Below are 71,140 nucleotides of genomic sequence, written 5' to 3'. Positions count from 1 at the left end.
GTTCTTAAGAAGTGATCACACAGTGCTTGAGTTCCCCAATGCGTAGAGGCATGCAGAATTTCTAGGATTTTCCGAGATAGATTTTTATTCAATACTTGCCTCCCATCAGGCATTGTCCATTTCCCAAATTCATCCTTAACGCCCCCTTGTTTTTGCAATTCTTCTTGCTCTTGTTCTGTGAATATTGGAATCTCTTCCCCATCTATTACTCTTAGGTTTTCTATTTTAAATAGCCGCTCTTCTTTTCCTAAAGCTGCCCCTTTAGCTGTCTGATCCGCTAAATTATTTCCGAGTATTTCTATTGATGTCCACCTTTGATGTCCTTTAACATGTACTACTGCGACTTCTAATGGATCTTTTAGTGCTTTTAATATGTCTTTTATCAATTCTTCATGAATTAACATTTTACCTTTAGAGTTTATGAACCCTCTTTCCCCTCAAATCTAACTGAATGTGTGAACAACTCCATAAGCATACTTAGAATCAGTATCGATAGTTCCTTTATTGTATTTCAACCAAATTAGACCTCTTACTAGGGCATACAATTCACAGCACTGAGCTGACCATTTCGTTGGCAATTTTCCTTTCTCTATTACTTTCATCGTTTCCCCATCTATGACTGCGTAACCTGACATCCTTTTCCCTTCGACAATTCGAGAAGAGCCATCTACAAATAACACTTCCCCTTCTAATAAAGGGAATTCTTGTAGATCTTGCTTTAGTGTGCAGATCAATTAATTCTTCACAACAATGTTCAAGGTGGCCTTCTGATTTCCCATATAAAAACTGTGCAGGGTTTTGCACTTTTGTAGTTGTAAGTTCTATGTTATCAATATTAGTGAGTACTTCATTTCATATTTCAGTAATCGACTGTCCGTAATCCATTGACTAGCTTTCTTGCTTAATATTAATTTTATATCATGGGGGATATGTACCTTAATTTTACCTCCACAAGTTAGTTGATAACTTTCCTCAACTCGAGTCATAGTAGTGGCCCCTGACTGTAGGCAGGTGGGCCAGCCTCTCACCACAGGGTCTAACAATTTAGATAGATACGCAACTGGTTTCCTTTCTCCGCACCACTCTTGCACTAATACACCATTAAGCAATTCCTTCATCTACATTTACAAACAGTTCAAAAGGTTTTTCCAAATTAGGCAAACTTAAAACCGGAGCTTTCATCAGTCTTTCCTTCAATTCCATTAATTTCCCCTCATCTGCTTCAGTCCATTCAAAAGTCCTGGTCTCAACCAATTGATGGTATGAAAATTTAACTAACTTGGTGTGTCCATCAATCCAGGATTTACAGTACCCAACCAAACCCAATAATTTTCTTACATCCCCTTTTGTCTTTGGGGAGGGCAGGGATAGGATTCCCTCAATTCTACTCATTGCTAATTTCTTATAACCTTTCCCAATTAAATGTCCTAAATATTTTACTTCTTGCTCTACAAATTGGAGCTTTTTTCCTTGATGCTTTTAACCCCTTTTTTTCCCAGAAAATTTAAAAGTTCTACAGTAGTTTCTCATATTAGTTCCTTTTGCTCCCCTGAAATTAATAGATCATCCATGTATTGTAAAATCTGGGTATTCTGTTTTGGCTCAAATTGCTCTAATAACCCTTCCAGTGCTTGTCCAAACAAATTTGGTGATTCAGTAAACCCTTGGGACAATCTCATCCATTGATATTGTTGTTTTCTCCCTGCGTTCTCACCATACCATTCAAAAGCAAACCACCCCCTACTTTCCTCTGTTAATGGGCACGCCCAAAACACATCTTTAAGAGCTATCACACTAAACCAGGAATGTTCTGGTGGTTTTTTATTCAACAGAGTGTAAGGGTCGGGCACTACTGGATATCTGGCTACAGTTTGCTTATTGACCTCTCTTAGATCCTGTACTAATCGCTATCTTCCATCCGGTTTCTTAACTGGTAAAATTGGTGTATTCTGGGGTGACATGCACGGCTCTAATATCCCATCTTGAATCAATCCTTTTATTACGGGACTTAACCCCTGTTTTCCTTCAGCTGAGATGGGATATTGATGGACTTGAATGGCTGTAGTTCCGGGTTTCATTTTTATCTCTATCGGTGGTATGTCTAATAAACCTCGACCACCCTCTTCTGCCCACACCTGGGAATCTATTTCTTTCTCGTCTTCTCTATTTAATCTCATAATTGTTGCTACCATCTTCCCTTCTTTCGGAACTACCCCATCCCCATCTTTACTTGTAAATCACGGCCGAGTAAGTTACAGTTCAACTTAGGCATAAATAGTGAATCAACACATCCTTCCCTTGAATTTCCTCTCACTATTACTTGTTTAATTACAGGTACTTCAAATGGACTGTTGCTTGCCCCTCTTACTTTACAAGTTGCTCTACTAAGTTTGCTCCTTCTGGTATCTTAAAAACGCATGACCTATCAGCTCCTGTATCTACTAAAAATTCAAATTCTTCTCTCTGAGGGCCTACTTCTCAATTTATCAAGGGCTCCGCTTTTAAATCTTTTACTGCCCTCAGAGAATAGAGCCCCTGACATCCCTAATCTTCTCCTTCTCCAACTCCTGTCTCAGTTTCTCTGTATAATTTCTGGTCCTTTACGAGCTGCTTACAATATTTCTTAACATGACCCCCTTTACCGCAGTAAAAGCACTCTCGTTTTTCAAATTCTCCTCTTCGGTCTGGTTTTCTCTCCCTCTTATACCATTCTACCTCCTTTTGGGTATCTTCCTGTTTTCCCTGACTTTCCCTTGCTACTGCTATCATGATCTTTGCCTTCATTTTCGCCTTTTCCTCCTCCCTCTTTAGATACACCTTTTGTGCTTCCTTTAGTAACTCATTTAAACTCCTTTCCTGCCAATCTTTAAGCTTTTCTAATTTTTTCCTGATATCATCCCAAGCCCTTGTCACAAAGTGTACCCTAATGAGTACCTTTCCCTCCTGGCTCTCTGGGTCCACACTGGAGTAAAGTTGAAAATTTCTTTTGAACCGGGCTAACCACGCACTTGGAGCCTCGTCCTTTTCCCAATGGCTATCAAATGCTAGCTTTGCATTGTTTGCTGTGGGAACTGCGCCCCTGATTCCTTCTATGATCAGAGATCTATATTCCGTCATACTTTTCCGCCCTGCTTCATTATTCGGGTTCCAATCCGGTGGTGTTAGAGGCATTTTAACATCCCCGGGGGGAACATCTGCAGGGTTGCCCCTTCTATTTTCTTTCTCCCATGCTTTTACTCCTGCAATTCATATCAGCTGTATCTTCTCAGGAGAAAATAAAATCCCCATTATTGAATTTAATTCTTCCTAGGTATAGATATTAGGACCTAGGAATTGATCTAGCTGGTTTGCGATTCCAAGGGGATCCTCTACTAAGGTCTTTATTTCTTTCTTAAAATTCCTCCCCTCGGAAGCTCTTAATGGGGCATTCACAAATCCTATTCCCCCATTGGCTCCTCCCATGGGAACTTCCCTTAGGGGAAATAGTCTTTCTGCCCTTTCTCCTCCTGAGCAGCACTCTTTTGTTTTCAATCGACTGTTGTAACGGCGGGATATTGGACTATCTGTTTCAGTTTTACCACAATTACAACCTTGAACTTTATTACCTTGCACACTATTCTGCCAATCACTGTTTGTTACTGATCCCGCTCTCTCTTCGATCTTTGTCTCACTTATGTGTCTTGGAGGGGTTAAGACAACATTCTGTGGAGGAGATTGATTAGCACCCGATATTAGGAGGTTTGGAGGGTAAGACAAAACATTAATACTGGAGTCAGGGCTTATAACCAGCTGACTTGAGGTTGTTAATGTACTTCCTACTGATGGTGTGCAGAGAATATGGGGAGGAATTTGAGAGGTTGAAGGCGTAGGTTGGACAGGTGGAGGTACTGGAGGAGCAGGTTGGGCAGGTGGAGGTGTTGGAGGAACAGCAGGGGGAGAGGGTGGAAGATAATCTAAAGGGTCTCACCTTCTTATGGGCTCTTCCCTTGCGTCTTCCACGTCCTTAATGTCCTTGGACACTTTGTACGCTTTAGCTTTTTCCTCCAGGGTATTACTTTCTAACCAACAACTTGCATACTTAGTTTCTTCTTTACTCACACTTTCCCTCGAATTCACATGTTTGTTTACAGCTAAACACAACCACCTGTCCTTTGAACCATACCAAGGCCAGTAAACTGACCCTTCTTGAAGAGCTTCCTTTGGCCATACCTCGACCCAGTACTGTCTCATCTTTATTTTATCTAATTCCTTAAACTTCTCATCACTTTCCCATTTTTCAGTCACTTCTCCTAAAGGGCTACTGGGTGGAATTTCTTTCAGTTTACCCTTCTCAGTCCTTCCCCTACGGGAGTTCTTACTAGTACACAGCCCCATTTTATAAATGAACTGGACAACTAACTAACCTAGCAAACAATAACTCAAATGAGCCCATGAAAGGATCTACACTTATTTGAAATAGGACAATTGAAATTACTCTTAACAAAGTAAACTGATAAAGCAATTGGAACCTTGATTGGTCAAAAATAAATTCTATCCAAAATATTGAATACAACAATCTAAAATAACGTAATTAACACCAGATTGAATAATCAAGTGATTGAAATCAAACAAAAAATTAATGTATTGGCATTTAATTAAGACCATTGAAATAAATAATTAAAATAAAATAATTGAATTAAAGTAAAAATGATCAGAATTAAATTAATTGGAATCACAAAATGAGAATTGTGTAATTGCAATAAAGAAACAGTTGGAGTAAAACAATTAAATTTCAATAAAATTATTGGAAATCCACAATCAGACTAGAATATGATCATTTAATTTTAAGTATTGTATCTAACAAAATAATGGAGTTCACAATTTTTTCGATTAAAACAATTGAATTAAATAATTAATCAATTGAAATAAAGCAATTGAAATAAAACAACTGGAATGAAACAATTGGAATGAAACAATTGGAGTAAAACAACCAGAATAAAACAACTGGAATAAAACAATTGGATTAACAATTTCTAATGCAGGTCAGGTTTAAATAAGAATATTTGAAAAACAAATAATTGAAATAGAATGAAATGATTAAAACAATTACATAAAATAATTGGTGAATTGAAGTAAAACAATTGAAATAAGATATTGAAAAAAAATTGAAATAAAACAATTGGAATAAAATAATTGAAATAACAACATTCAATCCAGTTCAGATTTAAATGAGAGTAATTGAAAATCAAATAATTGAAATAGAATGAAATAATTAGTAGATTTGAAGCAGAATGATTGAAATTAATAATTAAAATCACAATTGTACACAATTTTAAAATTAAAACAATTGAATAAAATAATTTGTCGCCCTGATTTTCAAGAGTTTTCTAAAGCCTTCTGAGTTTACATTCTTGTAGAGAACTTTCCCACACAACTTTCTGTAAACAACCTATTGTTTTGCATTCTTTCATAGAGGCGGAGAAATTTGATGCACAGGTAGTTTGTCCAGTGTCGTTGGAGAGGTGGCACGTTCACCCTCCAATCCATTGGCATCTTTTGAGAACTATAAAAGATTGGAGTCAGAGAAAATAAATTAGTCTCTTCATTGTGACCAAAGCTGTGGTGCGTCGTTTTTCCTTGTGTCATCTGATGACAATAATTAATAACTTGAAATTAAAAAATGGAATACAACAACTGAAATAAAACAATTGGAATAACAATTTCTAATCCAGTTCAGGTTTAAATAACTGAAAATCAAATCATTGAAATAAAATGAAATAATTAGTAGATTTGAAGCAGAATGACTGAAATTAAATAATTGGAATCACAATTGTCAACTTTAAATAAAATAATTAAATTGAATGATTGAAATTAAATAATGAAATTTGACAAAACTTTGTAGAGTAAAACAATCAAATAAAATAATTGATAAATTGTAATAAAATTATTAAAATGTAGAATCAAAATAAAATGATACTATTAGAACACCAAATGAATCTAACAGAAACAATTAAATAAATCAATCTGAATAGATTACAATAAAAAGATCAAACTAAATATAACTAGTAATAATCCAAAATACCAAATTGGAATTCTTGTAATTGAGATTAATAAAATGAACAAAATTAATGAAATAATCCAAAAAAAACCAATCTATAGAGACAAAAACTCGTAGAGGTAGGGCTTCTATCCCCTGTTGCTCTGTGCTAACTGTATATCATATCAGTGATTTTCACTGATCTGCTCCTACAAAGCCACTCCCATCTGTGTGGGACGAATGGTTTTGGGGGGGCGTAGCCATATATAGGAACCGATGTATTCCTACTGTTTTTCCCAGTTTATAAGATTGTGGTTTTAAAAGGGAAAACTTCTGCTGGTGACTTGTGGCTCCACTAACATTCAAAACTTTACCAGGACCAATTTTTTCCAACTCTATATATAATACAGAATGTGTTGCACCCGCATTCACCAGACATTTCATTTTCCTCATCTTTTCCCCCAGTTCTCTTTTGACCAGAGCATTTTCTGGGGGGATGCCCTCCAGCCAGCCCTTGCATTGCTTCTTTGCCAGATGCAGCCCTGGACCGGACACAAGAGCAGGAACCCGCCCGTGGCCGCTTCCGCAAAAGCCTGAAGGTACCAGCAGCCATCCCCACCTGGGCTGGGCCTGCTGTCACTGCTCAGCCCAGCACCACGCTTGGAGCACTCCATGGAACATCCCGGGCTTCCCTGGCCTTTCTTCTCCTGCAGATGTTCCGGCAGTTCCTGCGCATTCAGCGTAGGAAGACCGGCAGCACAGCAGCTGAGGGCACAGCCGAGCCTGACTCGGGGCTGACCGGGCTCCAGGCAGAGCCTGATGGCAGCCCAGACTTGGCTGAGCGCTCAGAAGACGCTGAGACCTCAGAGACTGAAACCTGGGCAAAGGCTCTTCTCACATCAATGACTGAGGACGTGGCCATCACAAACAACGACAATGAAGAGACTCAGGGCATCACAACTACTGACACCAGCCCAGATTCACTGGAGCACTCAGAAAGCTCTGAGGCTGCAATGAACGATCACAGGGCAAAGGCTGACATGGCAGTGACTGAGGATGTGGCCATCACAAACGCCAACAGTGTAGAGACTCAGGGCCTTGCAAATACTGACACCACGCCCACTCCCACTCTGAGTCAGGAACTCATATTTGACTATTTCAAGGAGCCTTGTGTTTCTTCTCACCAGCAGCAGCAGGTAAGCAGCCTGGGTCCACACCTGGAGGCCTCCCAGGATGGTGTGTCCCCTCAAGCCATGGTCTCTGGGCCCCCTCAGCCTTTGAGGCCAGCACAGTGTGGTGGGAACAGAAGCACTTCTTGGGGGAAGCTGGGGAAGTTGTTCCTTTGGACAGCGCTCCAAGTCTCCCCCATGCCTCCTCCAGGTGCCAGCCAAGGTGAAGAACATCCACCAGAGTCTCATGTCCCACGTCTCTGTGGATGCCAGGCTGCAAACGGACATTGTGAGGCTGGCAGAAGAACACCCTGCTGACGTGGTGCTGACCCTCCTGCGCTGTGCCCCAACGTGTGACAGGTACGGGGCCCACGAGCCTTGAGAGCTCAGGGCTCAGCAGCCTTTAGGGCCCGTGGCCCTGCACAGCCTGTCCAATGGTCTCTGCCAGACAGGCAGAGAGGCCCAGGACCCTCGGGCCCCTCTGTTTCCTGAGCCTGCTGCCAATGCTCCCCCCCTGCCCTTCAGGGCACCAGGCCTCTGTCACCTGGGCCCCCACAGCTGCACAGGGCATGGTGCTGTGACTGAGATGCCCCTGACACAGAGCTGCCATCCCACAGAGCTGCTGCAAAGATGTGGAGAGCCATAGGCTCATCGGGACCAGCACTGGAGAAAGCGCTGCCAACACTGCTCTGTGTGATGGAGGACTGGCCTCTGCACAGAATGTGCACCTCCGATGGGGACAACAAGGACCTTTTTGCCCTGGCTGTGAGTTTCTGGGCCTTTGCTCAGCCCCAGGTCACCTCTCCAGCAGCTCACCATCCTCTCCACGCCTCAGGCGCTGGGCTGAAACCTGGCCTAGGGGCAGGCTCAGGGGGCACCAGGCCCGCTGCTCCCCCTGCCTCTGCCCTTGGGCCCTGCCCCATGGACACCTCGGCACTGAGCGCTGCCGACTGCAGTGTGACCATGTGGTGGTGTCTATGGAGCGCAAGGGTGGCTGGGACATGATGCTGTGTGCTCACACCCAGCACTATGCCGTGGGTCTGCTGGCCAGGTGAGACCCCCTTCTGCTCACTGCCCCCAGCATTTGTGCCCTGTGCCCCACACAGTCCCTGTGCTCATGGGCCAGAGGGCCTCGTCAGTGAGGGATGGCCAAGAAGACTGGAAAAGGCTGGGAGAGGAGGGCGCCCAGAAGGGGCTGCCTCTCAGACGGTCCACATCCCCTCCAGGGATGCTGGGGAAAGACCAGAGCTCTGTGAGTCAGTGCTGGGAGAGCTTTGGTCTCCCCACCTCAGGGTCTTGATGCCTTTTTCCTCCTGCCAGGGAGATGTGCAATGTCTTGGTCCCCTTCTGTTCCTGCATCACGCTCCACTTGCTCCGGCAGCTCAGCAGGGAGGAGCCGTGCTGGGATCTACCTGCCCTGGCATTCCTTGTGGAGGTGAGCCTGTTGGCCAGCGCTGCCTCGCTGAGCTGCCTCCCAGCTCTCTGCCCTCTCGTAGCCACAGCTGCCAGGACAGTGCCCACGCCCTGTGCTGCTGCCTGGGCCCAGCCCTGTGCGCTTCTGGGCTCCTGCCGGCCGGGTCCCCTGTCACTGCCCTGTGCCTTCCAGGTCCTCGAGCGCCTGGACACGACTAAATGTGGTGACAGCATGCTGGAGATTATGTCAAGGCACCTGCAGAGCGAGTGCAGGGAGCGGCGTCCCCTGGCTCTCAGAGGCCTCGTGGTGCTCTATTGTAAAATGCATGCGAACCCGGTGGGAAGAAATGATGTCCGACTCCATTTCAGAAGGCTGCATGATTTCTTTATTATACCTAAACTATAATACATTGTTATACTATATAAAGGAAGTTACTAAAACTACATACCTACTTTTCTAACTACCATATCTAACTCACTAACTACTCGTGACCCTGTTCGCAACAGTCCAGACACAGATGGATTGGATTGGCCATCAGGCTCAAACAATCCTCACCAGAATCCAATCAAGCAATCACCCCAGTTGAACAATTCTCCAAACACATTCCACATAGGAAAAACAAGGAGCAGACATAGAAATTGTTTTCTCTATCTCTGTGCACCTCTATGAAAAATCCTGAGAGAGAGAGAGAAATGTGCTTGCCACATATCACCCTTTTCTGTATAAATAAATTAAAAAGAAATAAAAACTGCATTTGCAATTCTTCTGCAGGGCCCTTGCAAAAGAGAGAGCAAACACATCTCAAGAGGTTCCCTTATCAACTTGCTAATTATCAATCAGAAGCCGAATCAGATGCCGATGTGGCATGTTCAAAGAGATCCTTTACCTGCCAAACACCTACTTCTATCAAATCTCTAAAACAAAGCTTACAATATAAAAACCCAAATAACAATGAAAACAATGCTCAAGTTTCAAAGTCCAAACAGCTGAGTGTCAGGAGAAGGTGTTCATTGACTGGAGATGTTGATCTTGACATCCTTAAAAGTCCTTCTCAATCCTGAAACAGAGAACTGAAGAAAGTCCTGAAACAATTAAAAAACCATAGAAAACCACTAAATGTGACATCATATAATTATCAAACACCAGAACACTGAATGTTGTCTCAGAGACTGCAACAGCTGATAAAACTCAAATGAGCAGAGCTGGAAATCATCTCCGGATCATGATTTTCCAAACTCCCCTGATTTTGATGCAAATACATCTGGGTGATCGTCAACCATGCAAACATACCTTTCCCGTGCAAAAAAAAACCATCACCAAATTCAAAAGAACTGAGAAAATTCCTGGAATGCTATGGCCAAAGCTCTTAAATCAACCACTTTTTCATGTTTTGTCTTTTCAACCATCTCTATTTAATTAATCTTAAAACTAATTTTAATGATTTTGGTTTTTTTTTTTCAGAATCAGAATGCCCATCAGCAGCAGGTTTTAGGACCCTGCGGTGCTGGGCGGGACAGTGGACGCGGTCCGAGTGGGCGGAGCAAGGATCCCAAACCCGGCCGTGGGGGGCACGGGGGCCCCAGGCCAGGAGGCTGGACCAAGGAGCCCAGACCCGGCTGGCAGGGTGGTGGCCCGAGCCCCGGCGGGCGGCCCAAGCCCGGCCAGTGGGACGGGCTCTTCATCTTCACAGCCCACCCTCACCATGCGGCCAGCGTCACGGCAACTCCTCCAGCATTTTGCCTTCCCCCCACACCACCCAGGTGCTGCTGAAGCCACAGCCCCTTGGGACGCCGCGGCTCCCGCCCCCCGAACGGAAGCGGGACGCACAGGCTGCCCCAGGACACAGCAGGGAAGGTGTGTTCCCCAGAGGAACCTTCAGATTCCACAGCATGATCAGGCTGGTGCACAGCCACGGGAGTGCACACCCCTGCGAGGAGCCAGGCTGTTGGTGCTCGCTGCTGTCGCTGTTCGCAGCGCCTGGTGACCCGGTAGAATCAGCGGGGAGGGGGGCGAGGCGGGTGTCACGGCCGATGCCGGTGACGGAGCTGGTGGGGGGAGGTCCTTGGCCGGCGCTGCGGGCATTGCCGCTGATGGATCGATTGCCGGCTGCGGCGCAGGGGGGCTGGTTTCCAAAGGCGGCGGGGGCAGAGCAAAGCTGTTATGAATAAATTTAAGGTTTAACCATTTGTTTGTATGTTTAACCATTTGTCTGTTTACTCTGCTGTTCGATTGTTTGTATGTTCAGTCATTTGTCTGCTTATTCCACAGTTTGGAAGTTCACTTGAGTGTATTCACTGATTCCACCCCTGTTCATATTTTCCCTACCTGATGTAATTGCCCCTATGCCCAGTTCACACTCCGGTTGTATTCCCCTAGTTTTGGTATGTTCCCCTGGTGTTAACCCCTTTATGCCTAGTAAGTTGAACCCTCTTTGTCCCCTTCATGGCGTCGGGTAGTTCAGCCGCTGCTCCCTGAGGTGACTTCCTGATTCCCAGGAGGCCTAGCGTATGCTGCATATTAATTGCCGGACCCCAGCAGAGGACTAAAACTGGACTCAGACCACAAACCAAAGTAGGGACTGCACAACAATCCACATCTACGGGACAGGAAAATCTCAAAGTATCCGAGAAAGCCTTCAATACCCCTGGAGCCCGTCGCCATGACTGGAGAGAAGTCCGAACGGAGTAACCCCCTTAGACCAATGAGCCATAATTGAGTCTCTGGACGTATCCTCTGAGGGCAAAGACTCCGACCCTGCCGTAATCGACAGGATCGTCTATACCTCCTCTGGGACGTCGACTCACCTGGGAGTAGCGGTGGCCTCGCAAACGCCGTACCCCCGCCCCCTTAGGCTATCTTTTAATAAAGGCCTTATCAAGAAAGGAGCGCAAGGTCTCCTGGCCATTTATTATTTACTTCAATTGGGGGCTCGTCCGGGATAGACCACACCCACGAGGGCCCAGGAGGACTGGCCATCCACCTCGGACCTTCGGAGGACAGCTGTCCACATCTGGACGGCGAAGACAGCCTACGGGGAAAGTCGGTGACCGAGTGTGTGTGCAAGTGAGACGGGGGCCGGCAGCTTGGACCCCCATGGCAAGTGAGGACCCCTAGTACTGGGGTTCCGGACTCCCGCGAGGGGGCCGGCTGGGAACGGGGGAAGCAAAAGAGGCCTGATTTGGGCCCGGTGAAGCGAGTGAGACGCCTCCCTCAGGGGTTAGCTGATTAGCTTCCCCTGACTAAGTTGTGAGGTGGAGGGAGGGAGGACCCAGGCCCCGCTAAGACCTAGCCTCATGGGAGGTACGGGGAGGGAGTAGGGGCCAGAAAGGGCCCCCGAGATCTCCGCTAGGACCCGGCCTCTAGGTCAGGACCCAGGAATGCTGGAAGAGGATAGCGCTACCCTGTTGGGACCGGGCTCTGGGTTTCTGGGAAAGGGGGAGTTAAGGACTGGGGGAGGGATTAGCCTGCTAGGACTTCACTCCAAAACTTCCCCCCCCTAGGGGTTGGCCATTGGAACCCAACCTGAAGGAGAAGGTGTGGGGAGGGACCCCTAGGTTTTATTTGAGTTGGTGTAGTTCCCCTGTCTTTTGGTGTGTGTTTTGTTTAGTTTGTTTCAACCCTATGGGCAGGTAGAAGAGTTTTTAAGTGGCGGTGGGTTGACCTGCAGACCCAGGCTAACCCGGGCGCTCGGGATCCTGGGGGAGTGTGAGTCGGGCGCAGTCCAACCCTCTGGGCAGGTAGAAGGGTTTTGAAAGTCGTGGTGTGTTGACCTGCAGACCTCAGGTTAGGGTCTAGGCACTTAGGCTCCTGGGGAAGTGTGTGTGTGAAGCGTGTTCCTTCGGGCAGGTGGAGGACAGAGCATTAGGGTGTTGACCTGCAGGCCCCAGACTAACCCAGGCACTCAGGACCCTGGGGAAGTGTGAGTCGAGCGCAGTAAGGATTGAGGGGGACTGCAGTTTTGTTTTGTTTCGGTGGATTCTTAATTGGTCTCAGGAGGTAGAAGTTTGTTTTGAGTGAATCAGTTGTTGAGAAAGAGGTAAGTTTTAGTCTAATTTGTGTTGTCCGTCAGTTGTTTTGTGTTTGGGTAGGGCACGTTAAGAGTTTTTTTTGTAATACCCTCAGGATGGGTCAATGTACTAGCAAAAGGAGCTCCCGTGGTAGAAAGGCCAAGAGAGTTAAGAACATTCCCCCGAACAGCCCCCTCGGGAGAAGGTTAGATGACTGGGCAATGAATAAGGCAACCCGGGATTTAGATAAGATTAAGATGATCTATCTTTGTATGGAAGTATGGCCAAAGCTAGATACTGAATGGCCGTGGTTCGGGTCAGAGGACGCCTGGATGTGTGCTCAATTAATGCAGAGTTTACGTAGTCAACCCGAGCCAGAGGAAGAACAACTGGTATACGCTGCCTGTTGGGGGTAGGAAAAGTCTGGAAGGAAGTCTGTTAAGATCTGCAAGTTAAAAGAATGCAAGGAGGAGCCAGACAGAGAACAGAAAGAAAAGAGTAAACCATGGGATTCCCTAGATCACCTGCCTCCTCCTCTTCATCCTATAGGTTCCCCAGAACCCTTACCGCCACTACCAAATCCTATTCCATTACCCCCTCCACCAAACTTTACTCCTATACCTCTTCCCCCTCCTCCAACCCTCCTTCCCTTACCTTCTTCTTCACCTGACCCTCAAACCTCTCTGTCCCAAACTACCAGTTCTTTGTCTGCTTCATCACCCTTAACAACTTCCCCCGCTCCTCAAACTCCCCTTCCACAACCTCTTGTCCCAGTACTTCCCCCTCCTTCTCAGGTGTCTTCTCCCTTGTCTCCACCACTTACTACCCCGCCATCGTCCATAACTCCTTTAACCCCTCTTCAGTCATCCCTACAGACCCCTGTCTCTACTGCCCCCAGTAACCCGCCTCAAGCCTCCCAGCGCCAGGTTCCCATCCCTGCCCCATCTCAACTCCCTGACTCCCTCTCTACCCCTACTTCTTCCCCATATACCCTGAGTTCTTTAGTTTATTCTGAACACCCGTTAGCAAAAATTGCTACCCCTATGTTCATGTCTCCTTCACTAAAGGTGGTCCCTAAGCCCCCTCGTCAGTGGGGAGAACCCCGGCCCTCAATAGATAATTCCATTGAAGCTGAGGATTTGCAACCTCCCCAACCCCACAATGAGACCCCACGGGAGAGATTAGATGAGGGTCCATATTGTAATACAAGATCCCGAGCTATGCGGGCAGATTGGTTATTCCCCTTAAGACAGGTACCTATGGGGGGAGTTTTTGGTGGGGTAGGACACGTAAACGCACCCCTTACCTCCTCAAAGGTAAGAGGCTTTAAGAAAGAAATGGGTAATCTAGTAGAGGACCTAGTAGGGGTATCGCAACAACTTGACCAGTTTCTTGGCCCTCATATTTATACTTGGGGGGAGCTCACCTCCATTTTAAAGATATTACTTAGTCCTGAGGAAGTAAAGTTGGTTCGAGCTGCTGCCATAAAAATTTGGGACAGGGAAAATCAAACTGGGGTTCCTGCAGACCGTAAGTTACCTGTAGAAGATCCAAGTTGGAACCCCAACCAGGCACAAGATAGGAGGAATATGGAGGAGTACCGGACTCTGATAATCAGAGGGATAAGAGAGGCAGTCCCCAAAGGAACCAACTCTAAGCTGGCGTTTGTTGTCAGGAGAAGGATAAGACCCCCGCTGCTTGGTTGGGCTGGTTGAAAAAAAACTTTCAGCAATACTCCAATATAGATCCGGAGAGCCAAGAGGGCCAAGTCTTGCTAAAGGTTCAGTTTGTATCCAAGGCATGGCCAGACATTAGGAGGAAGCTAGAGAGGCTGGAAGACTGGCAGGAAAAAGGAATCAATTATTGGCTAAGAGAGGCTTTAAGAGTGTACTTGCGCAGAGAAGAAGAGAAAGCCAAGAGCAAAGCACGAATGATGATTGCAGTGGCAAGAGAAAGTGTAGGGGTAGGGAAAGAAATAGCTGAAGGGAAGGAGAATTCCAATCCACCTAGTGGGAGAACACCCTTTAATAAAGCTCCTGTAGCAGCTTGGTGAGTGAGGCCCAGGTGGCCTGAGGATTTCAAATGTTATTATTGTGGAGAGGTAGGACATTTTAAGAGAGATTGTCAGAAGGCCTCTTGAGATGAAGCCATCATGAGAGAGCAGGAGGCCCTTGAAAGAATATTAAGAGGGCAGGACTAGGGGTGTCAGGGGCTCTATGTGTTGGGGGACCTCATGTACCATTTTATTGAGCCCTTGCTAACTTTAGAAGTAGGTCCCTACTTTCAAGAGTTTGAATTTTTAGTTGATACTGGAGCAGATCGTTCTAGTATTAATCAAGTTCCACTGGGAGTAACAATGGGAGGTAGGACTTGTGAAATTGTGGAGGCAGAGGGCAGACCCTTTCCAGCGCCAGTTTTGGAAAAAATACTAATAAAAGGAAATTCCTGGGCTGGTCAGGTAGACTTGGTTTACCTCCCTGATTTAGATACTAATTTGTTAGGCAGAAACCTCCAGGTGCAGTTAGGGATAAGAATAATTCCTCAAGGGGGAAGGATGGTGGTTAAAATGCTGAGGTTGACTGAAATAGATTTAGGGGAAATAAGTCAAGAGGTTTGGGCTGGAAAGGGAAAATATGGGCAGATATTCCCCCTTTAAAGGTACAGGTGACAGAGGGACCTCCTATACAGGTCAAACAATATCCATTGTCTTTAGAGAACAGAAGGGCTTTAGAGCCCATTGTTCAATCTCTGCTAAGCAAAGGTATTCTGGAACAGTGTATGTCACCGCATAATACCCCGATTTTGGCAATCCGGAAGGCTGAAGGGAAATATCGCTTAGTACAAGACCTCAGAGAGGTCAACAAAAGAACAATAGCGAGACACCCTACTGTAGCAGATCCCTATACCCTTCTAAGCAAAATCCCTCATCATCACGCATGGTTCACAACCATAGATTTGAAGGATGCGTTCTGGGCCTGTCCATTAGCTCCGGAATGTCGGGACTGGTTTGCCTTTCAGTGGGAAAACCTTGAGGGGAATAGAAGGATGCAGCTAAGGTGGACCCGGTTGCCCCAGGGCTTTTGTGAGTCTCCTAACCTGTTTGGGCAAGCTCTAGAAAAAGTATTGGAGGCCTTCACCCCCGAGGAAGGAGTACAGATACTCCAGTATGTAGATGATCTCTTAATTTCAGGGAAGGACCAGGAGCTAGTTCAGAGAACCAGCATCAAATTACTAAACTATTTAGGGACAATCGGACTAAAAGTATCAAAAGACAAATTACAGTTTGTGGAACCTCAGGTAATATACCTGGGACACATGATTGGACATGGGTACAAAAAGTTGAATCCTGAGAGGATCTCAGGGATTGTATCAATTCCAGCCCCAAAAACAAAAAGAGACATTAGGAAATTATTAGGTTTATTTGACTATTGTAAATTATGGTTGGAAAATTACACCCAGAACGTCAAATTTCTATATGAAACGCTGGTTCTTCCAGACCCAATAGAATGGACAAGAGAAGATGATGAGAGGTTAGAGAGACTCAAGGGAGCACTTATCTCGGCACCAGTCCTGGGGTTGCCAGATTTAAAGAAGGAATTCCATCTATTCGTTAATGCAGAAGAAGGGGTAGCACACGGAGTTTTAACTCAAGAATGGGCCAGTCACAAGAAGCCTATCGCGCATCTATCAAAACTCCTAGATCCCGTAGCCAGAGGATGGCCAACGTGCCTCCAGGCAACAGCAGCAACAGCTTTTATAGTTGAGGAGGCTCAAAAATTGACATTTCAAGGAAAAATCAGAGTATATACCCGGCATGACATTAAGGGCATTCTTAGTCAGGGGGCACACAAGTGGCTCTCCGATGCCCAAGTACTAAAGTATGAAATTATGTTGATGAGTTCAGACCACCTGGAATCAGTCACAACCAGATTAGTAAATCCAGCCCAATTTTTATCTGGAGGACCAGCCCCCGGTTTGGAACACTGTTGTGTGGAAGCTATTAGTTTGCAGACAGAAGTCAGACTGGACTTAGGAGACACACCCCTAGGACAGGGAGAAATATATTTTTGTGACGGGTCATCGAGAGTAGTGAATGGAAAGCGGATGTCAGGATATGCAGTGATAAAAGTATCTGATGAGAAAGATCTAGAAGTCCAAGAGAAGGGAAAATTACCAGCACATTGGTCTGCCCAATTATGTGAAGTGTATGCTCTAAAGCGGGGATTAGAACTTCTGGACCAGGAGTGTGGAACAATTTACACTGATTCTCGGTATGCCTTTGGTATTGTCCACGCCTTTGGTAAAATCTGGGAGGAAAGGGGCTACCTGAATTCTAAGGGCAAAGACTTAGCCCATAGGGAGATGATTAAGTCCATCTTGGAGGCGTGACTGAAACCTGAAGAAATTGCAGTAGTACATGTGAGGGGGCACCAAAAAGGTAATACCTTAGAAGTACGGGGGAACCGGGCAGCCGATTTAGCCACAAAAGAAGCAGCCCAAGACCCAAAAGAACCGGTCAGAGTTCTGAAGTTAACAGATGCTACTAGCACAAATGGGGAAGGGGATACCTTAAGGAACCCATGGTATTCTCAGAGCGAGAACAAAAAGTTATACAAGAACTAAAACTGCAACAAGGGCCCCAAGGGGAGTGGATTCTCCCAGATGGGAGAAAGTTTATATGCAAAGCTCTAGCACGGAGAGTTCTAGCCGAGATACACCAGCTTACTCACTGGGGGACACAAGGACTGTGTGACCAATTCTTGAGGGATTACGTCTGTGTAGGAATATACGACATAGCAAGGGCAATCACACAAGGTTGTATAACATGTCAGAAGGTAAACCAAAAGGTGATGAGGAAACCTATACCGGGAGGAAGAAAATTGGCTGAGCGACCATTCCAAAATGTGCAAATTGACTTCACAGAAATGCCCCCAGCGAGGAGATATAAACATCTCCTGGTGATCGTAGATCACCTAACTCATTGGCCAGAAGCTTTCCCCACCTGAAACGAGACCTCGGGGACAGTAGTAAAAATTTTATTAGAAAGTATTATCCCCCGGTATGGGCGAATCAATAATATTGATTCTGATCAAGGCCCACATTTCACAGCTCGCATTCTGCAGGACACCACGCAAGCTCTAGGGATAAAATGGAGGTTACATACTCCATGGCATCCCCAGAGCTCCGGCAGGGTAGAGAGGATGAACAAGACCATCAAGACAGTACTCACAAAATTGATTTTAGAAACAGGATTGGACTGGGTGAAGTGTCTCCCCCTTGCTTTACTTTGGATCAGAACTCAACCTAGAGCAGACCTGGGATTGTCTCCTTACGAGATGTTGTTTGGTCTCCCATTTCTAATCTCCCCTTACAGTACTGCGCAATATGTAGAGGGAGAAGAAGCATCCCGGAAATATCTAGAAGCAATCATAAAAACACTAGGGGAACTCAGGAAAAAGGGATATCTCCCCCAGACCGCTCCTTTAGAAACAAGCACCCATAACATCAGTCCCGGAGATTGGTTTCTAATTAGATCTTGGACTACTGCTCCTCTTAGCCCATGATTTGAAGGACCATTTCAAGTCCTACTTACTACACACACAGCCGTCAGGACCAGGGAAAAAGGGTGGACGCACATTTCACGAGTAAAAGGACCTGTGGAACCCCCAAGGGAAGAGGCTGGGTCAACGGACAGTACCCCAGCCTGGACTGCTATACCCACTGGAGCCTTAAAGGTGAAATTAAAGAAAACTCCCAAAAATTAATACAGTTGTTAAACTGCACCAGTAATAGTTGTTGCCTGCACAGTTTCTGTTACAAGTGAATAAGTTGTAAGTTTTCTGAATGTATTGAAACTGTTACCTTAAAACCCCCTTAAGAGATAGCTCCACTTCCTTAGAAGATATATCTTCCCTTGGACAAGTGCCCCTCAGGAATAGCAAAGTCCAAAACAGGGAATAGGGGAGGGAGACAGGAAGGACAAGGTTTAAAGACCTTAAGACTCAGTTCCCCTGTGCAGTAGAGACACGGAAGATAATCCCAGGAGGCAAGACCGGGGGAGGTCAAGGGAAAATGACCCCTACCAGACTCCTGAGGAAAATGAGTCGACCCTCTATAAAAGTGATGATAATCATGATTATGAGTCTCTCTAGTACAGGAGGAATGGACTCCTGTATCAAGTGTTACCACCCCTTGTATGACGGGGAGAACTTGGGAGTCTCTAGTAAGAGTACATACCAATTTGAGTCCTTCCTGTTACAATCAGTCCCAATTGGAAACTTGTAAAGAGGAAGGGAAGGTCTACTGGTTCACGAAGAATACGGCCTCTTTGAGGCAAAGACTCCTAGGGGACTGTCCCATGAAAGATAACTGGTTATGCTTGGAGAAAAAAAGATATAACTGAAGGGGGAGTGAATATAATTAAGGAAAAGAAAGTGAATATAGAAACTAGTAACAAAGAACAGGAAGATCTAGGTGGGAAGAACCTGTTCATTGATTTGGTAGAAAAGATCAGCAAAGAGTTAAACATCACCAGATGCTGGGTTTGTGGGAGCACACAAATGTCAGATGTGTGGCCTTGGGAAGGCATGAGCCTCAAACCAAGAGAAATTTTGGAAATCAAAACAGAGGAGGGACAAGTGACACCAGAGTATAGAAGAAAGGAGAGGTGGGAATTAAAGAACAGTGTGATTGGAGAAGAATGCATTTTACGAACAGGAAACAAGTTCTGCACCCCAGTGGGAAGGACGGCTTGTAAGCGATATTTAATAACAAAAGGAACACCATTCATCATGCGTTGGGTTCCCCAGGAACCCAACCGGTATTGGGAGTATGAGTAAAAGAGAAAGGGGGTGTGTATACAATGAAGGTTATGACTTGTTTGAGTGTGCAGATAAAGGAATTAACCCCTTTTGGGGAATGACGTCTATATCAAAGTTTTGGGAATTCCCTCATGAAACTGGGGAAGGGTTCTGGAAGGTTCTGGGAGATCTTTTTTGGATTTGTGGGAAAGCAGCTTATACGCATCTACCAGGGGATTGGGCAGGCAGTTGCACAATAGGAATCATAAAGCCATCCTTTTTCCTACTTCCCAAAGAGGCAGGTCCAGGGTTAGGAGTTCCTTTATATGATAATCTGAAAACATCTTCGAAAAGGGAAAAAAGGAGTCTGGTGGAATTGGGAGGAACCCAAAAATGGAAAGGAAAAACATGGACTCCTGAGGAAAGCATTAAGACATATGGACCTGCCACCTGGGCACAAGATGGCTCGCGGGGGTACCGGACCCCTATATACATGTTAAAACGTATAATTAAACTCCAAGCAGTAACAGAAACCATTTCCAATAGGACTGCCCTAGCCCTAGACCACGTTAGTGAACAACTTTCCCAAACCTGCACTGTTGTATACCAGATATGATTAGCTGTTGACTACCTGCTAGCAGACAAGGGAGGAATATGTGGGAAGTTTAACACCACAGAGCATTGCCTTGAGATAGATAATAGGAGTGAAGTCATCTGTAACATATCTAAGGAAATCAGGAAAATTGCTTATGTCGGAACCCAAGAGTGGACTCCGCTTGTTAACACAGACTGGTGGGATAACTTTTGGTCATGGAAGACTAGTTGGTGGAAAAAGGTAGCATTTATCGCAGTAGCAGGGTTAGCTGGACTGCTATTCTTTCCCTGCCTTATACCATGCTTAATTAAAATAATTATATCTGCAATCCAGTCAGGCAGCATGATTCCCACTTCCCTAGAAGCCTCCAAAAAGAAAGGGAAAAGAAAAACTAATATAATGAGGTTAGAGGGTACAGAGAGAATGACAGCCAAGGAAGTGTATGACAAATACCAAAGACTGAGGAAGTTTTACTATCAGGAGCCAGAAACTGCTAATTGAGGCGGGCTTACACCCAGTCAAAGTAACAGAGGGGGGATTGTTATGAATAAATTTAAGGTTTAACCATTTGTTTGTATGTTTACTCCGCTGTTCGATTGTTTGTATGTTCAGTCATTTGTCTGCTTATTCCACAGTTTGGAAGTTCACTTGAGTGTATTCACTGATTCCACCCTGTCCGTATTTTCCCTACCTGATGTATGTGCCCCTATGCCCAGTTCACACTCCGGTTGTATTCCCCTAGTTTTGGTATGTTCCCCTGGTGTTAACCCTTTTATGCCTAGTAAGTTGAACCCTCTTTGTCCCCTTCATGGCGTCGGGTAGTTCAGCCGCTGCTCCCTGAGGTGACTTCCTGATTCCCAGGAGGCCTAGCATATGCTGCATATTAATTGCCGGACCCCAGCAGAGGACTAAAACTGGACTCAGACCACAAACCAAAGTAGGGACTGAACAACAATCCACATCTACGGGACAGGAAAGTCTCAAAGTATCCGAGAAAGCCTTCAATACCCCTGGAGCCGGTCGCCATGACTGGAGAGAAGTCCGAACGGAGTAACCCCCTTAGACCAATGAGCCATAATTGAGTCTCTGGATGTATCCTCTGAGGGCAAAGATCCCGACGCTGCCCCCTCCTCTGGAACGTCGACTCCCTGGGAGTAGTGGTGGCCTCGCGAATGCTGTACCCCCGCCCCCTTAGGCTATCTTTTAATAAAGGCCTTATCAAGAAAGGAGCGCAAGGTCTCCTGGCCGTTTCTTATTTACTTCAAAGCCACTGCCTAGGCAGGTTGCGGAGCGGAGGTTGCAGGTAGCAGGCGTTCGCCCTCCGCGGTGTGGTGCACGAAGAGAACAGTCGCTTCCGGCGCGGCGGGGTCGGCCGCCGTGGAGGGAACGGCCGCCGGGGCAGGGGGCGCGGCCGCCGCCGCCGGAGCCATGACGGGCGGTGCCGGAGGCGCCGCTGTCACTGCCGGAGGCGCGGCCGCCGACTCCGAGGCAGGAGCTGACGCGGCGAGCGGGGCCGGCGCGGGCGCGGCCAGGGCGGCGCGAAGCGGCGGGGAGGCGGCGTCTCCGCTTTCGCTGGAGCGGCTTCAGGCTGGCTCTCAGTGGCGAGTGTTTCTCTCAGCTCCGAATGGGGCAGAGGAGGAGGCGGCACGGCTGCTGGCGGGCGGACCGGCAAGGGAGGCGGTGCCTCCGCCGGGGCCGGCAGTGGTTCCGCAGCCTCCGAGGGGAGGAGGAGGGGCTCGCACGCTGCAGGAGGAGGAGGCGGAGGAGGCGGCGGTGGAGGCGGCTCCTCTTGTGCAGAAGCAGAAAAAAAACTTCTGAGCCCTGCACAAAGGCTCTGCCCCGCGCCCTGCGCGGCAGGCACCAAGCAGCGAAGACTGTCCTTGAACAAACTGGTCTCCATCCGGCCGTGATGGGGGGGGGCTGAAAGGCCCCCGCTGGGTGCGGGGGACCCCCCTGCCCCGTACAGACGTGCTCACTGGGGTCCATCCCAGGACTATCGGAAAAAGCTTTAAAAAACCTATCATGTACTGAGTTACTCGGAAATCTTGCCTGACGCGTTGCCTGACGACGAAATACAGGGACCTCCAAGCCTCTGGATCCAGGGAAAAAGCCAGACTCGTGAAAAAAAACACGACTGTTTGCAAATTGAAGAAACTCCAATAAATCATTGTCGGAGATAGAGACTCCATGGTTCCGAGCCAGATCTCTCCAGACGGCAAACATAAGACCATCTACACAATAAAAACGAGTGCTCAGGTCTGCAGACATCTCTTCCCAAAGTTAAAGTCCACCCCAGGTCAGGGCAGTACTATTATCAGAAAATCAGTACCTTCCAAAGGAAGGCAGAGGCGTCCGGCTACGGCAAACTGCTCGGGGCTGCACCTGGTCCTAGAGAGGATCCCAACGGTGTCTTGTCTTCCCGATCCCTCGCAGGGACTCCGGACACGCCTTTTCAAGAGGGTTCACCACCTCTCTCGTGTTAAATCACGGCTGTGGACCGATCAGATTGATCCAGGTCCTGGTTCCCCAGCTGAGGGGGAAGCTATTAATAGACATACTGGGATAGCACAGACAAGCACCAGTCACTCATCTCCTCTCTCCCCTCCTGTGCAAAGTGAAGCCAAGGGCAAGGTTGTTGCTGAGCTGGAGTGACCACAGGGAAAGCTGGTGGTTTTGCCCATAAATGTGACCTTCCCCAGAGAATCTGCCCTGGGAAAGCAGGCAGAGCCAAGCACAGGACAGGACAGGCAAGTGGCAAACCCCAGGCAATTGGAATTTGGAGAGAGAGGACAGACTGCAGATGGGTTTCATACATGCCCCTAGGCAGAAGCATGGAGAGGATTCGAGCCGTATTATTTTTCCCTATCCAACTAAGAACTGGAGATAGATTCATCCAACTGGCACAGCATAGCCTCCAAAACCCAAATCTCTACACCTGGTTTGCTAAGAGATTTTTCTTGAGGTGTTGGAGTGGGAAGGAGGGAAGAGAAAAACACAGAGGAGGGAAGAGAAAAGCTAGTGCTCCTTCCTACAGCAAAGGGAGATAAAGTTATTTCCTTCACAGATTTAGCTTATAAACAGTTTTAAAGCAGAGTTAAAGCCTGAACAAAAGTTTTTGAAAGTGCTTGAGATGCATGTTGTCATACCACAGGGCTCACCAGCCTTACTTTTCCTGACTGGAATTAAAGTCTTTTATATCCAAAGCTCAGCCTTCCGTGCTGCTGGAGTGGGTGGGGAAGGCTCCTAAAGCTGCTCTGCACCCCAGTGAGCCCCCCACAGTGTCCCACAGCAGCTTCTCCAGCTCCACCCACAGCACAAAACACCTCTCCAGATCTGGCATTGGGCTGCACACACTGCCAAGTGAATTCCAGCACCCAGAGAAGTTGGCGACACCAGGATGGAGGAGACATGTACAAACAGAGCTGCACTCTCCAGAGGAATCTTAAAACCACAGCGGGTGCTCTTTTCATCCCCACACCCCTCAGAGCTGGGACATGGTGCTCTGGGCAGGTGGAGGGAGGCTCACACTGCTCAGGATCTCACTGCACTGGCTGGGAGTCCTGAAGGGTTCAGGCATCCCTTCCCAGAGGACAGATGGATGAGACATGAAACACGGAAGCAAAGCCCCACAGGATCAGCAAAAAGAGCCACAGTTCTTCCCACTGCTCCTTCATCCAGTAGCTCACCAGGCCCCCAAGGCTCTCATTAAGGGACTCTTCATACTGGTTTTGATACAGGAAGGGGCACAAGCGAGACTTGGCTGCTTAACTCCAAGGCACTGCCCTAAATTCTGGAATGCCTGGCAGCCCTTTTCCTCAGTGGCTGAAGCAGCGAGCCCCATGCTGGAAATGCAAAATTAACTGCAGCCTAAATCTGGACGGTGGTGCTTGAACCAATGCCAAGGTACCTCATTTCTGTGACTAATACTAAATTGAATGATTTCTTTTAAAAGAACCCTTCCAACTTGGACTCTCAGGAACTTGCAAAAATAATAATTTCACTTGTCTTTTATAGCCAACAAACATCTCACTCTATAGTAGAATCAAAGCAAGAAGCTGTAAGTACAACTGCTGGCAATTATTTTGACTGTTTTTTAGAATTTTAAGCAGAGATTTTTGCTGTATTAATTGAGATAACTCATTTCCATCTCTCAAAGAACTTCTTATGCTTTGCTGAGGTCCAGTCAGTGCCTTTCAGAACACGTTGTTGCTTCTAATGAACCTCATAGAACACCACGCACGACAGAACAAGGTATTAACTTTGTGAGAGCCAGGAGGGTACAGGTTTAATTCCTCTTGAATCAGCAGAACAACACTAATCCTGGATAATAATGTGCCACAGTCTCGAGGAAGAGAAAATTCAGCTCTGATGTTCAGCCTGCCCCAGCTCACTTGGCTATCCCACACTGACTATCCAACATCCCTGAGTTCCTCAGGGAAAAACAAACCAGAATGAAGTGGTTTTCCTTCTGGGAGTCTACTCCCTTCTGCTGGGGACGGGAAATGATTTCAGCAGTGTTTCCTTGGTGCTACACAAGTGATGTGCAGCAGGTGCACTGAACGTGGCTCCTCTTCCCTCAGGTCCTGTGGTCCATCCTGGCCAGGGCTCCAGCAGGAACAGATTTCATTTCAGCCAGATCCACTTGTCCCCAACATCAGCGTTGTAGCCTGGCTTGTACTTGTGCCCAGGGAGCTAAAGAAAGCAGAAAGCTCGGTCAGAACTCTGGTCACTCCCCTCAAAGTTCTGAAGTGCCTCGTGAGATCTACAGAACATGAAATACTGTTTCTACATTGTAATGATAAAACTTACAGAAAAACCAGTCTCTCAGAAAAGACTGAGCTGTGCAGCTGAAGGAGGGACTGCAAAAGCCAAAATATAAATACGAAAATGAGGCCAGTGATCTCAGCACCACATTCCACCTGGATTCATCCAGCTCCTCCCAGCCTGAGATGGCTCCCCTAACTGTATCATGGAGAAGAGGAACTGAATCTCATTCCAAAATAGGCACACACATTATTAAATATATGAAATACTTCATGCGTGAGATATTGAGTTAAATACCACGTTAAATTAAACTGTTCAAATGAAATTGCAGCTTTAGCCTTCAAGAGCTGAACTTTTCTTCATTAAAGCAAAAACAGTATCTGCCTGCCTTCATCAGCAAAGTCAGGAACCACTTTTTGATGGAAAAACCCAAAGATTTTTGAAGCCTTTACCCGAATTTCAAGGACCCTGGGACCTAAGCAGCAGCCTGTGAGTCTCAGTGCTGAAGTAGCGCCCTTTGGAAGGTACTGACCACGACCTGGAATGCCAGAGATGGTGAGATCCTGGTTCTAAAAGCAGAACTCATCTCCAGAACATCTATTCCTACCTCCAGGAACCAAAAAGAAAGAACAGAACACCTCTGAGCTCAAATACTGGAAAAAAGCCCATGAGTTTGGTGAGAAAGGCTGAAGCCAGCAAAGATGCTGTAATAAAACTCTTCCTTTAGAAATAAGCTATCTGCTGGCAGCCTCTCCAAATAATTAAGCACAGATCATCTGCTCTGTCTCCAAACAAACACTGGTTTCACACAAGACCCCAGACTTGTCCTGAGGATTTTCCCTTTCCAAAAAAACATGTAAGAGGATCCAGTTGGGGAGAGCTGCCCCTGCAGAGAGAAGCAAGATGCAGTCTTGATAAAGTCTGTAGTCAGGCCACAAAAATGAACCATTTATTAAAAGATGAAGCCTGTTGTTTTGAGGAAGGGGACTTGCGTTTCTATTCACTTGAATGTTAAAAACCAAGACACTTCTTTCCCTAAAAATCAAGCTGACAGAAGACCTGACCTCCTCCACGAGACACTTCCCACCCTACCTTGTCACAAACCAGTTGTGATCAGTTTTTCTGAGGTTTTTCAATTAATGTCTTGTCTAAACATCAGCAGAAACCACACAGTCCTGTTGAGAGGTTCCCCCCACTGAGCAAAGAGGAGATGGGAGATGAACAGAAATGATTACTATCTCTGCCCCACGGATTCCCAGCAGTGAGCCAGGGAGGAACTGTGACCAGCCTGTGACACAAAAACAGCCCTCCCTGGTCCTCTCCAGGCAGCACATAATTGGCCCTTTGATACTTGAAGAGATTCCCAGAGAAGTAGATTATTAAAGCAACAGGAGATCTCTGGGAAAATACAGCAGTTTACAGTTTTGTTTCTGGGTACATCTGCCCTCTTAAAAAAGCTACAATATCAACCCCGACAGAATTCGCGTTCATTGTCCAAAACAAATTCCCTGTGTGCCTTTGGTTAAAGACATGCAAGACATCAAAGCAAGTGTTATAAGTATTCATCCATAACTCCATCATTCACAGTGGGCCTTGGCAAAGGCAGGAGAGTTTGGGGATTTGTTACAGCTAAACTTTCAAAATAATCAGAAAGAAAAGAAAAAAAAAAGGGAAAAAAAGGGAAGAGGGAAGCAGAGTAAACAATTCCCATATTACCTAGGAAGCAGGATGATGGGAATTGATGCTCTGTGCACAAGATGCACAAGTGACACCGGCCACTTTGCCAAACTTTGCTCTTCAAATCCCACATTTTCCAGCTGTGACTGCAGTAAAGGAGCTGCATGGCTGGAACAGGGTAGGATTCTGCAGAGAGGTGTGGTAGGAGCACCAGGGAAGATGTGGGGATGCAGGGCAAGGGGTAAGATGGGCTGGTTCTGGTTAGGCTGATGTTCCAAAGTGCACCCAGCTGAAATTCCCAGGCTGCTCTTGGCCAGCACAAGGCCAGGGATGGAAATCAGGGACCAGCCCTGAGGCTGCTGGGTTTGTCTAGGCTGGGCAGCCCAGCTGTAAGAGATGATGGAAAGGAGACAGGAGAAAGCTCTATGGGACTTGCCAGCAGCTGAGACAACAGAGAGGGACTGAATATTCACTTTCTCTTGCAGTACAAGTTCCCTGGAAGTGTCCCAGGCCAGGCTGGAGCACCACGGGGTGGTGATGGAAAGTGTCCCTGCCCATGGCAGCGGGGCTGAGATGAGATTTAAAGTCCCTTCCAACCCAACCCATTCCACAATTTTATGATCACAGAGATTCCACCAGGCAGCCCCAAGAGCTCCCCCACATTCCTGCAACTCCTGCCAGGTCACCAAGGAACAAATTTTTCCACTCCATGGAAACTGAGTGAGAATGAAGCCTTGCCCTGCTGCATTACGCTCCACAGAGCCCAAAAGTTGGCAGTGAGGATTATTTCCAGAGGGATGGGATAAAATCCATCACACATAGCACAAAACTCCTGAAATGAGCTGAACCCAAAGGCAGAGCCAGCTCAAAGGCATCAAACTGCTCAACTTTAAAAGAGCATTAGGAAAAGAGATGAAAACAAGACCGTCTCATCAGTTAAATTAAGAACCTGCCACAGAAGTGCCTGTCAAAACTATAAACATGATGAAAAGCCCTATAAAGTAGCAGAGGCTGTGGAAGAGCAACAAGCAGCTCCAGCCAGCTGCTTGCTCCAGATCATTCCACACCAGGCACGTGCAGCTAGAGCTCTGGAGAGCTCCAACCACCTGGAAAGGTTGTTGAGGAGGAGCCTGCCTTGTTTTCCAGCCTTTGGGGAACAAACAGAATTGCCATTACTGCCTTCTATTCCTGCTCTACTCTGTGCTGATGGCTGGGCTCCACAGCTCCAAGAGCTCTATAAACAGCCTGCTCAGAGCAGCACTGATCAAAGAGCACTTAAAAGCAGAGTCATTGCTCTGGGAGCTCAGGCTCATTCATCAATACCCCGAGGCTGTTTAGAACAGCCCAGTAATAGCCCCTTCCACCACTGCTGGGAGCAGATGACTGCTTCCTACAGGAGAAATCCTTGCTTCCAAAGGGTTGTCAGTGTTGTAGGCACACAGCTAAAAGCTGAGAGAATCTAGGAACATGGAGCTGCAGATATTGGCTGGATTCTGGGAGGGTTTGGTTCCTGATCGCTCCATATGATTCCTCCTCTGGTTCCTCTCTACAGCTACACCAAAGGAGGATGTAGCCAGGCGGGGTCAAGTCTCTCCTCCCAAGCGACAAGAGGAAACAGCCTCAAAATGCATCAGGGGACATTGAAATCGGGTATTAGGGAAAAAATTCTTCATGGAAAGGGTTGTCACCCTTGGCAAAGGCTGCCCAGGAGTCCCCATCCCTAGAGGGATTTAAAAGCCATGTGGATGTGGCACCTAGGGACATGGGCTGGTGGTGGCCTTGGCACTGCTGGGTTTAAGTTGGACTCAATGATCTTCTCCAGCACCACTGATCTTGTGCTCCAGAGCACTTAAAGCAAGGAAGGGGAACAATTTGCCCTCCACACGCACATCTGAGGTGCGCGTGGCTTGGTTCCCAAAGGCCTGGCACAGACAGATGTTTGTTACAGCCTTACTCCTGCCATCCCTTACTCAAATAAAGCCCTCAATGCTGTTAACATCCATCGCAGCCCAAAAAACAAGAGCACCCAGAAGTTTTGCTGAACTGAGGCTAAAATAATTCCAGTTTGCTGGAACTGTTCAATGACTGCTGTCCTGCCCTTCATTCATTCACTGAAAAAACAAGACAAAAATCCTTTGGAAAGAGAAGTGCCCATAAGAGGATCAGTTATCCACTAGAGAGTGCAGGGAAAAGCCAAGGAACTAATCCAAGCCACACAGCACAGTTAAACACCTCAAACTGACTCTACTTCACAGTGTAAGATCCATGGAGATGCTACCCCTCTATTAAATTCGATTCCAATTAATTTTAATTTAACAGAGATCTACCCTGGGGATCACATCCCTCCACAGGTACGGGATTAAGAGGGGTTTGGGAAAGGGGGATGTGCTCCCACACAAAAAAGCGTTTCCTTTCACAGGGACAGACTATCAAGATGAAAATGGATTACTTTAATGCCAGTGAGATTTGACTGTCTTTTTGATTCACAGAGGCACCCCGTGCCTGGGACAGCAGGGACCATCACCTAAAATAAAACAGACACAACCACCAAACCCAAGATTTGAGACAGTTACAAGGTCTGTCAGGCTCCTTCCCTACTGTTTCTGGGATAGATATCCCTGCCAACTGTCCATGATACTTTTCAGGGTGAGCAGGGTGGAAAAGCTGCCTGTTCCTTAAGAGGGGATGCTCTCACACTCTCCCCATATGGACAGGATTAGTGAGAGCAGAGGAGAAGTGGGAAGGTGGGAAGAGGAGCAAATCCAGGTATCCTTGAGCAACAGCTCTGTCATTCCCAGGTTTTTGTTATTCCTCAGGTTCTTTTGGTCTTACTGATACCTAGCTAGGCAACATCTTGTTACTTTAGAAAGGGCTAAAAATACTTCTGCAGAGATAAAACAGAAAAAAAAAAAAAACCTTAAATGAAGCCTCTTCTAATTTATTGTGTGTCTGTTTTCATTCCTTCCTGGATTCAAGAGCAGATAGGGCTGGGCATTACAGCTGTCAAATACCTCCTTTAAAACAGAGTTAGGAAAGGAGATCTTGATCCTAAAAAGAATGAAAGCTTCATCTAGCCAAGAAAAAAATGGCAGGAGAGAGAAAACAGAAGGTTCTGTCAAAGGCAGCAGCTATGGCAACAATCGCAAACATGGAGAAGGAAAGACATCCTAAGCTCCTTGCTCTTGCAAAGGCAAGAGTTGATCCTGTTGTTGATCCAGACTCTGGCTTTCTGAAAGCTCAAGTATTCCTTTTGTAGCTCTTTCAGGAGATTTTTATGTGAAGGGGTCCCTGCACTCTCAGCAGAGCTAAGGGCCCTGCTAACCTTCTGCTTGCCAGCAGCCACCTTCAGCCCCACAGCTGCCAAAGAGGGGCCAGAGCAGCTCTTGGGCCCCTCAGACCTGCAGAGCCTTCCCTTAACACCCTCTCTTTGGGGCTGGCTGTGATTTCCCATTGCAAACACAAGCTCTTCCAGCACTCTCAGTGTTGGGTGGTGGGACAGAGCTGACCCATGCTGCAGGCTCACCTTCCACCACTCAAAGCTACTGTCCTGCAACCACCTCCAACCTGGAGGCATGGCAGACATTGGAGGATCTTCCCTCCTAAGGCTGCATCCTTATGGAAAAGAGTGATGAAAAGCCTGGGAAAAGAGTCTGGGATTCCCCACCCTCCATCCTCTTCCCTCTTCTCTGCTTGCTGCTAGCCAGGACTGCAGGGCCCTGCCAGCCACACATTCCCAAGCCCTGGGGCAGGAGGGAGGAGGATGAGGAGCAGGGCACAAAGATGAAGTTAGGCAAGGCAGCCGAGCTGTGCAGTTGCTGTGGAAGGAGCTGAATTGCACCTCACAGCAGTAGCCAGGACTTTGATCTGCTCAAGCTTTCCTTGCTTCATGCTCAGCATCCCTATATTCCAAAAGCAGTCTTCCACCAAGGAAAACAGGGAGGGAAATAAAATGAGAGCCTTGTCTCACCTTTCCATGGCACAGGACAAGGAGGAAACACCTCACACTGCCAGAGGGCAGGGTTAGATGGGATACTGGGAAGAACTCCTCCTCTATGAGGGTGCTGAGGCCCTGGCACAGGGTGCCCAGAGCAGCTGTGGCTGCCCTGGATCCCTGGAAGTGTCCAAGGCCAGGTTGGACAGGGCTTGGAGCAACCTGGGACACTGGAAGGTGTCCCTGCCCATGGCAGGGGGTTGGGAATGAGATGAGTTTTAAGGTCCCTTTCAACTCAAAGCATTCTGTGATTCTTTGCTTCTCCAAATTCCAGCAAACAGCTGCACTTTTATGTACACAGAAAAGCACACGCACGTCAAAGACGCCGTTTTTCCCCACTCCAGGAGATGCAGCAGGAGCATGAAGTACATCAGCACAGTATTTAAGTACACTGATTCCATTAAACAGAGCCATTTGTTTTCATCTTCGCTGCAAACACATCTGCCTAAGTGCTCCAGCTCTCCAGCTTCACAGGGCGCACACGGAGTTTGGAGCATTATCCCTGGGGATTGTGTGCACTTGGAAGAAAGGCAGAGAGATACAGCAGTTGTTAAGGGAAAAAAAAGGGTAGTCAAGCCTTTACTAGTCTGACAGTTCCTAAAATAATGTTGCTTCCCTGAAGAACGAACGTGCTTATCTCTGATCTACAGAACCTGACTGAAAGGTTGCTTTTCCCTTGCCAGAAGAGCATCCTTAGAAGTTCCTGAATGCCTGAGCAGACCTGCTGGACCCTGCCAGAGGACTTCATGGTATAAGAAGGCTGCAGAAAGCCACCTCCTCACACATGACAAGACCCCTTACATAATTTAGAGGATATACATTAAAAAAAAAAGTGAGTTTCGAGTATTCAGCACTGTATGTGGCCATCTCATTATTTCATGGAAAAGCACACGCACTAAAATCTTGAACTCTGAAGAGTGTTCCTTCCTCCTCCTTCTTGGTTGCTTCTAATGAATATTTTGAACAAAACCCAGCTTCTACCTGGAATTTGTAACTCCCTGAAAACCACCATTGTTAGGCAGCATGAATTGTGTGCATGGAGCTCTGAAAAGCACAGCAGTTTGCTGCCTATTGGAGAGCTCAAGGATTTATGAGTAGTTACAGAGGGAAAAAATCCCCTATGCAAATCATTGTATTTATGTGGTAAACATCATTACACCAACTTTAAAAGCACACATTTCCCACAAGGCAAAGTTAAACTTCTGTAATTATCTCATAATTAAGCCTTTACTTACAAGTCAGCCTAAACTTTTACTTACAAGTGAACCTAAACCCTTTATCTTTAAATGCCAAAGTGGCAGCACAGCTGTGACCATCCCTGCACAGCCACGGGCAAGGCAGGGGCTGTGATTCCCTCTTTACAGACCCAACAACCTCCCAGCCCAAATCTGGGTGTCTGGAAGCTCATCTGCTCTCTGTGCCTGTGCTGACTGGCTTCTTGCTGGATCACCTCTGCACAGGAGCCTTGCCTGAGAAAAGAATTCAGCCCTTCATTTGCTAAATAAAGTTGTAAGGTAAAAAAAAAAAACCCAGATCTTCAAAGTTGCAGCACAAAGAATGCAATTCTCAGAACATAAAACAGCAGGTGGGGCTGGCTTTGTGTTTCCCCTTCCAGTAGCTGATGGAAAACAGGAAAACTCAGCATCTTTTGCATTGTGCACCATCCCTGTACAGCCCCCACACTACTGAAGGATTACAAGTATGCAAGCATTTAGAAGAGAGAAAATTAGTATTAATGTAGCCTAATTTTAACAGAATACTTCCTGAAACAAGCAACTCCTCCTGATTCCAAAGGACATTATCACTTTCCACAGCACTTTCCTGAATCAGGGCCTACAAACAAGGCTGCAGAAGGGAGATTATATTTTGGCAATGGTTTGTTTTGTTCAGCTTCAGCTGTCAACTAACTGGCATGGAGCAGAGCAATCCGAGAGCACAGCTTTCCTTCCCAGGTAACCATATTCCCTCTCCTAAGCATCCCTTTGCTACATCTGCAAGGCAAGTCACAAATTTCTCCTGGCAGCCAGTCACTGGATGAGCCAGGACATTCTCCGTTTCCTGCCAGCACAAAGAGGCACGTGCTGCTGTACAGCCAGAGGAAAAAAGGCTTTCAGAAGTCTCACCCCAGGCTCTCAGCACACAGCACTGAGGTCACATCTAGCTGTGTGTCAGGCAGCCTCAGTAATTCCCAGCTCTACTGCAAAGGGACATCTCAGCCCCAGAAAAGCCCTCTCATCTTGGGGAAGAAAGGCACAGGCAGTGCAGATGGATGCTGTGTGCTAGAGACGAGTCATGCAGCAGATCCTCCTCAAGTCTGTGCTGCACAACACAGGCAGCTCTTGGAGGGAAGGGCTCCAAAAATCCTGAGCCCAAGCTTGAAGTTTTGTATTTAAGAATGTGACAGCAAGGAAGAGGAAATTCTGAGAGCAATTTCTCAGCTGGACCAGGGAGTTTTCAAATCCATTAGACAACCTCAGATGCTTTCTGCTGCTTTAACCTTTAGCCCCTTTTACAAGCTGGAAAGGTCACATCTCAAATGAGGCAGAACAGTGTGAATCCAGGAGCCTCTCCACTACACAGCCAGCCGAGGAGGAACAAATTATTGGAATATTCTGTCTATTCCAGAAGAAAACACTGGTAGATCAGTTTCCAAACAAGTCCATAAATCTGTAGCTTACATTTTAATCTCAGTAAAAGACTCTATACTACCAGGAAAAGAAAAATGATAGGCTTTGGATTATGCAAATCGTGGCTTCTAACCATTTATATTGTATATTCCTCCCTTTTTCTTCAGGATTGCCTGGAAAATCATAAGATGCAGTGGCAGAGAAGATTTCAGCCCAACTGGAAAACAGAGGCTCACCTGTAACTTTGGCCACTCACTATTAATTATCAGCTCCACAACTTCTCCAAGGAGCTTTTCCAATACCTGGGCCTTAGGCAAGCCCCGTGTGGGGTGAGGACACCATGCCAGGGAACCACTGAGCAGCACAAGGGCAGAGCTCCAGGGGGATTGGAAGCTGCTGTCTCCAGAAGCAGCAAGGCAGGAGCTAATTAAAACCCTGTGTGGGAGCCTGCATGAGGTGTATGAGAGCACTGGGCACAACAGGCTTTGGATGTGTGCCCACGTGCAGAAACACTCTATTTAAAGCAGCAGCATTTTGGGGAAGCGAGGCAGCATTCAATTCCTCCTCTAAAAAAACCCTCCCTCCCTCAGCATTCGATAAGGAGTGGCCATGGGTTTCCAGTGTTCTTGCCTGACTTAAGGGCCTCTTAGATTTCAGAGGTCACAGACCCATCAGGGCACAAGAAACAGAAACAAATAAAACCCATTTATCCTTTAGTCCACATCTAAAGACAAAAAGAAAAAAAAAAATCAGATTATGAAAAAAAAACATTTGCTTCCTTATTCCTCTTGGGGGGAAGATAGACTTCAAAAAAGGTGGGGATTCAGGCAGAATGCACAAGTTCCCAGTAGCAATGGGCAAGGTATCCCCAGCAGTGAGGAGCCTCCAGCCATGTCCCCATGCCATGTCCCCAGCAGTGAGGAGCCCCCCGGCCATGTCCCCAGCAGCGAGGGGCTCCCTGGCCGTGTCCCCTGGCCGTGTCCCCAGCAGTGAGGAGCCCCCTGGCCGTGTCCTCAGATGTGTCCTCGATGGTGAGGAGCCCCCTGGCCGTGTCCCCAGCAGTGAGGAGCCCCCTGGCCATGTCCCCTGGCCGTGTCCCCAGCAGCACTCACCTCCCGGTACTCATAATAGATCTTGTCGTACTCAGAGCCGCCAATGGTGATCTCGGGGACGAAGCGCGGGATGGACACGGAATCCAGCACTCCAGCCTTGTCCTGCACGCTGAAGGGAAAAGGAGCACTCGGTTCACACCCTGCCCCAGCAACAGCCAAGTATTGTACCCAGGGAAGCTGTGGCTGCCCCATCACTGGAAATATTCTGAGCCCAGCTAGATGGAGCTGGGATGGAGCAACCTGATCCAGTGGAAGGTGTCCCTGCCCATGGCAGGGGGTGAACTGCCAGGGCTTTAAGGACCCTGCCAACCCAAACCATTCTAGGACTCATTATCATCATTCTATGATTAAAGAACTACTTTTCTGTTAAATACAGCTTCCAAAGACTTGAGCTATTTTCCAAACACTTATCCTTCTCTTTACAAATCTATGATGTATTGCCCCTCATCCTTGCCTCCACTTTGTTCCTGCTCCAGTTTTCTGCTTCTCCATTTCCCCTCCCAGGTTCATCCTCCTTGGAGATGGCTCCATCATTCCTGGGACCCTTCTCCATGAATCCCCTCTGGCTTTTTTGCTTTCTATAAAAGCAGTGTAAAAACCAGTGGTTTTACTGAATGCCACACACTACCTTGCCAAATTCCCATCCTAAATGGACCAGTACTGAGACAGTGAGAGGGTCTGGAAGGAGGCAGAACCTCCAGCACCCTGCCTTGGAATACCTGGAGGAAGCTGCAGCAGCTCTGGTGATGGATCTCGGGATCCACCACTCTGCACAACACCAGCACTTCAGATATCCCAAATTTAAAATGCCTGAGAAACTGCTAGAAAGCCTCCTGCTGCCTGTGGTTATCCACAGGCTGCCAGTGCCACCTGCACGTGGCTGGCAAAAACACATCCCTTTCCAGGCAGCACTGACCAAACCCTAAATCCAGCACCAGAAACTCTGCAAATTGGGTTGTTTTCAGTGAATTGCATTTCTCAGCAAATACTGACGTGCACATCAAGCACATGCCCTGAGCAAAGCAAAGTTCATCATCTTCAAGCAATTATTTTTACCCCCAAATCATAAATTTTGGGACCTTTCCTCCCAGCAGTGAAGAGCTCCAAAAAGTGAACCAGTAACATACCCTGATATTCACTCTTTAAATTATCCCACTACAGACAGATTTGTAAGGAAATATAATAATCCAGTCGAAGTTCAGATGGAAGGAGGTGAGGATAAATGCTCTTTTCCAAGATGAGGATCAACAGCAAAGATGCTTCCTATAAACTACAACAATGTTTAACTTCAACAACATTAAAGGTGCATTTCACGTGCTGGAAGGCACAAAAGGGAGTCCGGGCAGATATAAAGCATAACATCACACATGGAAATAAGGTTTTGTGGTCACCCATGCTGCAGTGAATCCACTCCTTTCCGAATCTCGGCCAAGTGGCCATTTGGAAAGGACAATTCCCAGGCACAATTCATTTATTTAAGGGCCAAATGACAAACTTGCTGCTTCTAAAAGCTATTTGCACAAGAAAATAATGAAAGCTACTGATGGCTTCTCCATGTTCTCTGCACCTTCAGAAATAATTTGGAATACTAAGCAAAAGCACACCCATTGCCACAACAATGTCTAACCACAAACCCACAGCCACTTGCCAGGACTAATTCCTTGCTCAGCAGGAAGCATTTACAGACCTCTTTTATCTTTCTTTCGTTTTCTTTCTCTCCCCCAGCAGAAAACTGTCACTGTTTATTCTTTTCTGACCCTTTACCAGACTTTCCTGAAGGAGCTCTCAGCATGCAGCACCTTGCTAAAGGTGCAAGGTGGGGTAAGGGAAGGAAACAGGTTAGAAAAAAACAAATTAATGAAGCAACCCAACAAAAACCACCTGAGTTTGCATAGTCTGGGCTGGGATTTCTCAACACCTGATGTTGGCATACTCACAAAACCTCAAGTGACAAGAGAGACCTAAAAGCCAACGCCACAAAACCATTCCAGATAAGTTCTATGTTGATAAAGGAAATTAATATCCTTCCTTCTGCCAAAGGGACTCCAGTTCCCTCATTTAGCCAGGCAGAACAGGTACGGCATGGCCAAGGTGAGGCACAGCCAACTCCCTTGGTGAGCAAACACTCAACATCAGCATCAAGAACAAAAAAAAAAAATTCCAAAAAAAAGCAGGTCTGCAAGAAAAGGGAAGAAGGTGCAACAACAGCTCTTCAAACCTAGAAAAGCCACTGCAAAGAAGAAATCACAAAAGAAGTGTTTCAACTGCAGCAAAAAGACGGGGTGGACAGGGCTTGGAGCAACCTGGGATAGTGGAAGGTGTCCCTGCCCACGGCAAGGGGAGGGATGAAATGGGCTTTTAAGGTCCCTTTCAACCCAAACCATTCTGGGATTCTATTATTTTATGATGAAGAGAGAACCAAGGTGCTAAAGAAAATAGCTTCTAGTGCCAGAAGTTTTACAGTTAATAGTTCATGAGATTTTTGGAGTCTCCATGACAGAAGTTTCAAAGCCAGGTCCAACCCATCTCTTGCCAGCCCTTCTAGTCCTGCTGTTTGCAATCAGACATTTAAACAGGGACACTTCTTCCCCTTGCTAGGCAAAGCTACACTGGGAAGCAGAGCTGCAGGGTCTCTGTCCCTCTCTGCCAGGTTCTGAAGGAGCTGCAGGGACAGATCAGATTTAGTTGTGCAGTTGTCTGATGCAACAAGCACAGCAAGTTCCCCGAGCTGATAAATAACACAGGCAAGGCTACACAGCCTGCAGCTCCTCCTCGCAAATGCAATTTATTTTGCAATACATGTAGACAGACAAATGGCACTAGGAAGGGCCCAGATAAAAACATGCCTGAAACAGTGCAGTGGCAGCAGAGGAGCTCCCTAAGACATTTAAAAAGCCAGAACGGTTTCTGTTGGAGAGGAAGGGAAGATGTGAAGAACATCCTCTGGAAAACACCTCCAGCTTCCAAGCCACAAATGCAGCATTTTTTAATCTTTTACCAAGACCCCACAACCAAGCTGTCAGGGCAAGGGAGAGCACTTAAGGGCAGGCAGGGAGAGAAAAGAGATCATTATGCAACTGACTGCCCATGGGTTGGGCTCAGCGGTTTGATGAGCTGCATTAATCACTCAGAGGCCCTGCTGGGGTTTCCATGCATTAGATCCTATCCATGTGCAATAAAAAGTTCTCCTCGGTCCTGCTCACCCATCCCGGTCCCCCAGACACAGTGGTACAAGCTGAGGGTGGAAGAAAACAGCAGGGCTGACAGCCCCAAGAGCTGGGAGGTCAACAAAGGAAGCAACTGCAGATGGAAAACCCAACAGGGCAGAACTTCGATTAGATGTGAGGGGAAATTTCCTCACTGGAAGGGTGGTCAGGCATTGGAACAGGCAGTGCTGGAATCACTGTCCTTGGAAGCATTCCAGAGCCACGTGGATGAGGCACTTGGGGACATGGGCTCTCGGTGGGCTCGGCAGTGCTGGGAGAATGGTGAACTCCATGATCTCAGAGGGCTTTTCCAACCTAAACGATCCTAAATAGCTGCTGGAGCCTGCCAGGAACAGCCAGGAGAGGGCAGCAGGTGCCTGCACACGAGGCAGGCACTGGGAACCTGTGCCAGGAAAGCAGGAAAACCACTTTCCAAAGGAAAAATTCCCATAGGCACGGGACACCTGCACAACTGTGGGGACCACAGGCTCTTTGCTACTCGGGCATTGGAAAAAGGGAGAAAAGCATCAGCTTTAGGCTTCATGGACTCACACCTGAGCTGGGCATTGAATCCAGCATGCAATTCCAACACGGCCAACCTGCAGCAGGCTCCCTGCCTTTCTGGAGTTACCATGGGGAAAAATCATGTCCAAACACACACTTTTACAAAGAGTCTCTTCCCATGCTGCCCGAGACATTGCCCAGGATTCCCTCACTCTGCTGAGCAAAACATGAGCTCAAGGCTGGCGCAGGATGTGTTGTCACCCCTTTATCGATGCTCTGACAACCCAGCACAAAAAAAAAAAAAAATCAAAAGCAAACCCCAGGAGCTGGGCTCAATGCAGGTCCCTTCCACACAGGATATTTTATGATTCTGTGGTTTAAATAAGCAGCTTATTGCATTCTAGGATCTTCAAACAACCCCGTGTTTTTGCCAAAAGAAAAATTTCTTATTACCTACGGTGACAAGAGCCTCGTGCAGTAGACTCACCCCCCTCCAAGGTTCAATGAAAACTTCAGTCCTTAAAGCAATTTGTTCCCTTCTAAAACTGTGAAATAGAATTTTCATACAGTATCTTCACACACTTCTGTAATTGTAAGGTTTCCTTCAACTCCCTCCTACTCATCACAATTAATAATCCTTTCCTAATACTGCATTAGTAGTGTGGAGCTATAGGAAAACAAGCAACTTATTTCCTCTTTCAAAGGAAGTCTGACTGTGATCATTTTTTAGGGCCTAAGTCACCAGATTTTATCATCCAATCACTACACAAAGAAACCTCATCTTTGACACAGAAAATGCACCCAAATCATGACTTGATCCTCTCAGACACCACCCAGCACTGCTCTTCTGCAATTTATCTTCACTCCTTGATAGAAAAACCATACAATTAGGAGCATTATCTCTATCTTTAGGAGGTATTTAAAGTAACAGCACAGAAAAGTAAAATGCAAGAAATGTCACAATTCTGCAAAAAAAGTTTAACTTGCTTCTCCAATGCCTGTCACAAAGACAAACTTAGGGACACATACTCAATTTAAAAATCTGTGTTTCTATTAACCTGTGAGATAATGAAATAATGAAATAATGAAAATAATATAAGTCTTACGTTTTGTTTTAGAAATGTAACTATACTGAAATTTCCAGCTGCACGTTCAATATGAAGATGAAGTTGCAGCAAAATGGGGAGCCTGTCTCACTTCTGGTATTAACAGCCTTACAAGTGCAGCTATATTCTTTATATACATCTTTGTATTTTATATAAAGAAACTGACAAATTAAACATGATGCATTTGCAAAGAATTATTAAAATCAAATTAAATTCTATTCCAACAAGTTATTTTCCAGTGTCTGAGTCTGATCTCTTCCAACTGGGCAGACAAGGATCTTCGATAAAAACCACTCTTAAACTTGTCTGGAGCCTCTTGTCTCAACAATCAGCAGCAAAAATGCTACACCACGTTCCAGTGCCAAGCATCAATATCACAAAATATAACCCCACCTTCAAAAACTCATGGCTTTGACCATTTTCCCTGGGATTTAATGCCAAGAATTGCTCAGTGGCTGGATGATATCACACTTACTAAAGTCTCAAGTGATGGAAAGAAACATCATCTTGCTCCACCCATGGCCCCTTGTCAAACTTCAGGTACTCAATGTCTTCAATTACCTGGAATCAGAAAAGAAAGCTCTCTAAGGGTGGTTTGATCCAAAACTCAATGAAAGAATCAAAACAGTTCATTAAACAAATGAGAGAGGCTTCACTGCTAAAGCTGTAGTAATAAGATAAATGTCTAGAGATAACATGATCATCTCCCAGGTCTACTTCTGGAGGCTGTGGCCCTGCCAGGAGTACTGGGCACACACGTGGGGGATCTCCTAACATCCCGTGCTTTCAGCTTTGGACGGCAGGGAATAAACTGGCCGAGAGGTGCCTTGTTGCCAAATTCTTACCAGATCCAAGACATTCTTCTTTAACCTGCCACTGGGGCTGAAAAGCCAAGAAGATACAACCTCACCCCTGAGGAAGAAGGAGGAGGAAATGGAGATAAGTCTAAATTTAACTCCTTTGTGTTACAAAAATAAGGTTTGGTCAGTTTTATTCCCAGAGAGGCTCAGTAACACATCCTCAGAGATAGGCAGGGGAGCAGGTGTGGCATCTGCCTCAGTGCTGTGTGCTTCACAGCACAGAAACAAAGGCACATTTCAGGCTGGAAAACTCAGGCCTACAGGAGCTGCAGCGATGAGTCCAAGGGCTCAGGATTTCACCATCCACCACAACCCACCCATGCATGAAAGGAAAGGTAACTCACAGCTCAGAACCCTTCAAATAAGCAATGCCACCTCAGCAATCCATTCCTTCACCATCCCCAAACTTATCAATCCCTGGTTTGAGCTTCACTTACAGCCTGGATCCACCAGAAAACAGATCTTTGCTGCTCCAGGAGGTAATTGCTTATCACACCTGGCTGCCTGGAGCTGAGAGAAACCTGCCCTGGTGTCAGGAAAATGCACTTCAGGTGCCTGATGAGATGGAGACAGCACCTAGGAGCAACCTGGGAAGGAGCAGATTGTTACAGCTCCAAACATCCCTTTCCAGAGACCTTTTCCATAGGGAAAGGATAAAGCTGAGGTCATGACCAAATTCCTGATGGCACACTGTCACCCCATTGACAGGTGAGCCCATGTCAGCGATGAAGTGACAGGATGAGAAAAGAAAAATCCTTGTGTTCTTTAAATACACTGTAATTATTCCCTGCAAACACTAAATCCCAGATATTACCACTTAAAAAATTATAACCAAGTGCTATTACAAAGTAGCCTTAACTATAAAGATCCACTCCTACCAGAATTGGTAAGAAATAATGATTTGGACATGACTGAATAAACACTTTTGAGGCACAAACTGCTGCAACATAACTCCAAGATAAGAGGAAGAGAGGTGTAAGTTAAGTTAGTTCAAACAGCCATTATTTCTTTGACTTATTTAACTGACAAGCTGAACACAAGCAATTCCTTCTCCACTCCACAGCAAAGCTTTGGAAACTCTCTGAACCTGGTAACAGCACTAATCACAGAGTTGCTACAATGGGCTCAAAATGTGCTACAGGGGGAAAGGAATCTGCATTCAAATTAGTTTTGCTCACTGCTATCATCACATGAGAAGGTCTCTCTCCCAGCAGCTCCTTAACAATGGCATCAGTTTCACAACCAGGACAGAAGAACTTCTTAATTTATACGGAATGCCCTGGCACCCCCCAGGAATTAAGAGCAAATATCCAAGGCTTTAAAAGAAATTAAACATAGAGCTAACTTTGTATTCCCAGTTTCACCCTCAAGCTAAACAAGTGTGAAACATCCTAATGAAGCTCATTTCAGCACTCATTACTCCTTCAGCCACTAGAAGCAAAGTGAATTACAACAGGAAACCCCAACTGACCTTTTTAGGACACTTTAAAAATCGTTTCTAAGCTGTGTATGTGTGCTCTGAACAACCCAAAAGTTATTAAACTGTAAGGCCATAAAAATTCAGCTCCCAAATCCCTAAGCAAACAGATTGGAGTGGGCTAATGAACACTGCTGTCTGTCAAGAGGATACACCTGTGTAAATACACACCTTACAAGCCAAAGCTCTCCTGCCAATCCTTATTTCCAAATTTCTTCTGTGTCATCCCAGAGGGAAACTGAATCTGAACAGAAAAGGGGGAAAAAACAACCAAATTCTTTCAAGTATCAGTATCTACCAGCAATACCCATTGTCACTGACAATGACAACATCATGGGCTGGATAATCTTACAGGGTCTTTTCCAACCTTAACCATTCTGTGGCATTATACTTTAACTTCCAAATAATAATTCTTCCCCTAGTCCAGATTTGTCCAAGCAAATCAAAGACTGCACTGGTGCATCTGATGACCCTATTTAGAGCAATGACAAGATTGCTGAGCTCAGGAGAGTCCCTCCTTGAACACTAAGAGCTTCAGACTGACTTTAAACCCTGATTTAAAGGATTAAAATCAAATCTCTAATAATGGGGTTTCCTACAAAAAAATCTAGGGACCAAACAACCTGCTTTATTCTGACCACTTGGAGATGTGTCCAGAGAGAAGGAAACGGGAAAAAAATCAGGCATTTAACCCCCATCCCAACTTTCCTTTAATTCACCAAGAACCCATCTTGAAACACCACAGCTCTCAACTCCTATCCTTGCTTCTATATCGCTATCCAGAAAAATATATTATTTATATAACTTATTACAATTAAAATACATTAATATTTATTAAAATATATCAAGAAACAATATTAAAATATATCATGAAATAATAATTTATTAATATTAATATATTAATATTAATATATATTATATATTAATATATAAATTAAATATAATTTATTTTATATATTAATAAAATATATATTGTTATATTAATATTGTCAATACTATTAATAAATTGATAAATTAATCATATTAATAATCTATTTTGAATATCATTAATATGTTAATATTATTAATACATATTTTATATATTATTTTATTTTGATATGTTAAAAGATATTAATATTATTAATATATTCATATATTATTATAATAATATATTCATTAATAAAATATAATAATATTAACAATATAGTCATATTATTCTCTATATTCACATCACAACCTCAGCTTTTTTGTTCATTTCAGCCTGATTTTTTGTGCATTTTTGTATTTATTATCTGCTGTCACACTGAAGCCACCAGCCATTTTTTAGGGGTATAAACCCACACCATCCCACAGGTCTACTGGTTATTAATGATAACCTTTATTATCAAGTGCAGGAGCACCCAAAAATCCATCCACAACAGCAGAGGACCCAGAATGTGGCACACAACCCTGTTCTTATAAAGGCAACCCAAAGGCCTAGAGACAAACAGCAGTGCACCTGTGGGGGCAAATGGAGTCTTAATTTTAGGACCAGGGAAGTCCTTATCAATCTTTTCTGCTTCACACAGTCATATAACCAGAACGTTGAAGGACACCTCAGGCAAAAATGTAATTTTAGTCTGATTAGGGCAGTGAAATATTAAAATACACGCTCTGAGTATGCTAATAAGCTTAATCAGGTACAGGCTACCACACATATGTATACATTACTCAACTCTCTGCCAAGATCACACTGCACATAACATAGGAGGAGAGGGGGTTTGGGCTGTGTATAAGTAGGGTAAAAATTTCATCTCATCAGGATGAAGACCCAAAAAGCCCTTGGAGACAGCCCATGGGTAATTCTCCTCTCCTTCCTCCCAAGTGGGGATGATTCCTTGCCAAGCTTCCACGTAGGATTATTATTATCATCCAGTTAACATCATATTACTGTTATTAACAGACATCTATCCCTAGAACCAAAATGGGCCCAAAACCTGGTCAGAGTCTCAAAAACCTTGGTGCTCTTTCCCTCAGGGAACAGCAGCTAGACAGGACAGTTAACAATGGTGAAGCAAAAGGCTTCTCTTACCCTGCTAATAACCCTCCTTGAGGGGGAAAGTTCACTGAACTAAGGGAAATCTATTAAACTTACTCCCAGAAAAGCAAAACTTACCTTCTCCACATCCTCAGCTGCAGTTGCTGTGTACTGCAGAACTTCACTGCTCTCACTGCAAAGAACACAGAAATTGAATTCCCCTGATAAAACTGCTGTACCCATCCTCCCCTGCTGCTCCAAAAGGGACAGAAATGAAGTTAAAAGGCATAAACACCAAACCAGAATCATTGCCATTTTTTAGACTGCTCCTAGAATTCCTGTTGCACCTGTCAGCTGCTTCTTTGCTGGTGGAAAGTTGCTTTTAAAGGGCAAATGGCCTGGATATCTACGTAACTTCAGCTGGAAAAATTTTTTTTAAACCACACATGTGATTTTATTTTCATTTACTTCGTGTGGATACTTGCCCCTATTACAACTGCCCAATCTACTTGAAAATAAGTGAAATTTTCAGTCTAACCCAAAACTGTGGTAGATTTTCCTTTTTTCCAAGTGCATGACTAGCTGTGAGTCATTTCAAGAGAAGAATGCATTCATTTGTCACTATTTACTCAGGCTGAGCTAGCTGAATGAGTACAAGTGTAGGCAGCATGATCTGTAAGTGCAAAAACTTTCTTAAAAGGTAATGTTTCCTGGTTAGAAGATTGCTTTTTTTCATCAGCCAGCAGCCTTCAGAGAAAAGGCACTTGCAGAGCAGAGCCACAACAGGAGCTCCTACACGAACCTTTCAAACCACACATGTTCAGCCACATTCAGCAATAGCTGTTTCCAGCTGGAGAAGCTGGAAGGTCCTGGAATAGATGCCCAATGTGGACGTTATACCAAACATCACACAACAAAGTTTAGGAGTGTGGAGAAAAATTGGTAGAATCCCAGAATGGTTTGGGTGGGACAGGACCTTAAAGCTCACCCTGTTCCATATCTCCTGCCATGGGCAGGGACACCTTCCACTACACCAGGTTGCTCCAGGTGCTGTAGGACCTGGCCTTGGACACTTGCAGGCATGGGGCAGGCACCTGGAATGAGAGATTCTCCTCAATATCAGCCCAAGGGAGAGGTCAGCCTTCAGCAGAGCCTGACACCAGCAACTGCATTAAGGACACCGATCAAATCACTTCATCCCATCTCTTGATTTGACTCTGCAGATTATCAGGGCTTCATTAAGAGAAAGCAGCTGCTCAGTGACTCTGCAGATTATCAGAGCTTTCCTTAAGAAAAAACAGCTGCTCAGTGGAAGCAGTGCTGGATATGAAAGAGAACATTACCAATCTTAAGGCTCTGCTCCAGGAAAAGAGAAAAATCAAACAGAACCCAAACACTGTTCCAAATCACCAGGCAGTACCTGCCACAGCACCCAGCTCACAAATCTCACTACCAATAAAAACATTAAAGACATTTGTAACAAGTCAACTAGAAAGAAAGCATCAGTTTTAAGGCAAAAATCCACTATAAACCACTTCAGGCAGCATCAGGCCGCTCCAGTGAAACAGCACAAGGTAACAGGAGTTTTGCCCAGTAACAAACTGCTTTTCAAGGAACAAGCAAACAAACGCCAACGTGGAAAGCAGGCAGGAGTTTGCTCAGCAGTCTATAGCAACTCTTGTTAGCCTGTTTGGACCAGATTTTGGGCATTACCAGGAGTCAGGGAATCAAACTAGGCAGACTAAGAGGTAACAGGTAGCATGAACACAGCCCTCTGCGCCACTGCCAGCAAACAAACAGCTCAGGCAGCTGTGGCTTCTGCATTTACCCCAGATCGGAGCCACCCTGAGGCGCACAGAGCTGGATTCACACACTCCCAGCTCCCCCACAGCCAGGGGACAGAGACACAGATCAGTGTGACAGGCTGCTGGGAGCCCATCTGCTGCCAGGATGCCGAGCAGAGGGGGTTTGCCCAACAGGGGCACTGACCATGTATGCACAGAGGGCAAGGAGGTGAAATCACAGCAGGATTTAGGATTTAGCCTCACTGAGCACCACAAGATGCACCTGGGGCTTGATCTGCTCCAGAGAACAAGCAGCAGTTTTCTCCCCACCAGTGACTGCAGCACTTTGCTCTCAGGGAGATGACATTCCCAAGGCTTCCCATTCCCTTCCAAGAGCCACGTGCTGGCTGTGGGGACACACGGGGAGGCCGCTGACCACACGTGACACCAACAACCCCTGCCTGCACGAGTGACAAGCTCAATATCGAGTTACCCGCTTCAGGAGCTGGCAGAGCCACCACACTGATCCACCTTGGGAGATGCAGCAAGCCCCAGGGGGACACAGGCAGGCTACAAAACACCTGGGAATCTACTCTGATTTCTATCCTGCACGCACCAGAACTTACACAGTTAATTCATCTGATACCCTTTGAGAGTTTCCCTTCCAGAATTATGAGGGACCATAATTCTGCTCTCAGATTTTTAGGACAATTTTAATTTTCCTAGAGCTCTTTTATAAGAGCTGGGAGAGCTGGCAAGCTCTGTTTCATCCGAGGTTTACAGGGCACACGTTTTTGCTTCCCAGCTAGAGGAAGCCAGGGGAGCCCAGCAAGAGACAGGACACAGGGAATGGCTTCCAACTGCCAGAGGGCAGGGTTAGAGGGGATATTGGGAAGGAACCAGGGAGGAACCATTGAGGCCCTGGCACAGGGTGCCCAGAGCAGCTGTGGCTGCCCCTGGATCCCTGGAAGTGTCCAGGGAAGAGGCCAGGTCCTAGAGGGCTTGGAGCAACCTGGGATAGTGGAAGGTGTCCCTGCCCATGGCAGGGGGTGGTACTGGATGAGCTTTAAGGTCCCTCCAACCCAAACCATTCTGGGATTCTGGGACAACTGAAAGCACTTCTTGAGGAGAGAAAAGCCCTAAAGCCTTCCAAAAAGGCCTGTGAAAAGCTTGTATTGCATCACTCTCTCCTCAGGTCGTGCAAACACACACAGCCATAGCTGTGGCATTCAGCACACCATTCCTGAGCCCCTTTTCATCTTGCAACACTGGCATCGGGCTTCTGGGATGGCAGAAGTAACTACACTCACACAGTTCTTATGCTGTGAGTGCAGCACCCCTTCACGAGGGCACAATACTGTACCCTGCAGCACAAGGAGGATTTTTTCACATGATTTGTTGATATTGGCAGAGATTTTAAGGTTTGCGCACGTTTTTGCTCAAAGATCTAAGAAGTAAAACATTTTGCTTTGCTAACCTGATCTCTGGTAGGAAGGTCTTCTTGTAAGCATCCTCAATGCTCTGGAGATAGGAAGGAGACACCTTTTTCTCATATGGCTACAAACAAATAAACAGAAAAAGCTGTGGAATTAGCTTACTTTCTTTTGCCACCAGCACAGACTCCAAGGTCTGCTCCACCACCTGCCAAGGGCTCACTCTGGGATAAACAGTCAAACATCCAAGTGAACCACATGCACACGAGTGAAAGTTTCAAAGAATTAAGAGTTTTATTTGGAGTGTTTGGAATTCCTTACATGCCGTAAAATATCTAGAGCAGCCCCCAGCTATCCAAGGACCGACTGATCCTTGCTAACTACACGTTCCAGGGAGCTGTAATAGCCAGCCAGAAAACAGGAGAAGACTGTCCGAGTCCACCTTTTCTATAGGGAGGCCAAATTTGCACCTATTTCCACAGTTTCAGACAAGTGCATGGGCAAACACCCACTCCAAACTCCTGAGAAATTTCATGGATATCATCCCTGCTGTTAACCAGTTTGCTTTCCACACAGTGTACTTTCAATGCCACATTTACAAAACACCAGGAATTTCTCTCATCTACCATGTGTTCCCCAAATAAATCCTACAGAGCTCAGCACTGCCACAGCCCAGCACCCAAAAAGTCACAAGCTACATCAGCAGTTTCTGTTCAAAGAAATGCCACTGATTTTCATGCTCGGAAGGGCCAAGAACTCACAGGTTCCCCCAGTACATGAAGAACTTCTTAACTGAGAACTTTTTTCTAATAAATCAAAGCCTTCTTTTAATCTATCAGGTCTCCCAGAGTTAAACTGCATTTCCCATAGCCTTTCAACAAGGCAAGACAAACATCCTTGAATCCTCGTAACACATCTGCAAACAGTTACAAGTACACATCTAAGTATCAAAGAAAGAGGGGAAATAAACCCCAAATTACAAACCTTACTTACATTAGTCATTCCCCAAAAGCACCCTACAGCTTTCCTGAGCCAAGACTAGCTCAGTAATGCAGTCATCCAGCAGTGATTTGCTGGAATCCAGGGAGTTAAGTGAACCTGCTGATCCCAGGTGACTCACACATGAACCCCAGCACAGGACTGAGGCAGCAGTCAACTGGGAAGCAGGAGCCAGGGACCCCAGCTGGCCTCCTGGCACTCAGGAATAAGAAATATATCATCTCTAAGTGCATTGCAAGCAGCACATCACCTGCCCACAGCTCCTGAAGTGGCAGCTACAAAAATTCACCTGCTCTTAAAACAATTTCTCATTCCACAAATGACAGCATATTGATGCAGTCACACAAAAAGTTGATTTTTGCTTTTTTTTTTTGCCTTTTTAAAGCAAGCATACAAGAATACCCACAGAGTCACCACCACCACACAGATCTCACACCTCAGAGGACAAGCAGCTCCTCAGAAGCAGCATTCAGCAGCAAACCCCACAGGACTCCACATAAGGTGTGATTACAACAGACATTAGCAGGCAGCAATTGTGAGAGACAAGTAATAATAAAGATAAGAAAGAACTAGGCAATAATTAGAGATCAAATTACCTTGCCTTTCTCTTGAATCCTCTTCTGCACTTCTGGGACAGGCACATCTACATAAATGACCAAGTGAGGTGGCAGCAACTCAGAAATGCTGATCTCCTTGACCTCTTTGTAGTGATCAAGGCCTGTGTAAAACACAAACAAATCACATTCCCCACCTCTGTATTTGGAGTCTCTTCTTCTGGGCTCACAGAGCAAGTTCAGGGTATGCCTCTCCTCTAACAGAATTCAGGAAGTTTACAGAAAAACTTCCTCCAGAAAACTTCCATGCACTGAGATCTAAGAATCTAAATCCAGTTGTAGCAAAGAGGGACTTTATTCCTGGCTCGGGTTTACAGGAATCTCAGCTTTTCCTCCACCATTTAGAGACAATAAGCAGCAGTAGCTGTAATCAAGATTTTTGTTCCCTAAGGATTCCAGTACAATCCAAACTGGGATTTTGTATTAAACTGTGGATTGCTGGGCTTTGCTGCCTCAGCAATGCAGACACAGGTCATCATTATCACCTCTCAAAGCCATCCAGTAACTTACAGCAGGTGGCAAAAAACAAATATATACACCTCTTAAATCCAACAGCAAAACCAGGAGGCAGTCAAGAAAACAGTTATGTCCACCTCAGGAGCAGCCAAAAGAACAGATTTGCTAAGAACATGCAGCAACAGCTCAGGAGCTCAGCACCCATAACCCCAAACCAAATCACTCAGGTTGGCAGGAACATCCCCAAATCACCCGGTTCAAGCACTCTGCTGAGAACTCCACCCACAGCGTTCCAAGTATCTCCAGGGGGGAGATCCCAGGTGATTTGCTCCAGGGTTTGACTCTCTTCACAGCGAAAAAGGGTTTTTCCTTACAAATGAAACGCTTTGCATTTCAATCCCTGCCCTTTATCTTTTGTCTCCTCGCTGCCACTGAAACCAGACTAGCTCCACCCAGCAACGTACAACACATGAACACTGAACCTTTAAAGGAATCCCTCCTTCCAAGCAGGAATGTTTTGTTTCTTTTTTAAAGTAAAGTTAACTACCAGACTCCTGAGAGATTATGGCCAAACAGCTTCCTTTTGCTGGCAGGAACTCACATCTCTTGTGGACATATCCCTGCTTTAACATGGCATCCAGGAACACGAAGTCACTGTAGGGAGAGCGCTCCAGCACCACGCCTTGACCTGCAAGGGAGAGCAGGCTCCAGGTTGGAACAAAAGGAGCTGCAAGGTCCCTTCCAGCCCAAACCATTCCATGATTCCCCAACCTGTGCTGAGCAGGTGCTCCAAGGCGTCGGCGTACTGCAGGACTCGGCTCCCGAAGATCCAGGACTGCAGGCGGTACGAGTGCCCGTCGGGAGACTCGGGGTCCATGTAGAACTTCTCCAGGCTACAGAAGCCATTGAACTTCTCAGGCAGCAGCTTGCCCTCCCCCGAGATCCTGTCCTGGTAGTGGATGTCTGCCTCGGGGAAGTACTTCATCCCTGAGAAAGAGAAGAAACCCACAGCAGAAATAAGCTGTGCTCATGTGCAGCAAACACCTCTTCAGCTACTGAGCACACAGCTGCTCCTTCAACAGCTCCCCTGCCCATCACAGCAGAGGGCAACGAACCCCAACTCCGAGCTCTGCCACGGCCCAGGGAGAGCTGAGCTGTTCCAAGCACATCCACGTGGAAAAGCCAAGCTCCCGGGGAGCACACAGACTCCATTAGAACTGCAGCTTCACTCACAACAAATCCCCATCCCAAACCTCACCAACATCACCCACAGAGCCTCCCCACTCCCTCCAGCATTTCCCAGTCAGGAACTGCTGCTCTGATGAACTTCCTCTGCACAAGAACCACGACTAAACTCTGTCAGCTCTCGGGGAAACAGACAGAGTGAGACATACCCAGTTTGTCTGCTATTTGCTGGGCCAGCTGGCCCTTCCCAGAAGACAGATTCCCCTCTACTGTAAAGACTTTGCTGTGCTCTGTGAACTTCTTGCTGGTCCTTTCTCCCAACATATAGGCCAGCCACCCATACTGCAGGCTCTGCTCAGGGCTGGCATGGATTCTTGCCTGGAGAAAAACACATGGAAATCAGCAGCTTTGGAGGGATTTTTCAGCTCAAGCACTGTTTCTTCAGACACACACACAGGACACACTCTTATGCATCTAATACAAGTTTTCACTCAGTAACCTTAGCACCGTCATTTCAGCTTAGCAACTGCAGCAGTGGTTAGGCAGGAAAGCTGTTCATCAAATTAAAGGCTGAGAAGACAGAAAAAAACATGGAACAATTTTCAGTCTGAAGGCCAGACACACAACACACCCAGAGTTCCCAAGAGAGACCACACATTAGACTTTTGCTCGTACTTTCTGTGGTTCTGGGCACATAATAACACTAAACCCACTCGCAGGAGAGTTACAGCTTCATTTCAATACAGCTTTCAATGCACCATTTCTGAGCGGTGGCAAGAGGGACCCACCTGGGCTATGGGGCTGAAGGCAGGGCCTTTCTGACCCCGCTCAGAGCCTCCCCCAGGCCCCGATAAACATCGTACAAACCTCATTCTGAGCACTGCAGTGCCCTCCCTCACACAGGGGCGGTCATTTCTATCGAACACTCCTTTCCTCGCAGCACTACTGCCCACAGCCGCAACCGAAGGTCACTGCACTCTCCTGCACTTGCTCCAGTCTGCCTCGCATTTCGCCGCCTCTCCCAGCTCCCTGCCGGCAATGTCCCTTCCCAAGGAACAGCCCGGCCCCGGGGAGAGGCATCTCCGGCCCCCAGCTGTCTCTGCTCACCCCCTCCCCCAGCAGGACGGAGCTCCGGACACAGCCCTGCCCAGCCACCTCCACTCACCTCCCCCGGCAGGGCGGAGCCCAGCGCGGCGCTGCCCGGCCCGGAGCTCCCCCGCCGACCCCGGGCGGCCGCGGCCCGGCCGAGCCGGGACACCCACAAGGACATGGCGGCGCCGGGCGGAGAGCGGCGGCGCGCGGTGATGACGTCAGGCGGGAGAGGCACTGCGCCCCGGGGAGGAAGGCGCTATGAGGCCACGCCCCCGGACACGCCACTCGCCAGAGGCCACGCCCACGGTCCGTGTGGGCTCTGGCGGGAGCGGGGACAGGGGACAGCGGGGACAGCGACAGGCGGCACCGGGAACGGCCGGGATAGGGAACGGCCCGGGTTAGGGACTAGGGGGGACAGGGGACAATGGGGACAGCGACAGGCGGCACCGGGAACGGCCGGGATAGGGAACGGCCCGGGTTAGGGACTAGGGGGGACAGGGAACAGCCTGGTTAAGAACAGGGGTCAGGCGGGACTAGGAGCAGCCGAATCAGTGAGCAGGTGGAACAGGGAACAGCCAGGTTAGGAATGGGGACTAGGCGGGACAGGGAACAGTCTGGCTGGGGAATGGCAGTCGGAACAGGAACAGGCAGTAGGCGGGACCGGGCCCAACCGAGTTAGGGAACAGTGGGCTAGGGAACAGGCGGGACCGGCGACAGCCCGGTGGGACAGGGAACAGCCTGGATTGGGAGCGGGCGCGATAACGGACAGCCGGGTTAGGGAACAGGTGGGAATAGAGAACAGCTTGGTTAGGGAACAGCTGGGAATAGGGAACAGCCGGGTTAGGAACGGGTGGGAATAGGGAACAGCCCGGTTAGGGAACAGCCGGGTTAGGAACGGGTGGGAATAGGGAACAGCCCGGTTAGGGAACAGGTGGGGCCAGGACCAAGCGGGGACAATGAACAGCCGGGTTAGGCATCAGACGGGATAAGGGACGGACAGGATGCCTGCACTATGTCTGCCCGCAGGTCCCCACAGGAGGGAGCCTGGGATACGTCTCTTTCCAACACCTGCACATCCAGTTGTCCTAATTCCCTCTGTACCCTGCTTCAGGTGCTTGACCAACATCTCCAAGCTTTTAGGCTGGCAGCATGTGCAGTAACCCTAACCCTTATGTAAAATCACTGTTAAATTACTGGGCCTGGGAAGGTCATAACCAAACGTTTTACAAATTTCCCATCAAAGTGACATCAGCTCTGCTGACCTGGCACATTTGTGACACCATTAGCGGCTTCTGCTTTGCCCCCTGGCAAGAAGCAATCAAGTTGCATTTCAAGGATTTGTCCCTGGAATTTGCAAAGAGCTTGAAAAACCCAACCAAACAATCCACAAAGGATTGCGTCGAGGTTTCCTTAACAGCTCTGTCTGCAACCAGACTAGTTGGGTGCTCCAAGCCCTGTCCAACCTGGCCTTGAGCCCTTCCAGGGATGGGGCAGCCACAGCTTCCCTGGTCAACCTGTGCCAGGGCCTCACCACAGCAGCTGGAGCTGGTTTTTGGGGGAAGAATTTTGCTGCAGCAAACTCGGTTTTAATCAAGTTAATGCTGCCCAAAAGTTTTGGGCAGCATTAACTCAGGGAAAGGCAAAGTGAGAAGGAACAGGCTGGCTTTTCCTGAGCGGGCATCAGGCTCTCAAATGGTGGCCCACGGACATGGTGTTTGCCAGGATTCCATGTTTCCCTTGGACAATGGCCCACAGACATGGTGATTCCCACAATCCAATGGTCCCGGAGGATGGTGGCCCACTGATAAGTTTCCCAGGATACAGTGTCATCTGTACATAGGATGGTGGTCTATAGTCATGGTGTTTCCCAGCATTTGGTGGCTCCTTGGGGATTTGGTGGCCCCTGGGAAGAGGGGCTTGTGGACACTGTGTTTCCCAGGATTTGGTGTCCCCTGAGGATTGCGGCCCAGGTGCGTGGTGTTTCCTAGGATTTGGTCTTCTCTGTGGATGGTGGCCCACGGGCACAGCGTTTCCTAGGACTTAGTGTCCCCTTGTGAGGGCAGCCCCTGGGGCTCAGTGTTCCCAGGATTAGGCTGTCACCTAGGGACAGCGGTCCACGGGCACAGTGTTTCCCAGGATTTGGTGTCCCCAGGCACGGCTCCCCAGGCACGGTTGCCACTCAAGGGGTGGCTGGGGTGTGGCCTGTGCCGGTGCCCCGGAGCCCCGCCGGTGGCGTGGTGCTGCCGCTCCGGTGGGCACTGCCGGTGGCTGGGGATGTAGACCGGCAGGAAGAGGAAGAAGCCGGTGCCCAAGAGGTAGGTGCGTGGGACCGGGCAGGACGAGCGAAGGCCGGGCAGCGAGAGCCCAGCTGGTTCTGGGGAAGTGCCTGGAGCCGCTCTGGTGCGAGCGCTGCGGGTGCAAAAGGGAGCAGCATGCTTGGGTTACTCGGTTTTAATCAAGGTTAATTGGAACTAACGCTGTGTCAGCTCTGGCACGCTGGTGGGAGAACAGAAATCCCAAAGATGCTTGTCCTGCATCCCGGTGAGGAAGCTCGCCGGAGAGTTTGAGCCGCTCAGCAGTGATTTGCAGGCTGGGCTATGTTTTGGTGCCCGCCTAAATCAAACATACAGCAATTAGTAATTACCAAAACATCTCGGTTCCTTAATTATTAATTACCACGCTGCTCAGTAGCTGTTGCATAACATCCCCCTCGGTGTCCCTGGTGTTTCCTGCCTCCTTCATGCCTTCCCCAGCTCCCAAGTCCCACCAGCCTGTTTAAGCTCAGCTTTTCCAGGTGTATAGGAGCTAAAGGTGGGTATCTGTTTCTGGGAGGCTGTGGGGGAGGACATGGATGAGCTGAGTCCAAGCCCAGGATGAAGGAGGGAGCATCAATACTTTAAACCTGTGGTGAGGTGACCCTGAGCCTCTCTTGGGGATTTAAGTGGGAATCTTGTTGCGTAAACATGAAGGATAGCTGTTTTGCCACAAAGCTGTCTTCTGTTCATCTCGGAGTGGTGATTCCAGCCCTCTGGCATACCAGCCTGAGGGTTTGGGCTGGATCTGTGTGGCTCCGGGTGCAGGAGAAGGTGTCTCTTTGGAGCACAAAGGCTCTCGTTCCCTGGTTCTGCAAGGCCAGCCTTGGGAATGGGAAGAGATTGTTTTTCTCTGTGGTGGGTCAGATCTTGGAGCGGGATCCTGCTGGGAGCGGCCAGGCGGAGCAGGGCTAGTGGCAGTGGGATGTACAGCCAGCCAGAGGGGACAGCGAGGATGGGCTGAGTGGCTTCTCCAGCCCCTTTGCAGTCTGCTTGGGGCTTTTCACTTACTAAAAAAATCGAATCATAAGAATTAGGAGACAATAGATCAGCTCAGGCAAGTTCCACTGTCGGGAATAATCTCCCTTGGTACTTGCCAGCTTGCAGAAAGGACACGCTTCCTACTGGGTTCCCGTTGAAAGAGCAGCTGAGGAAAAACAAACCCCAGCAGCAGCACAGCCTTTGGGGCTTTCCCTCGGCACAGGAGCCACTAGCTTCACCATGAACCCCCTGGCACAGTGTGCTTCATAACCACTGGGCCAAAGGGAAGGGAAATTAAGCAGGTTTGGAATGTCTAGAGCAAGCTTCACTGTTTCCATGAGGCATTTTCCTCACTGGCATTCCCCCTCTCAAGGCTGGCCGTGGAGCACCCTGCGTGCTGCAGCTGGGCTGTGCAGGAGCAGAGGTGTTGCGGTGTCCTCCTTGGGCCTTGGGGTGACTTGCTGCTGGCTGTGTCACCCTGTGTGCCTCAGCCAGAGGATTTTCAGTGTTTGGCCAGGCTATCCCAGTGGTTCTGTTATATACCTCAGTGTTTTACCCACTGCCGTGCTCATCTCCAGTCTCATTTTCTCTTCTTTCTGTCTGTTTGGAGCTGGATTTGGTTGGTGAGTGGCCAGAAGACTTTAAAGGATATTTGAGGAATCTCAAAAAAATTTTCTTCACCCCTTTTTTTTTTTAATCAAAGGAAAACTATTTTAATTTTTCTCCTTCCTGGTGCATGACTGTGATTTCAAAAGTGTTTAAGCTTTGTAAAAGCCCTGGTGCCAGTGTCTTTTAGCCAGCTTGCGTGGACTAGTTTGGAGCTGGGTTGTGCCAGCCTCCCTGCAAGAGGGGATATCCCTCCTAATGCTGCTCTTACAACCCAGCAGGCTTGAGCTTTCCTGGGGAAATGCTGTAATTTTCCATTCAGCCTTAAAAGACCCCTCAATCTCTCTCTGAGCTGCAAATTCAACAGGCACTTCAGTGCATTTCATTTAATGCTCATTTCCTCTCGTGTCACATATGTGAGCAGCCCTGCCAGATGAGTTTGGAGAGTGGTGGTAGAGGAGAGAACTTAAATTGCTGCCAAACACTGGCAGACCCCGTTATCCAAAGCTCCTTCCTGAAGCGAGGATGCTTGCAGAGAGGGAGTTTGTGGTTAGACAAATTACATCAAACCAAATGAGGTGCGTGTTAGGGGGATGCAGCTGAGTGAGACACAGATCTGGGGGGGACTGAAGGGTTTGTCTTTGAGCTATGAAATTCAGATTGGCATTAAAAAATGAAGGACACAGGGTGACGTCCAGGACTTGTTAAAGTTATTAACTGAGCTCTTACTGCTGTACTGGGGTTTTGGCTGGGGTGGGTGAAATAACTGGAGCTCACAGAGAAGGGACCTCGTGTAGGCTTCAAGCTGCTCTCCTGGGCATTGTTCCTTTTGTAGGCTGAGGGTTGCCCCTGGTGCCTAAGTTTGGCATCAAATGCTGCTTTAATTTGTAAATGCCCATCTGAAAGGGACAGATGTGCTGGGAGCGGGGAAAAGCCCCTGGAATCGATCCCCAATGCACAGCTTGTGTTCTACCCCAAGCTTTGGGATGGGAGGTTGTGTTTCCTGCAGGAAGCATGATGGTGAGTTATGGGAGCAGGCCCTTGAATGTTGATACTGGCAGGAAAATGTCACCATGGATGGTGGGAGACACTTGGGAGCCTGCCCAGCAGCTGAGACCTCCTGCAAAGTTCCTCCATCTCATTAGCAAGCATCCTGTATGTCCAGAACTCCTCCTGTGTTGCACTCCCAGCACCCTGTGGGGAAGAGAGAGGTGGGTAAAACAGTGTGTCACTGCAACAATGCCCTCATCTAACTGGAATGGCAATTTAAAATTAAATTCACTAAATAATTGAATGTTCATAATATAATACATATTACATGTTCCTTTTTATTATACTTCATATTCTGTATTTCCTTATTTATTCCATATTTGGTATTCTTATATTTCCATATTCCTTCTCCCTCCCTCCCTATTCTTCTTCAACCCTTTATTATTATTACAGTTACAGTATGTTTAATAAATGTTAACATTATATACAGCGCAGAGCCTGACTGGGGGCAGTCACCACATTCCCAGAAGTCACCAGAACGTGCAGATAGGGACGCGTTCCCCCTCCGGCAACTTGGGCCCGATCGAATGGGTGATGGACACTGGGGAAGGCAGAGCACGTGGGGCAGGAAGGCAGCAGCAGCTTCTATTTAGAGGCTCTTACTGCGTCTTCTCCCCGCCACAGATTGGATAAACTTGGCTCCCTTGGTTTTTCGCTCATGCCCACTCCTCTGGGCTCTCCCAGCGCCCTCTCCAGCTGGATGCTGGGCTCCAGGAGGAGACTCCTGTACCAGACTCTCCAGATGGGACCTGTGCCTCCAAGCAGGAGCTGGTTCCCAGTGGATGTACTCAGCGTGTGCTTCCCAGTGAGAGAGCTGCTCTGGAAAAGCATTTGGCATTGCAGGGGTTCTGGCGTCCCGTTCTGCCAGGCCAGTTATTCCCATCTGGCCACTTGCCTGTGATTTCCAGCTCCTTCCCCTTGCTCTGCCCTGAAGTTCATCTTGTTTGACTTCAGATCATCCCAGATACATCAGGGCTGGCCTGGGTCTCAGGCATGCCTGATGAAGACCCGTGCCAACTGCAGGTCACAGCAGCCTGCTGCTGGCGTGTCCTGTTGGGCATTTTGGGGGGACATGCTGGCACCCCTTGTGCTCTGCTTTCTGCCTCGGGTTTGCTGTCCTGTGCTTTGTGCAGGCTCTTCTCCCGGAGCAGGAGAGCATGGCATCATCTGAAGAGCATCCCTATCCTCTCCCCATCCCCAGCCCAAGCCGGGCCTTATCTCCGGGCAGGAGAGAGATGGATGTTTTGATAGAGTGGTAATTGCCTTATCTCCAGGCAATTGAGAGACCAATTGCACAGTGGGCTCAGGGTGATGCCCTGAGGCTGCTTTTTCCCTTGTGCTGCATTTCTCCAGCCCTAGAGTGGAGCTTCCCGGTGTTGTCTGCATCTTGTCTGGCTGCTAACACCAGGATAAATCTGAGAAGGGGCTTCCTGCCTTCTCCACCTTCTCTGGTATTTCGGAGGTGTGGGTGTTGTGTGCCTCTGGCTTGGGAACAGACCTGTTTAATGGGGTGTAGGAAGCCAGGCATCAGAGCCTGGGGCAGGGTTTAGGGTGGGACAGAGCAGAGGACAACCACAGTGGGTTTGGGTGCTCGTATCAGTGCCTGCTTCCACAGCGGATACGAGGAAAGGGATTTGTCATCTGCGTGGGATCCTGGTTTCTATTGCAGGATAGTGCCTCACCGCATCATCCTTTGAATCTGCTTTGCTTTTAAATATTATTCTCTGTCTGTGCTTTAACAAGAAACCAGACTAATTAATAGTTTGCTGGAAATGTTAAGCTTCGAGCCTAGAGAGGGAAGCTCTGGGAGCTCCCTCCATGCCTCCATGGGCTGATTCAGGGTGTGCACATCTGTAACTCCTCTGTGCCCCGGGGCAAACGCTGCAGGGGTTGCACAGCTCTCTGCTGCCTGGGATCTCAGCCTTCCCTGCACAAAATCAGGGGGCTCAGGGCTTGGTCTCCTCAGGCTTTGCCCATCAGGCCCAGCCTGGGAGCAGTGCTGGGTAGCGGTGACAGCTCTGGTGCTATCACTGCCTGCCTCCAAGGCACTTTAAAGGTTTTGTCACTCGTGTAATCAATGACTGAACCTCACCGCCAGATTTGTGCTGAGCTCTGTCTGCAAACCAATTTGCAGTGGTTGCTACTTGGACCTGTATCTGACAGCCTCCCAGAGAAATCTGGAGTGACTTTGCTGATCCTGTCTCTTTGAGAGCAAGCGCCCAAGGAGGAAAGCTGGTGTCTATGTTGCCAACTGCCACGATGCTCTGGCCTCTCTGTGGTGTGACAGGAGCCCCACTTGCTGCAAAGAGCGAGATCTCATGAAAACTTGGATGGATTTTAGTGGCTTGGTAAAGCTCCAGCTAGCTGGAGAGCTCTGCTGGGATTCGTTTCCTATGGTTCTGTAACAACGGAGGCAGATGTTGGGATTGCAGATGTGGCTCTGCCAAGGGTGAGCAAGAAAATGGGGCTTAAAATGCTCTCTGAGGTGGAGAGGGTGTGATTAGGAAATGCGCTGACATGCCTTCTTCCTAGGACACCAGGCAGAGAGGTCTGCAGTGGCAATGCGTTACTTTTCTCGGCCCCGGTCAGCTCTCAAGCGCCCGGCTTGGGCATCTCGGCTTCTCGTCGGGGCCAGGGCTTGCCACGATTCCCGGGTGCTTCTGCTGCCGCACTCCGGGGTGGGCCACGCTTTGCCATTGGTGCGAGGGAGGAAACGAAGAGGCAGGGAAAACGTCCAAATCCGTCCGCATGGCAGCTGGATGCTTTATTGGCCGCGAGAGCCGTGACAGAGAAGCTGCAGCCCGTTCCCAACCTCGCGTGGACAAATATGCCCCCGGGATCGGAGGCGAGCGGGATGATATAGGGGTGGGACAGGGAGGACGGGGAGTCCTCCCGCCCAATGAATACAGACGCCATGGCGGTGACGTGTACTACAGCGACCAATGGGAACACGGCAGGGGCGGACACGGGGCTTCGGGGCGACTGGGACCGCGGGAATGGGGTGACAGGCACGGAATCCTCAGGAGTTGGCAGGGAGTGGTTACAGGAGTGACAGGAGGAAACTCCAATGGCAGGCAGCCTGGAGCTAGGCACCGTGGTGGGGGGGGAAACTGTGGGAGGATGCACGAGGGTACACAGAACCGGCAAACTAACAAAGATCAGAACCCCTAATCTGAACCCAAAACCAGGATGCAACAGTCTGCAAGAGAGAGGATCACAGAGTCCCAGACTGGTTTGAGTTGGAAGGAAGTTCATCCCATTCCACCCCCTGGCATGGGCAGGGACACCTTCCACTATCCCAGGGTGCTCCAAGCCCTGTCCAACCTGGCCTGAAACTCTTCCAGGGATGGAGTACCCACAGCTGCTCTGGTAATCTGTGCCAGGGCCTCACCACCCTCACAGGGAAGAATTATTTCCCAACATCCAACCTAAGCCAATCTCTTTCAGAACCCATGGAAAACCCTGTCGTGGTGCAAGACCACACTCTGGCGTCTGGCAAAGCTTGAGATATCTAACAGCTCCTAGCAAACAGTGAACAGTGGGCTACCTCGCCATACAGCTGACCTGGCTGGAGCAGGGGCTGGGCTTAGGAGGTCTCACCAGGTCCTTTCCCACCTCTGGTGCTGGTCTCGCCAGTTCCCTCCCCAGTGCTCCGCTGCAGGGCAGCTGGCAGCAGGTCTCCCTGGGTAATCTCCCTGCAATCAGCACTAAATTAGCTTTGTTATTCATCTCTTTTGTTGCTACCAGAGCTGGCTGTTGGGCCAGAGCTGCAGGGGTCTGGGCCTGAAGTAACTGAGGCAGTGAAAGGAGTCAAGTTCAAGTCTGTCCCTGGGCAAGATCCTGCAGGACAGGGATGAAGGTTTGCAGCAGCAGGTTGGAGAGGCCAATCTGTCTGCTGGATCGGTCCGTGTCTCACAAACGGGATGGGACCCTGACTGGTTGCAGACTTAGGATTTATTATCTGTCTGTATCATACAGGCAAAAAGAAAGAGACACAGGAAAATAACAACCTCCATGCAAACACAGATCAGAGGCAAGATGGCAGCCCATGCAAAGCCTTTTTCTACATATTCTTTGAACCAATAGCATAAAAGAAAAGGTGTAAAGGCATTATACTCTAACCAATTAGAAAAGGACCCACGTGGGTTTAACATTAACAAAAGGACTTCTATCAACCTCAAACAATACACAATAATTCATTCTTTAAGATGGAAACTTCTTCTATCTTTGCAGGGCATATATCGAGGACTTTTCACATTTTGAGTTATCAGTAAGTTCTTGTCCTTTCTTGTTCCTTATGATAAATATCAATAAATTCATTTAGTTGTTAAATCCCTAGCTTTCTCTTGAGAAGGTTTAGAAACTTCCAAGCCTTTCTAAGCTTTACAAAGTGTCTTTTACCTTTTTATATTCCTACACTTCTTCACCTGCCTCAACACCTGCCTGCGTTCATGGCACCAAAACCAGGCTGTTCCCGGCCACAGACCAGAGCCCTGTTCCCGCAGGACGCTCTTGCCAGCACCTTCCAGGACTCTCCGCTCTGCACGCAGCGCTTTTCATGCCTGCTCCCAACAGGCTTTGGAAGGCAGAGCACAACCTGGCTGCCTCTGCCAGCAGCACACCCCAAACACAGGTGGAGGAAGAAGCAGCAGGGGCTGTTTTGCGGCCATGCCCAAGAGAAACGGGAAGGGTGCCCTCCCTGTGGGCTCACTTGGTTGGCTTTCTGACTGGCTCTGAGCCTGGGGCTGCCATTCCTCACCTGTGGGGACCAGAACCACACCCGGGATCCTGGCACTGCCTGACAGCGCTCCGGGCACTGGCACGGTCGCGCGTCCGAGTCCCGGGCGCCGCGCTGCTGCTGCATTTGCTCTTAGGCACACCCAAATCCCACTGTTAAGCCTGGATGGTTGCTGGTTCTGTCCTCTTCCTCATCCTGTGCAGGGATGGAGCACTGCTGAGCTTTAGGAATCTATTCTTGAAAACTTCCAGCATTCCATGCTCCTTTGACCTCCGTGGATGCTTACCATGGAATCCCTCACAGCTGGGTTCATCCTCAGGTTGGCTCTTCCAAATTCCAGGGGCTCCAGGGTGCTCAGCAAGATCTGCAACTCCAGTGTTGTGGAACTGCACCTTCAGCACAGGCACCTTTCCAGCCTGATCTGTCCCCGTTGCTCTGTGTGTGTGCACAAAACACCAAAACACGGTGTGGAAGGGAACGGCAGCAGGGGCCTGTGTGTCCCTGGGCTCAGGATTTGCGTCGCTTCATCTCCACAGAGATGCAGGCAAAGTGAAGAAGCCAAACCGTTTATTATATGGAAGATGAAACAAAGAGATGAGATGGGAGGGAAAAGGGGGATGGGCAGGGTCTGAGGGCTGGAGGTAGGGAGCTGTCAACAGGGAGGGAGAGTGGAGGGGAAGAAAAGGTGATGGATAGGCTGAGGGCTGGTGAGGCAGAGCTATCAAAAGGGAGGACATGTGGAGAGAAAAAAAGGTGATGGGCAGTGTCTGGGGGCTGGAGGAAGGGAGCTATCTAGAGGGAGGGAGCTATCTACAGGCAGGGAGAGTGCTGAAGCCACGAGAACTGTGCCCAGCATCAGCTATGCCAGGATTTCCAGCAGCACTGAGAGGTGATGTCCTCTTCAATGTCTCCGGGTGTGTTCTTGGGACACTGGTTCACTGGATCCAGAAGGTGTGCCTAATTCTTTAGCTCTTTGGGGAAACTGGGCTTGATTTTCCAGGTTAGAGCATGACGGGCTGGCATCCCGCCTCTGGGCTTGAAGGGCTGGAAGAGACAGCAACAGAGACATGGTGAGATCCCGGATCTGTGGGAATGCTAGGAGTCCTTCTGAACAGGGCCAATCCCACCCAGAAGGGAGTAGGAGACATTGGAATCAGCCGGGAGGTACTTGCCACGACTCCCCGACGTGTGCCTGAAATCTCTGTGTGCTCTGCCCACAGCAGCCCTGGTGCGCACCGGGAGCAGAGCCCACTGCAGCCGGGGCAGGGCTCGCAGCTGCCCCCGCCAGCCCCCGCTGTCAGCCCGCTGCCCTCACTCACCATTGCAGATCAGCTGGAGCTTTCCCTGCTGCCCCCTCGAGCTGCGCTCGGCCATCCCTGTGAACACAGAGCCTGTCACGGCCCAGCGGCACAGCTCCCTGCCAGCGGCGCTGCCAGCCCTGTGGCCACACGGCCTCGTGGCTCGGCAGGGCTCAGCCCGGGCCCTTGCCGCACGCTGCCGCCCAAGGGCACGGCTGCCGGAGGGCGGCAGCAGCGCCCAGGCCAGGCGGGGCTCCGTGGCGCCGGGCCCGGATGGCGCTGCCGGGGCAGCAGGCGGGGCTGGGGCCGAGCTGCGGCGGGGCGGGGAGGGAGCCCGGGCTCCTGGCTCACCCATGAACCGGACGGCCGCCTCTCGCAGGGGCCCCTGTGGGCTCTGCAGGTAGGGCAGGGCCCGGCGCAGGTGCTCGGCCGCTCGGCTCCTGTCCTCTGCCAGCTGGAGAGAGCGGCAGCAGGGAAGGGTTGGCGCGGGCTCAGCCCCTGGGCCGGGCGCTCCCTGCGCCCGGCCCCGGCCTCCCCTGCCCGCACAGCCCTGAGGCCCGGCCAGCAGCCGCTGGCGCCGGGCTCTGGAGGGGGCAGAGGGCCGGCTGCTGCCCGGGGAGCCGCGGTGCCACCCCGCAGCCCCGCCGGGCCGGGGCTCCATCGGCACCCGGCTGGGACCCACGGGAGCCTGGAGAAGAGCCTGCGCGGCCTCTGGCTGCAGCAGCGGGCAGGGGCACAGCTGCCAGCCCACACACTGAGCATTGTGCCCATGGGGCTTCTCCAGGCTGAGCCTGGGCCTTCCAGGCCGTCCTTACCAGGACCTCAGCAAACTTCCACAGATTCTCCTTCTCCAGCAGCTGTTTGAGATCCCTCCTGTTCAGGAACTTGGCCGCACAATGCAGCGTTTCCCGAGAGGCCTGGAGAGCAGCAGAGACCCCGAGATGGCCCCACAGCCCAGGGCACAAGACCTTTGTCCCTGTGCCAAGGCCTGGAGGAGGCTGCAGCCCGCCAGGCGCCAGGGCAGGAGGCAGCCGAGCCCCCTCCCAGCATCATAGAAATGCTCACCTTTGCCACGTGCCAGTTCTCATCATGACAGTAGATGAAAAGTGTGTCCAGGCTCTTGTTCACAATTGTCTCCAGGGGCTTTTTTCCCTCATCCACTACCAAGTCCATCACCTTACAGAAGAGTTGAATGGAGAGCAACTGCACATGGCTGTTGTCCTAGAGGAAAGGAAAAGACCTACACCAGCTACTCCAGGCCCACCTAGGCAAAGGCCTGAAAATCCAGAGAGCACAAAGTTTCTGGGAAGCACCCGATGCCTGTGGCTCAGGATGCAGAACCTTACGTGGTCAAAGAGCAGCAGGAGAGCCTCAGCCAGCTTTGGGGCGGTGGTGCTGGATACCAGGATGTCTTTGTGCTGGAGCACATTGGTGAACACGTGGAGGCTCATGCTGACCACCTCTCTATCTTCATCCCCCAGCAGCTGCAGAAGGCTTTGAGACACGCTGCACATTCTTCTGGCCTGGGTGGAACACAAGGCTGTGCTGGGAAGCCATGGACGGCTGCACGGCCAGCAGCGCCCTGGCACTGCAACCCCACCCTGCTGCTGCAGGGCCCACAGGCCAAAGGCCTGTCCCAAAGCACTGGGGCAGGTGAGGCAGGAGAGCTGGGAGCAGCTGCCTCAGCTCCTGAAGCCCTGCCAGCCCAAGGGGCTGCTTTGCCCGGCGCAGCTTCAGCCGCTGCCCCCTTCTCACCATCGAGGGATCCTTGCTGGGCACCACGAGGCCTCTGAGCGCCAGGCGACGCCTCTGACTGCATTCACTCCGGAGGTACCTTGACATGATCTTCAGGACGCTGCCACCACATTTACTCAAGTTCAGGCGCTCGAGGACCTGAAAGGCACAGGGCAGTGACAGAGGACCCGGCCGGCAGGAGCCCAGAAGCGCACAGGGCTGGGCCCAGGCAGCAGCACAGGGCGTGGGCACTGTCCTGGCAGCTGTGGCTACGAGAGGGCAGAGAGCTGGGAGGCAGCTCAGCGAGGCAGCGCTGGCCAACAGGCTCACCTCCACAAGGAATGCCAGGAAGGGCAGATCCCAGCACGGCTCCTCCCTGCTGAGCTGCCGGAGCAAGTGGAGTGCGATGCGAGAACACAAAGGGATCAAAACACGGAGCATCTTCCTGGCAGGGGGGAAAAAGACACCAAGGCCCTGAGGTGGGGAGACCAAAGCTCTCCCAGCACTGACTCACAGAGCTCTGGTCTTTCCCCAGCATCCCTGGAGGGGATGTGAGCGCTTGGAGAGGCAGCCCCTTCTGGGCACCCTCCTCTCCCAGCCTTTTCCAGTCTCCTTGGCCGTCCCTCGCTGACGAGGCCCTCTGGCCCATGAGCACAGGGACTGTGTGGGGCACAGGGCACAAATGCTGGGGGCAGTGGGCAGAAGGGGGTCTCACCTGGCCAGCAGACCCACGGCATAGTGCTGGGTGTGAGCACACAGCATCATGTCCCAGCCACCCTTGCGCTCCATAGCCACCACCACATGGTCACACTGCAGTCGGCAGAGCAGATCCTTCATGGCCTGCACTGCAAACCTGTGTGCAGAGCAAAGCCCAGGTCACACTGGGAGCACTGCCGCTGGCCACAAGGGCACGGGAAGGACAGGAGGACTGGGACCTGTTGGGCTTGCTGGGAAGGCGGCGTTCCTCCCCGCATGCTCTCCAGAAGTTATCAACTTCCTCTGGTGGCATCTGCTGTGTGGTGATGACAACATGGGAGAGCAGAGCCACAAACAGGCGGGAGGAATAAAGGACGATGGTCTCGTGGCACTCAGGCACTTGGACAATCAGCCAGATCACCAGAGTTGCCTGCAAAAGAAGCAGCCCAAGGCAGCGCTCAGTGCCGAGGTGTCCATGGGGCAGGGCCCAAGGGCAGAGGCAGGGGGAGCAGCGGGCCTGGTGCCCCCTGAGCCTGCCCCTAGGCCAGGTTTCAGCCCAGCGCCTGAGGCGTGGAGAGGATGGTGAGCTGCTGGAGAGGTGACCTGGGGCTGAGCAAAGGCCCAGAAACTCACAGCCAGGGCAAAAAGGTCCTTGTTGTCCCCATCAGAGGTGCACATTCTGTGCAGAGGCCAGTCCTCCATCACACAGAGCAGTGTTGGCAGCGCTTTCTCCAGTGCTGGTCCCGATGAGCCTATGGCTCTCCACATCTTTGCAGCAGCTCTGTGGGATGGCAGCTCTGTGTCAGGGGCATCTCAGTCACAGCACCATGCCCTGTGCAGCTGTGGGGGCCCAGGTGACAGAGGCCTGGTGCCCTGAAGGGCAGGGGGAGAGCATTGGCAGCAGGCTCAGGAAACAGAGGGGCCCGAGGGTCCTGGGCCTCTCTGCCTGTCTGGCAGAGACCATTGGACAGGCTGTGCAGGGCCACGGGCCCTAAAGGCTGCTGAGCCCTGAGCTCTCAAGGCTCGTGGGCCCCGTACCTGTCACACGTTGGGGCACAGCGCAGGAGGGTCAGCACCACGTCAGCAGGGTGTTCTTCTGCCAGCCTCACAATGTCCGTTTGCAGCCTGGCATCCACAGAGACGTGGGACATGAGACTCTGGTGGATGTTCTTCACCTTGGCTGGCACCTGGAGGAGGCATGGGGGAGACTTGGAGCGCTGTCCAAAGGAACAACTTCCCCAGCTTCCCCCAAGAAGTGCTTCTGTTCCCACCACACTGTGCTGGCCTCAAAGGCTGAGGGGGCCCAGAGACCATGGCTTGAGGGGACACACCATCCTGGGAGGCCTCCAGGTGTGGACCCAGGCTGCTTACCTGCTGCTGCTGGTGAGAAGGAACAGCACTCTCCTCGAAAAAATCCATAGTGGGAGCATGAATCATAGTTGGAGCAGGCATGGTGTCAGTATTTGTAAGGCCCTGAGTCTCTCTGGTTTTGGTGTTTGTGATGGCCACGTCCTCAGTCATAGACATGAGATGAGCCTTTGCCCAGGTTTCAGTCTCTGAGGTCTCAGCGTCTTCTGAGCGCTCAGCCGAATCTGGGCTGCCATCGGGCTCTGCCTGGAGCCCGGTCAGCCCCGAGTCAGGCTCGGCTGCGCCCGCAGCTGCTGTGCTGCCGGTCTTTCTACGCTGAATGCGCAGGAACTGCCGGAACATCTGCAGGAGAAGAAAGGCCAGGGAAGCCCGGGATGTTCCATGGAGTGCTCCAAGCGTGGTGCTGGGCTGAGCAGTGACAGCAGGCCCAGCCCAGTTGGGGATGGCTGCTGGTACCTTCAGGCTTTTGCGGAAGCGGCCACGGGCGGGTTCCTGCTCTTGTGTCCGGTCCAGGGCTGCATCTGGCAAAGAGCAAGCGCAGCCAGAGCTGAGGGGCTGCGGGAGAGGCCGGAGAACACAGCCCAGCCCTGCACTCCCCAGGCAGGGAGAGCCCCGGGATGCCCCAGGGGATGGAGCACGGCCACGGCGGGGTGTCTGCCCAGCCCCTCCTCCGTCCTGTCCATGGGCCTGTCCCCAGTGGATGGGATGGGATGGGATGGGATGGGATGGGATGGGATGGGATGGGATGGGATGGGATGGAGCCAAGCTGGCTGCAGCCATCAGCCCTGTGGCCCAGCTCTGCCACTCACCATCCTGCAGTGTCTGGAACTGCTCCGATTCTTCATGATGCTGGGCTGGGTCAGCTCCAGGGTCTTCCTCTTTTTTCTCCCTGATCGCTTTGAGCAGGCTGGAAAAACTGTTTGTCATGCTAGAGTCTGGCCTTGAGGGCACCTTGAAGGAAGATGGAAGGGTGAAGTTCTGAGTCAACAAGTTGTGTAGTTGTGCCTTGAAGGCACCTGAGGCAGGGAAACCTCAGGACGGCTGCAGGACAGCAAGTCCTGCACTCTGGTCTTGAGGGCTCCTGCCACAATGACAGGAGACTCCTCGTAAGGCTTGTGGTCACCAATTCCCTCAGTCTGGCCTCGCAGGCACCTGCAAAAGAAAAGCCTCGGGAAGGCCACGGGCTGCCAAGTCCCGCAGTCCTGCCACGAGGTCACCTGCAGGAATAACGCCTCGGAAAAGCTCCGGGTCAGACACGAACGAGCGCGCTGTGCGAGGGCTCCTCACGGCACCGCTCTGTCCTGTCCTGTCCCGTCGCCTGCTCCGAGCACTGTGGCGTGCTCTTGTCACCGCCAGCTCCTATGTCACCACGTGTCACAAAGGGTGGGTTCTTGGACACCCTGGCCTGTTCCATGACACGGTGACCGTGCTGCAGCGTGTCACAAAGGGCCCTTGCACACACTGCCACCTGCCCTGGGGCCACCCCCAGCCCCACCCAAAGTGGCCCAGGCTGGAAGGAATCCCTGGCCCCAAGTGTCTAAGAATGCCCAACAGGATCTTTAGGAACAACTCAAACCATCAGCAAACCCTGCCCTGCATTTAAGACTCCTCAGTTCCGGAAGGCTTTACATCTCATTGCGCAAATCAAGTAGTTCCAAAATTTGCAAACTTCTCAAATTAATAGCGATTGCCGGAGAATGTGAATGATTTGGAAGTTTGTTCCTACCTAAAAGCAGCAACTCATTTGCCTTAACACATTCCATTGGAAGTCCCTTTTGAAACATAGCACTATACAGAGGCAAAAAGAAGGCCATTCTTTGGTGTGCAAATGGTTTTCGATGAAGGGATGATAATATCGTAATTCTCTTAAGGAATAAAAGCTCTCAAGGAATGAAAGTCCACTCAGTGGTACAAAAGTAGCCCAGACAAATGAGTAGATGGACAAAGGGCTCGTCCTCCCCCAGTACAGATATCTAAGTGGCCAATAAAGTACAGCTCTCCCATCTTGTTCCCTGCAGGAGAATCAGGACCATGAAGAGAAATAGTCACAGATATTCCTTCTGGCCTCCATAAGCAAAGCTGTGCCAAACCACAGATGCTGCCTTCAAGCTGACTCAAATTCCAGCCTAGACCTCTCACCTTGCAGACAACTCCTTCCCCAACACGCTCCCCAACACCAACCCCCTGCAAACACCCGCAGAGAAGCCCTCAACAGCCCACCAGGAGCCCCAGCTGTCCCCACCCCTCCGCAGAGCTTTCCCACCCTCCAGCAGACCCCCTGGTTCCCTGCACGTGCTGTGGGATGGCACTCGGGAGCATCCGCTCCAACGCCTTCCCTGGCAGCAAGCTCAGGCTGCCAGGCCTATGGATCCTGGCTCATCCTTCCCACCGAGCCTTCCTGTGCACGGCTGCTCCATTGGCACATCTGCGCTCAGCTCGGACTTCTCCACTCAGCCAGGGCTGCTGGGAAAGGATGGAGAGCAGCCTGGCAAGCTCTTTCTCCAGCTCCCTCTTCCCTCTCGGGGGAGGTAGAACATTCCAGAGGAAAGCGTCTGGTGCCGCAAGGAGTGGGCGGCATCAGGCAGCTCTGGGGAGGCCCCTCAGGACTGCAGTATCCTGAGGGAACACTGTTGGCCATCCCCTGCGTGTATCTGCAAAAGCTTAAAGTCAGCTGCCTCAGCTTCCAGGGCCTCTCTGGGCCAGCATCCTGACGTGGATGCAGGACTGCTGCCAGGCACTGCTGGGACCCAGCGGGACAGGACCGGCTGTCTCGTGTCCACGTAGCACCCCTGACACAGCCAGGGCCGTCCCGAAAGCAGACAGACGCTCCCGTGTCAGCAGAGAGGAGCAAGGAGCACTGGGCTCCTCTCAGGGTATCTCAGCTGGGCTCGCTCCACAACACGCCCCCATTTTAAGGCCTGCTGATGCCCAGCTGCCAGAAATGCCTACCTTGTGCTCTCCAAGATGCACAGGGAGAGCCAATGAGCAGGACACTTGGGGAGGCAAACCTTCCAAGCCTTTCTGAGGCCAGGAGCACACCAAGATCAGACAAGACTCTCCACGCTGCCTGGCCCACCCAGCCCAGCTCTGGGCTGGCCCTGGGCCACAGCAGCTCCCACCAAGCAGGAGGCAAATGCGTATTGCCGAGAGTCGAAACACAGCTGTCTTGGTTTGGAAAGACAGGTGTCTGCTAAGGAAGGTGGGAGCCTCCCCTGAAATGGAAATTGTAGACCTCTTCCCTCTGAATTGTTAGAAGTTTGAAATTAAGGGGGGCTCTTGGGCAAAAATATGGGAGCAGGAATAACAGTTCTTTATTAGGGAAGAAATTAAAAGACAAAATAAACAGTGCAGTGAACTAAAACAACAGGGACAGAGTCAGAATACAACCTGACACCTTGTTGGTCAGGTTGTTGGTTGCAGTGCAATTGGAATTGTGGCTGCAGTCCTCCTGGAGTGTCAGGTGTGGTTCTGTTGGAGTAGTGATCTTGTAGAAAAGGGTGCAGTCTTCCTCTCAAGAGGCAGTGGAAGAGGCAGCTGTTCCTCTGGGAAAATCCAGCGCAAAAAAGCTGTGCTCCTGGGCCAGAATTTCAAGCCTATATTTGCAGGTAGGAATGCTTGGCTCCTCCCTCTGGCCAGAGCCTCTCCCAATGGGAAGTTAGAGTTCTTATCAGTCATGCAGTGACACTCAATGGCCCCTTATCAGCAGATGTCTCCCCATAAGGAAGGATTGATTATGGAAGAGATAAGGAACAAGTGCCCACTTAACACAAGACAACACAAGACAATTTGCCTTACAGATGGCAAATAGAATACATCTTGCTTTTTCCAGTCTGGGACAACAGCAGCCAGGGAAGATGTGAAATGTGAGTGTGTAAAGGCCCTTGAATTCACAGCTCCCAGAGAGAGCTTTGCTGCTCACAGCAGGACAGAGATGGTTCTGCTCACACCTCTGTTCAAAGGGGGGTAACACATCCTGCTGCAGGTGCTTGGGTTGTTCTCTGCAGCTCCAGGTGGATGCCAAAGCTGCTCTTCACAGCCTTCTTCCTGCCCCTCTGCCAAGTGCAATGAGCCTTCAAGGACTGAAAGGAGCACAGAGAGCCAAAGGGGGACACTTGCAGCTGCCTCACTGGGAGCTCCCTGGGGAAGCACTTTCCTTGAGAAGCAAGCCCCCTTCCTCCAAAGGCGTTTCCCTAAATGCGCAGCTTTTCCGGGGAACACCAACACAGCCTTAAGAAACGCTGGCAAGGCTGAAGGAGTTCAGGTCCTTTCAGGACAGGCACTCCAGCTCTAGCTCGTATTCCCCCAAGTGCGTTTCCAGGTGGAGGTTCAGAGGTGCAGCCCCCGGCCCTCTACCAACACAAGCTGCCCGCTGCCTCTTCACCTGCCTCAACACCTGCCTGCGTTCATGGCACCAAAACCAGGCTGTTCCCGGCCACAGATCAGAGCCCTGTTCCCGCAGGACGCTCTTGCCAGCACCTTCCAGGACTCTCCGCTCTGCACGCAGCGCTTTTCATGCCTGCTCCCAACAGGCTTTGGAAGGCAGAGCACAACCTGGCTGCCTCTGCCAGCAGCACACCCCAAACACAGGCGGAGGAAGAAGCAGCAGGGGCTGTTTTGCGGCCATGCCCAAGAGAAACGGGAAGGGTGCCCTCCCTGTGGGCTCACTTGGTTGGCTTTCTGACTGGCTCTGAGCCTGGGGCTGCCATTCCTCACCTGTGGGGACCAGAACCACACCCGGGATCCCGGCACTGCCTGACAGCGCTCCGGGCACTGGCACGGTCGCGCGTCCGAGTCCCGGGCGCCGCGCTGCTGCTGCATTTGCTCTTAGGCACACCCAAATCCCACTGTTAAGCCTGGATGGTTGCTGGTTCTGTCCTCTTCCTCATCCTGTGCAGGGATGGAGCACTGCTGAGCTTTAGGAATCTATTCTTGAAAACTTCCAGCATTCCATGCTCCTTTGACCTCCGTGGATGCTTACCATGGAATCCCTCACAGCTGGGTTCATCCTCAGGTTGGCTCTTCCAAATTCCAGGGGCTCCAGGGTGCTCAGCAAGATCTGCAACTCCAGTGTTGTGGAACTGCACCTTCAGCACAGGCACCTTTCCAGCCTGATCTGTCCCCGTTGCTCTGTGTGTGTGCACAAAACACCAAAACACGGTGTGGAAGAGAACGGCAGCAGGGGCCTGTGTGTCCCTGGGCTCAGGATTTGCGTCGCTTCATCTCCACAGAGATGCAGGCAAAGTGAAGAAGCCAAACCGTTTATTATATGGAAGATGAAACAAAGAGATGAGATGGGAGGGAAAAGGGGGATGGGCAGGGTCTGAGGGCTGGAGGTAGGGAGCTGTCAACAGGGAGGGAGAGTGGAGGGGAAGAAAAGGTGATGGATAGGCTGAGGGCTGGTGAGGCAGAGCTATCAAAAGGGAGGACATGTGGAGAGAAAAAAAGGTGATGGGCAGTGTCTGGGGGCTGGAGG

At 49.2% G+C, this 71,140-nt stretch overlaps 1 protein-coding gene and 1 long non-coding RNA gene across 2 annotated transcripts; both read right to left on the bottom strand.

Moving 5' to 3' along the window:
- Positions 1–24,255: 24,255 nt before the first annotated feature.
- On the bottom strand, positions 24,256–51,094 carry LOC128809663 (NADH dehydrogenase [ubiquinone] 1 alpha subcomplex subunit 10, mitochondrial-like). The gene is made up of 10 exons (XM_053981801.1): positions 50,958–51,094; positions 50,002–50,170; positions 49,379–49,594; positions 49,209–49,295; positions 48,134–48,255; positions 46,583–46,662; positions 43,460–43,514; positions 39,464–39,549; positions 34,173–34,281; positions 24,256–24,693 (listed from the first exon to the last, which is right to left on the bottom strand). Exons 1-10 carry the CDS (start codon positions 51,060–51,062, stop codon positions 24,625–24,627), a joined length of 1,098 nt encoding a protein of 365 aa, XP_053837776.1. The 5' UTR covers positions 51,063–51,094; the 3' UTR covers positions 24,256–24,624.
- Positions 51,095–61,121: 10,027 nt separating this feature from the next.
- Positions 61,122–61,928, bottom strand: LOC128809664 (uncharacterized). The gene is made up of 2 exons (XR_008437813.1): positions 61,891–61,928; positions 61,122–61,615 (listed from the first exon to the last, which is right to left on the bottom strand). It is a non-coding gene; the product is annotated as an uncharacterized LOC128809664 (long non-coding RNA).
- Between the last annotated feature and the right edge of the window lie 9,212 nt (positions 61,929–71,140).

This window comes from Vidua macroura, chromosome 7 (genome assembly GCF_024509145.1).
Source record: "Vidua macroura isolate BioBank_ID:100142 chromosome 7, ASM2450914v1, whole genome shotgun sequence".
NCBI classification, from domain to species: domain Eukaryota; kingdom Metazoa; phylum Chordata; class Aves; order Passeriformes; family Viduidae; genus Vidua; species Vidua macroura.
Note: the sequence above shows the minus strand (reverse complement) of the source record. Positions and strands in the feature narration are given on the sequence as shown.

Bases quoted from the DNA above. Each gene is read 5' to 3' on its own strand.
- LOC128809663 (XM_053981801.1), bottom strand. From the start codon at position 51,062: ATGTCCTTGTGGGTGTCCCGGCTCGGCCGGGCCGCGGCCGCCCGGGGT. The intron at 50,171-50,957 runs GTGAGTGGAGGT...GTTTTTCTCCAG, and splicing joins GCTCCGCCCTGCCGGGGGAG to GCAAGAATCCATGCCAGCCC. The intron at 34,282-39,463 runs GTAAGTGTGATA...TTTTCCCTTCAG, and splicing joins TTCCATCACTTGAGACTTTA to CGTGCAGGACAAGGCTGGAG.